The sequence below is a fragment of the Parasteatoda tepidariorum genome, chromosome 8 (assembly GCF_982258835.1).
Source record: "Parasteatoda tepidariorum strain Cologne lab strain chromosome 8, Ptep-v5.0, whole genome shotgun sequence".
In the NCBI taxonomy this organism is placed as follows: domain Eukaryota; kingdom Metazoa; phylum Arthropoda; class Arachnida; order Araneae; family Theridiidae; genus Parasteatoda; species Parasteatoda tepidariorum.
The window spans coordinates 109,539,412-109,611,500 of record NC_141762.1 but is presented as its reverse complement, the minus strand read 5'-3'; the positions used below and the strand labels follow the sequence as shown (position 1 = coordinate 109,611,500).

Here is a 72,089-nt window from a genome sequence, read left to right as displayed (position 1 = left end):
GTTTTTAAGCTATTATTCCTTCTTTCCCGAAGAAAAATAATTATTTTTATATATCTAACACTTTATTCACGTTGAAATATCGAAAAATAAATTTTAAGAAATAAAATAAAGTAAATAGAAAAAAAAATTAAAAAATTTTTCGACACCAGGACCGAACCCCTGACCTACGAGTCAATGAACTTCTTCACCCATGGCGCTGACAACCACACCACGACTCACACGGTGCTTTCACGAATATATAGATTAAGGAACTTTCTTCCGGTTAATTAACAAAATCTGCTTTGGCCCATTGTGTGCCCCCTAATTAGTGTATAAAAATTCCCTTTGGTACGATTTTTTAGTATATAAAACTCTAATTTCTGGCAGAGTTTGAAAATTATAAGTTAATATTAAAGGGAGTTACGGAGTGAGTCGTGTGCGTTGCTCCAGAGTCGAAATTTATCCGTTTTTAAGCTATTATTTCTTCTTTCCCGAAGAAAAATAATTATTTTTGTATATATAACACTTTATTCACGTTGAAATATCGAAAAAAAAATTTTAAGAAATAAAATAAAGTAAATAGAAAAAAAAAATTAAAAAATTATTCGACACCAGGACCGCGCCCCTGACCTACGAGTCAATGAACTTCTTCACCCATGGCGCTAACAACCACACCACGACTCACGCGGTGCTTTCACGAATATATAGATTAAAGAACTTTTTTCCGGTTAATTAAAAAAATCTATTTTGGCCCATTGTGTGCCCCCTAATTAGTGTATAAAAATTCCCTTTGGTACGATTGTTAAGTATATAAAAATCTAATTTCTGGCAGAGTTTGAATATTATAAGTTAATACTAAAGGGAGTTACGGAGAGAGTCGTGTGCGTAGCTCTGGAGTGGAAATTTATCTGTTTTTAAGCTATTATTCCCTCTTTCCAGAAGAAAAATAATTATTTTTATATATATAACACTTTATTCACGTTGAAATATCGAAAAATAAATTTTAAGTAATAAAATAAAGTAAATAGAAAAAAAATTAAAAAAGTATTCGACACCAGGACCGAAACCCTGACCTCCGAGTCAATGAACTTCTTCACCCATGGCGCTAACAACCACACCACGCCTCACACGGTGCTTTCACGAATATATAGATTAAGGAACTTTCTTCCGGTTAATTGACAAAATCTGTTTTGGCCCATTGTGTGCCCCCTAATTAGTGTATAAAAATTCCCTTTGGTACGATTGTTTAGTATATAAAACTCTAATTTCTGGCAGAGTTTGAAAATTATAAGTTAATAAATATTAAAGGGATTTACGGAGTGAGTCGTGTGCGTTGCTCCAGAGTCGAAATTTATTCGTTTTTAAGCTATTATTCCCTCTTTCGCGAAGAAAAATAATTATTTTTATATATATAATACTTTATTCACGTTGAAATATAGAAAAATAAATTTTAAGAAATAAAATAAAGTAAATAGAAAAAAAAATTAAAAAATTATTCGACACCAGGACCGAGCCCCTCACCTACGAGTCAATGAACTTCTTCACCCATGGCGCTAACAACCACACCACGACTCCCACGGTGCTTTCACGAATATATAGATTAAAGAACTTTTTCTGGTTAATTAACAAAATCTATTTTATCCCATTGTGAGCCCCCTAATTAGTGTATAAAAATTCCCTTTGGTACGATTGTTTAGTATATAAAACTCTAATTTCTGGCAGAGTTTGAAAATTATAAGTTAATATTAAAGGGAGTTACGGAGTGAGTCGTGTGCGCAGCTCCGGAGTCGAAATTTATCCGTTTTTAAGCTATTATTCCTTCTTTCCCGAAGAAAAATAATTATTTTTATATATATAACACTTTATTCACGTTGAAATATCGAAAAATAAATTTTAAGAAATAAAATAAAATAAATAGAAAAAAAAATTAAAAAATTATTCGACACCAGGACCGAGCCCCTCACCTACGAGTCAATGAACTTCTTCACCCATGGCGCTAACAACCACACCACGCCTCACACGGTGTTTTCACGAATATATAGATTAAGGAACTTTCTTCCGGTTAATTGAAAAAATCTGTTTTGGCCCATTGTGTGCCCCCTAATTAGTGTATAAAAATTCCCTTTGGTACGATTGTTTAGTATATAAAACTCTAATTTGTGGCAGAGTTTGAAAATTATAAGTTAATATTAAAGGGAGTTACGGAGTGAGTCGTGTGCGTAGCTCCGGAGTCGAAATTTATCCGTTTTTAAGCTATTATTCCCTCTTTCCCGAAGAAAAATAATTCTTTTTATATATATAATACTTTATTCACGTTGAAATATCGAAAAATAAATTTTAAGAAATAAAATAAAGTGAATAGAAAAAAAATTAAAAAATTATTCGACACCAGGACCGAGCCCCTGACCTACGAGTCAATGAACTTCTTCACCCATGGCGCTAACAACCACACCACGACTCACACGGTGCTTTCACGAATATATAGATTAAGGAACTTTTTTCCGGTTAATTAACAAAATCTGCTTTGGCCCATTGTGTGCCCCCTAATTAGTGTATAAAAATTCCCTTTGGTACGATTGTTTAGTATATAAAACTCTAATTTCTGGCAGAGTTTGAAAATTATAAGTTAATATTAAAGGGAGTTACGGAATGAGTCGTGTGCGTTGCTCCAGAGTCGAAATTTATCCGTTTTTAAGCTATTATTTCCTCTTTCCCGAAGAAAAATAATTATTTTTGTATATATAACACTTTATTCACGTTGAAATATCGAAAAAAAAATTTTAAGAAATAAAATAAAGTAAATAGAAAAAAAAAATTAAAAAATTTTTCGACACCAGGACCGAACCCCTGACCTACGAGTCAATGAACTTCCTCACCCATGGCGCTGACAACCACACCACGACTCACACGGTGCTTTCACGAATATATAGATTAAAGAACTTTTTTCCGGTTAATTAAAAAAATCTATTTTGGCCCATTGTGTGCCCCCTAATTAGTGTATAAAAATTCCCTTTGGTACGATTGTTAAGTATATAAAAATCTAATTTCTGGCAGAGTTTGAAAATTATAAGTTAATACTAAAGGGAGTTACGGAGAGAGTCGTGTGCGTAGCTCTGGAGTGGAAATTTATCTGTTTTTAAGCTATTATTCCCTCTTTCCAGAAGAAAAATAATTATTTTTATATATATAACACTTTATTCACGTTGAAATATCGAAAAATAATTTTTAAGTAATAAAATAAAGTAAATAGAAAAAAAATTAAAAAAGTATTCGACACCAGGACCGAAATCCTGACCTCCGTGTCAATGAACTTCTTCACCCATGGCGCTAACAACCACACCACGCCTCACACGGTGCTTTCACGAATATATAGATTAAGGAACTTTCTTCCGGTTAATTGACAAAATCTGCTTTGGCCCATTGTGTGCCCCCTAATTAGTGTATAAAAATTCCCTTTGGTACGATTGTTTAGTATATAAAACTCTAATTTCTGGCAGAGTTTGAAAATTATAAGTTAATATTAAAGGGAGTTACGGAGTGAGTCGTGTGCGTTGCTCCAGAGTCGAAATTTATCCGTTTTTAAGCTATTATTCCCTCTTTCAAGAAGAAAAATAATTATTTTTGTATATATAACACTTTATTCACGTTGAAATAGCAAAAAATAAATTTTAAGAAATAAAATAAAGTAAATTGAAAAAAAAATTAAAAAATAATTCGACACCAGGACCGAACCACTTTCCTACGAGTCAATGAACTTCTTCACCCATGGCGCTAACAACCTCACCACGACTCACACGGTGCTTTCACGAATATATAGATTAAAGAACTTTTTTCCGGTTAATTAACAAAATCTGTTTTGGCCCATTGTGTGCCCCCTAATTAGTGTATAAAAATTCCCTTTGGTACGATTGTTTAGTATATAAAACTCTAATTTCTGGCAGAGTTTGAAAATTATAAGTCAATATTAAAAGGAGTTACGGAGTGAGTCGTGTGCGTAGCTCCGGAGTCGAAATTTATCCGTTTTTAAGCTATTATTCCCTCTTTCCCGAAGAAAAATAATTCTTTTTATATATATAATACTTTATTCACGTTGAAATATCGAAAAATAAATTTTAAGAAATAAAATAAAGTAAATAGAAAAAAAATTAAAAAATTATTCGACACCAGGACCGAGCCCCTGACCTACGAGTCAATGAACTTCTTCACCCATGGCGCTAAAAACCACACCACGACTCACACGGTGCTTTCACGAATATATAGATTAAAGAACTTTTTTCCGGTTAATTAACAAAATCTGTTTTGGCCCATTGTGTGCCCCCTAATTAGTGTATAAAAATTCCCTTTGGTACGATTGTTTAGTATATAAAACTATAATTTCAGGCAGAGTTTGAAAATTATAAGTCAATATTAAAAGGAGTTACGGAGTGAGTCGTGTGCGTAGCTCCGGAGTCGAAATTTATCCGTTTTTAAGCTATTATTCCCTCTTTCCCGAAGAAAAATAAATCTTTTTATATATATAATACTTTATTCACGTTGAAATATCGAAAAAAATTTTTTAAGAAATAAAATAAAGTAAATAGAAAAAAAAATTAAAAAATTATTCGACACCAGGACCGAGCCCCTGACCTACGAGTCAATGAACTTCTTCGCCCATGGCGCTAACAACCACACCACGACTCACGCGGTGCTTTCACGAATATATAGATTAAAGAACTTTTTTCCGGTTAATTAAAAAAATCTATTTTGGCCCAATGTGTGCCCCCTAATTAGTGTATAAAAATTCCGTTTGGTACGATTGTTTAGTATATAAAACTCTAATTTCTGGCAGAGTTTGAAAATTATAAGTTAATATTAAAGGGAGTTACGGAGTGAGTCATTAGCGTAGCTCCGGAGTCGAAAGTTATCCGTTTTTAAGCTATTATTCCCTCTTTCCCGAAGAAAAATAATTATTTTTGTATATATATCACTTTATTCACGTTGAAATATCGAAAAATAAATTTTAAGAAATAAAATAAAGTAAATAGAAAAAAAAATTAAAAAAGTATTCGACACCAGGACCGAAACCCTGACCTCCGAGTCAATGAACTTCTTCATCCATGGCGCTAACAACCACACCACGACTCACACGGTGCTTTCACGAATATACAGATTAAGGAACTTTCTTCCGGTTAATTAACAAAATCTGTTTTGGCCCATTGTGTGCCCCCTAATTAGTTTATAAAAATTCCCTTTGGTACGATTGTTTAGTATATAAAACTCTAATTTCTGGCAGAGTTTGAAAATTATAAGTTAATATTAAAGGGAGTTACGGAGTGAGTCGTGTGCGCAGCTCCGGAGACGAAATTTATCCGTTTTTAAGCTATTATTCCTTCTTTCCCGAGGAAAAATAATTATTTTTATATATATAATACTTTATTCACGTTGAAATATCGAAAAATAATTTTTAAGAAATAAAATAAAGTAAATAGAAAAAAAAATTAAAAAATTATTCGACACCAGGACCGAGCCCCTCTACCTACGAGTCAATGAACTTCCTCACCCATGGCGCTGACAACCACACCACGAATCACACGGTGCTTTCACGAATATATAGATTAAAGAACTTTTTTCCGGTTAATTAAAAAAATCTATTTTGGCCCATTGTGTGCCCCCTAATTAGTGTATAAAAATTCCCTTTGGTACGATTGTTAAGTATATAAAAATCTAATTTCTGGCAGAGTTTGAAAATTATAAGTTAATACTAAAGGGAGTTACGGAGAGAGTCGTGTGCGTAGCTCTGGAGTGGAAATTTATCTGTTTTTAAGCTATTATTCCCTCTTTCCAGAAGAAAAATAATTATTTTTATTTATATAACACTTTATTCACGTTGAAATATCGAAAAATAAATTTTAAGAAATAAAATAAAGTAAATAGAAAACAAAATTAAAACATTTTTCGACACCAGGACCGAACCCCTGACCTACGAGTCAATGAACTTCCTCACCCATGGCGCTGCCAACCACACCACAACTCACACGGTGCTTTCACGAATATATAGATTAAAGAACTTTTTTCCGGTTAATTAAAAAAATCTATTTTGGCCCATTGTGTGCCCCCTAATTAGTGTATAAAAATTCCCTTTGGTACGATTGTTAAGTATATAAAAATCTAATTTCTGGCAGAGTTTGAAAATTATAAGTTTATACTAAAGGGAGTTACGGAGAGAGTCGTGTGCGTAGCTCTGGAGTGGAAATTTATCTGTTTTTAAGCTATTATTCCCTCTTTCCAGAAGAAAAATAATTATTTTTATATATATAACACTTTATTCACGTTGAAATATCGAAAAATAAATTTTAAGTAATAAAATAAAGTAAATAGAAAAAAAATTAAAAAAGTATTCGACACCAGGACCGAAACCCTGACCTCCGAGTCAATGAACTTCTTCACCCATGGCGCTAACAACCACACCACGCCTCACACGGTGCTTTCACGAATATATAGATTAAGGAACTTTCTTCCGGTTAATTGACAAAATCTATTTTATCCCATTGTGAGCCCCCTAATTAGTGTATAGAAATTCCCTTTGGTACGATTGTTTAGTATATAAAACTCTAATTTCTGGCAGAGTTTGAAAATTATAAGTTAATATTAAAGGGAGTTACGGAGTGAGTCGTGTGCGCAGCTCCGGAGTCGAAATTTATCCGTTTTTAAGCTATTATTTCTTCTTTCCCGAAGAAAAATAATTATTTTTAAATATATAACACTTTATTCACGTTGAAATATCGAAAAATAAATTTTAAGAAATAAAATAAAATAAATAGAAAAAAAAATTAAAAAATTATTCGCCACCAGGACCGAACCCCTGAGCTACGAGTCAATGAACTTCTTTACCCATGGCGCTAACAACCACACCACGACTCACACGGTGCTTTCACGAATATATAGATTAAAGAACTTTTTTCTGGTTAATTAACAAAATCTATTTTATCCCATTGTGAGCCCCCTAATTAGTGTATAAAAATTCCCTTTAGTACGATTGTTTAGTATATAAAACTCTAATTTCTGGCAGAGTTTGAAAATTATAAGTTAATATTAAAGGGAGTTACGGAGTGAGTCGTGTGCGCCGCTCCGGAGTCGAAATTTATCCGTTTTTAAGCTATTATTCCTTCTTTCCCGAAGAAAAATAATTATTTTTATATATATAACACTTTATTCACGTTGAAATATCGAAAAATAAATTTTAAGAAATAAAATAAAGTAAATAGAAAAAAAATTAAAAAATTATTCGACACCAGGACCGAGCCCCTGACCTACGAGTCAATGAACTTCTTCACTCATGGCGCTAACAACCACACCACGACTCACACGGTGCTTTCACGAATATATAGATTAAGGAACTTTCTTCCGGTTAATTAACAAAATCTGTTTTGGCCCATTGTGTGCCCCCTAATTAGTGTATAAAAATTCCCTTTGGTACGATTGTTTAGTATATAAAACTCTAATTTCTGGCAGAGTTTGAAAATTATAAGTTAATATTAAAGGGAGTTACGGAGTGAGTCGTGTGCGCAGCTCCGGAGTCGAAATTTATCCGTTTTTAAGCTATTATTCCTTCTTTCCCGAAGAAAAATAATTATATTTATATATACAACACTTTATTCACGTTGAAATATCGAAAAATAAATTTTAAGAAATAAAATAAAGTAAATAGAAAAAAAAATTAAAAAATTTTTCGACACCAGGACCGAACCCCTGACCTACGAGTCAATGAACTTCCTCACCCATGGCGCTGACAACCACACCACGACTCACACGGTGCTTTCACGAATATATAGATTAAAGAACTTTTTTCCGGTTAATTAAAAAAATCTATTTTGGCCCATTGTGTGCCCCCTAAATAGTGTATAAAAATTCCCTTTGGTACGATTGTTAAGTATATAAAAATCTAATTTCTGGCAGAGTTTGAAAATTATAAGTTAATACTAAAGGGAGTTACGGAGAGAGTCGTGTGCGTAGCTCTGGAGTGGAAATTTATCTGTTTTTAAGCTATTATTCCCTCTTTCCAGAAGAAAAATAATTACTTTTATATATATAACACTTTATTCACGTTGAAATATCGAAAAATATATTTTAAGTAATAAAATAAAGTAAATAGAAAAAAAATTAAAAAAGTATTCGACACCAGGACCGAAACCCTGACCTCCGTGTCAATGAACTTCTTCACCCATGGCGCTAACAACCACACCACGCCTCACTACGGTGCTTTCACGAATATATAGATTAAGGAACTTTCTTCCGGTTAATTGACAAAATCTGTTTTGGCCCATTGTGTGCCCCCTAATTAGTGTATAAAAATTCCCTTTGGTACGATTGTTTAGTATATAAAACTCTAATTTCTGGCAGAGTTTGAAAATTATAAGTCAATATTAAAAGGAGTTACGGAGTGAGTCGTGTGCGTAGCTCCGGAGTCGAAATTTATCCGTTTTTAAGCTATTGTTCCCTCTTTCCCGATGAAAAATAATTCTTTTTATATATATAATACCTTATTCACGTTGAAATATCAAAAAATAAATTTTAAGAAATAAAATAAAGTAAATAGAAAAAAAATTAAAAAATTATTCGACACCAGGACCGAGCCCCTGACCTACGAGTCAATGAACTTCTTCACCCATGGCGCTAACAACCACACCACGACTCACACGGTGCTTTCACGAATATATAGATTAAGGAACTTTCTTCCGGTTAATTAACAAAATCTGCTTTGGCCCATTGTGTGCCCCCTAATTAGTGTATAAAAATTCCCTTTGGTACGATTGTTTAGTATATAAAACTCTAATTTCTGGCAGAGTTTGAAAATTATAAGTTAATATTAAAGGGAGTTACGGAGTGTGTCGTGTGCGTTGCTCCAGAGTCGAAATTTATCCGTTTTTAAGCTATTATTTCCTCTTTCCCGAAGAAAAATAATTATTTTTGTATATATAACACTTTATTCACGTTGAAATATCGAAAAAAAAATTTTAAGAAATAAAATAAAGTAAATAGAAAAAAAAATTACAAAATTATTCGACACCAGGACCGAGCCCCTGACCTACGAGTCAATGAACTTCTTCACCCATGGCGCTAACAACCACACCACGACTCACGCGGTGCTTTCACGAATATATAGATTAAAGAACTTTTTTCCGGTTAATTAAAAAAATCTATTTTGGCCCAATGTGTGCCCCCTAATTAGTGTATAAAAATTCCGTTTGGTAAGATTGTTTAGTATATAAAACTCTAATTTCTGGCAGAGTTTGAAAATTATAAGTTAATATTAAAGGGAGTTACGGAGTGAGTCGTGTGCGTAGCTCCGGAGTCGAAATTTATCCGTTTTTAAGCTATTATTCCCTCTTTCCCGAAGAAAAATAATTATTTTTATATATATAATACTTTATTCACGTTGAAATATCGAAAAATAAATTTTAAGAAATAAAATAAAGTAAATAGAAAAAAAAATTAAAAAAGTATTCGACACCAGGACCGAAATCCTGACCTCCGAGTCAATGAACTTCTTCATCCATGGCGCTAACAACCACACCACGACTCACACGGTGCTTTCACGAATATACAGATTAAGGAACTTTCTTCCGGTTAATTAACAAAATCTGTTTTGGCCCATTGTGTGCCTCCTAATTAGTGTATAAAAATTCCCTTTGGTACGATTGTTTAGTATATAAAACTCTAATTTCTGGCAGAGTTTGAAAATTATAAGTTAATATTAAAGGGAGTTACGGAGTGAGTCGTGTGCGCAGCTCCGGAGTCGAAATTTATCCGTTTTTAAGCTATTATTCCTTCTTTCCCGAAGAAAAATAATTATATTTATATATATAACACTTTATTCACGTTGAAATATCGAAAAATAAATTTTAAGAAATAAAATAAAGTAAATAGAAAAAAATTAAAAAGGTATTCGACACCAGGACCGAAACCCTGACCTCCGAGTCAATGAACTTCTTCACCCATGGCGCTAACAACCACACCACGCCTCACACGGCGCTTTCACGAATATATAGATTAAGGAACTTTCTTCCGGTTAATTGACAAAATCTGTTTTGGCCCATTGTGTGCCCCCTACTTAGTGTATAAAAATTCCCTTTGGTGCGATTGTTTAGTATATAAAACTGTAATTTCTGGCAGAGTTTGAAAATTATAAGTTAATAAATATTAAAGGGAGTTACGGAGTGAGTCGTGTGCGTTGCTCCAGAGTCGAAATTTATTCGTTTTTAAGCTATTATTCCCTCTTTCCCGAAGAAAAATAATTATTTTTATATATATAATACTTTATTCACGTTGAAATATCGAAAAATAAATTTTAAGAAATAAAATAAAGTAAATAGAAAAAAAATTAAAAAAGTATTCGACACCAGGACCGAAACCCTGACCTCCGAGTCAATGAACTTCTTCAACCATGGCGCTAACAACCACACCACGCCTCACACGGTGCTTTCACGAATATATAGATTAAGGAACTTTCTTCCGGTTAATTGACAAAATCTGTTTTGGCCCATTGTGTGCCCCCTAATTAGTGTATAAAAATTCCCTTTGGTGCGATTGTTTAGTATATAAAACTGTAATTTCTGGCAGAGTTTGAAAATTATAAGTTAATAAATATTAAAGGGAGTTACGGAGTGAGTCGTGTGCGTTGCTCCAGAGTCGAAATTTATTCGTTTTTAAGCTATTATTCCCTCTTTCCCGAAGAAAAATAATTAATTTTATATATATAATACTTTATTCACGTTGAAATATCGAAAAATAAATTTTAAGAAATAAAATAAAGTAAATAGAAAAAAAAATTAAAAAATTATTCGACACCAGGACCGAGCCCCTCACCTACGAGTCAATGAACTTCTTTACCCATGGCGCTAACAACCACACCACGACTCACACGGTGCTTTCACGAATATATAGATTAAAGAACTTTTTTCTGGTTAATTAACAAAATCTATTTTATCCCATTGTGAGCCCCCTAATTAGTGTATAAAAATTCCCTTTAGTACGATTGTTTAGTATATAAAACTCTAATTTCTGGCAGAGTTTGAAAATTATAAGTTAATATTAAAGGGAGTTACGGAGTGAGTCGTGTGCGCCGCTCCGGAGTCGAAATTTATCCGTTTTTAAGCTATTATTCCTTCTTTCCCGAAGAAAAATAATTATTTTTATATATATAACACTTTATTCACGTTGAAATATCGAAAAATAAATTTTAAGAAATAAAATAAATAGAAAAAAAATTAAAAAATTATTCGACACCAGGACCGAGCCCCTGACCTACGAGTGAATGAACTTCTTCACTCATGGCGCTAACAACCACACCACGACTCACACGGTGCTTTCACGAATATATAGATTAAGGAACTTTCTTCCGGTTAATTGACAAAATCTGTTTTGGCCCATTGTGTGCCCCCTAATTAGTGTATAAAAATTCCCTTTGGTACGATTGTTTAGTATATAAAACTCTAATTTCTGGCAGAGTTTGAAAATTATAAGTTAATAATAAAGGGAGTTACGGAGTGAGTCGTGTGCGTTGCTCCAGAGTCGAAATTTTTCCGTTTTTAAGCTATTATTTCCTCTTTCGCGAAGAAAAATAATTATTTTTGTATATATAACACTTTATTCACGTTGAAATATCGAAAAAAAAATTTTAAGAAATAAAATAACGTAAATAGAAAAAAAAATTAAAAAAATTATTCGACACCAGGACCGAGCCCCTCACCTACGAGTCAATGAACTTCTTCACCCATGGCGCTAACAACCACACCACGCCTCACACGGTTCTTTCACGAATATATAGATTAAGGAACTTTCTTCCGGTTAATTGACAAAATCTGTTTTGGCCCATTGTGTGCCCCCTAATTAGTGTATAAAAATTCCCTTTGGTACGATTGTTTAGTATATAAAACTCTAATTTCTGGCAGAGTTTGAAAATTATAAGTTAATAATAAAGGGAGTTACGGAGTGAGTCGTGTGCGTTGCTCCAGAGTCGAAATTTTTCCGTTTTTAAGCTATTATTTCCTCTTTCGCGAAGAAAAATAATTATTTTTGTATATATAACACTTTATTCACGTTGAAATATCGAAAAAAAAATTTTAAGAAATAAAATAATGTAAATAGAAAAAAAAATTAAAAAATTATTCGACACCAGGACCGAGCCCCTCACCTACGAGTCAATGAACTTCTTCACCCATGGCGCTAACAACCACACTACGCCTCACACGGTGCTTTCACGAATATATAGATTAAGGAACTTTCTTCCGGTTAATTGACAAAATCTGTTTTGGCCCATTGTGTGCCCCCTAATTAGTGTATAAAAATTCCCTTTGGTACGATTGTTTAGTATATAAAACTCTAATTTCTGGCAGAGTTTGAAAATTATAAGTCAATATTAAAAGGAGTTACGGAGTGAGTCGTGTGCGTAGCTCCGGAGTCGAAATTTATCCGTTTTTAAGCTATTATTCCCTCTTTCCCGAAGAAAAATAATTCTTTTTATATATATAATACTTTATTCACGTTGAAATATCGAAAAATAAATTTTAAGAAATAAAATAAAGTAAATAGAAAAAAAATTAAAAAAGTATTCGACACCAGGACCGAAACCCTGACCTCCGAGTCAATGAACTTCTTCAACCATGGCGCTAACAACCACACCACGCCTCACACGGTGCTTTCACGAATATATAGATTAAGGAACTTTCTTCCGGTTAATTGACAAAATCTGTTTTGGCCCATTGTGTGCCCCCTAATTAGTGTATAAAAATTCCCTTTGGTGCGATTGTTTAGTATATAAAACTGTAATTTCTGGCAGAGTTTGAAAATTATAAGTTAATAAATATTAAAGGGAGTTACGGAGTGAGTCGTGTGCGTTGCTCCAGAGTCGAAATTTATTCGTTTTTAAGCTATTATTCCCTCTTTCCCGAAGAAAAATAATTAATTTTATATATATAATACTTTATTCACGTTGAAATATCGAAAAATAAATTTTAAGAAATAAAATAAAGTAAATAGAAAAAAAAATTAAAAAATTATTCGACACCAGGACCGAGCCCCTCACCTACGAGTCAATGAACTTCTTTACCCATGGCGCTAACAACCACACCACGACTCACACGGTGCTTTCACGAATATATAGATTAAAGAACTTTTTTCTGGTTAATTAACAAAATCTATTTTATCCCATTGTGAGCCCCCTAATTAGTGTATAAAAATTCCCTTTAGTACGATTGTTTAGTATATAAAACTCTAATTTCTGGCAGAGTTTGAAAATTATAAGTTAATATTAAAGGGAGTTACGGAGTGAGTCGTGTGCGCCGCTCCGGAGTCGAAATTTATCCGTTTTTAAGCTATTATTCCTTCTTTCCCGAAGAAAAATAATTATTTTTATATATATAACACTTTATTCACGTTGAAATATCGAAAAATAAATTTTAAGAAATAAAATAAAGTAAATAGAAAAAAAATTAAAAAATTATTCGACACCAGGACCGAGCCCCTGACCTACGAGTGAATGAACTTCTTCACTCATGGCGCTAACAACCACACCACGACTCACACGGTGCTTTCACGAATATATAGATTAAGGAACTTTCTTCCGGTTAATTGACAAAATCTGTTTTGGCCCATTGTGTGCCCCCTAATTAGTGTATAAAAATTCCCTTTGGTACGATTGTTTAGTATATAAAACTCTAATTTCTGGCAGAGTTTGAAAATTATAAGTTAATAATAAAGGGAGTTACGGAGTGAGTCGTGTGCGTTGCTCCAGAGTCGAAATTTTTCCGTTTTTAAGCTATTATTTCCTCTTTCGCGAAGAAAAATAATTATTTTTGTATATATAACACTTTATTCACGTTGAAATATCGAAAAAAAAATTTTAAGAAATAAAATAACGTAAATAGAAAAAAAAATTAAAAAAATTATTCGACACCAGGACCGAGCCCCTCACCTACGAGTCAATGAACTTCTTCACCCATGGCGCTAACAACCACACCACGCCTCACACGGTTCTTTCACGAATATATAGATTAAGGAACTTTCTTCCGGTTAATTGACAAAATCTGTTTTGGCCCATTGTGTGCCCCCTAATTAGTGTATAAAAATTCCCTTTGGTACGATTGTTTAGTATATAAAACTCTAATTTCTGGCAGAGTTTGAAAATTATAAGTTAATAATAAAGGGAGTTACGGAGTGAGTCGTGTGCGTTGCTCCAGAGTCGAAATTTTTCCGTTTTTAAGCTATTATTTCCTCTTTCGCGAAGAAAAATAATTATTTTTGTATATATAACACTTTATTCACGTTGAAATATCGAAAAAAAAATTTTAAGAAATAAAATAATGTAAATAGAAAAAAAAATTAAAAAATTATTCGACACCAGGACCGAGCCCCTCACCTACGAGTCAATGAACTTCTTCACCCATGGCGCTAACAACCACACTACGCCTCACACGGTGCTTTCACGAATATATAGATTAAGGAACTTTCTTCCGGTTAATTGACAAAATCTGTTTTGGCCCATTGTGTGCCCCCTAATTAGTGTATAAAAATTCCCTTTGGTACGATTGTTTAGTATATAAAACTCTAATTTCTGGCAGAGTTTGAAAATTATAAGTCAATATTAAAAGGAGTTACGGAGTGAGTCGTGTGCGTAGCTCCGGAGTCGAAATTTATCCGTTTTTAAGCTATTATTCCCTCTTTCCCGAAGAAAAATAATTCTTTTTATATATATAATACTTTATTCACGTTGAAATATCGAAAAATAAATTTTAAGAAATAAAATAAAGTAAATAGAAAAAAAAATTAAAAAATTATTCGACACCATGACCGAGCCCCTGACCTACGAGTCAATGAACTTCTTCACCCATGGCGCTAACAACCACACCACGACTCACACGGTGCTTTCACGAATATATAGATTAAGGAACTTTCTTCCGGTTAATTAACAAAATCTGCTTTGGCCCATTGTGTGCCCCCTAATTAGTGTATAAAAATTCCCTTTGGTACGATTGTTTAGTATATAAAACTCTAATTTCTGGCAGAGTTTGAAAATTATAAGTTAATATTAAAGGGAGTTTCGGAGTGAGTCGTGTGCGTTGCTCCAGAGTCGAAATTTATCCGTTTTTAAGCTATTATTTCCTCTTTCCCGAAGAAAAATAATTATTTTTGTAGATATAACACTTTATTCACGTTGAAATATCGAAAAAAAATTTTAAGAAATAAAATAAAGTAAATAGAAAAAAAAAATAAAAAATTATTCGACACCAGGACCGAGCCCCTGACCTACGAGTCAATGAACTTCTTCACCCATGGCGCTAACAACCACACTACGACTCACGCGGTGCTTTCACGAATATATAGATTAAAGAACTTTTTTCCGGTTAATTAAAAAAATCTATTTTGGCCCAATGTGTGCCCCCTAATTAGTGTATAAAAATTCCGTTTGGTACGATTGTTTAGTATATAAAACTCTAATTTCTGGCAGAGTTTGAAAATTATAAGTTAATATTAAAGGGAGTTACGGAGTGAGTCGTGTGCGTAGCTCCGGTGTCGAAATTTATCCGTTTTTAAGCTATTATTCCCTCTTTCCCGAAGAAAAATAATTATTTTTATATGTATAATACTTTATTCACGTTGAAATATCGAAAAATAAATTTTAAGAAATAAAATAAAGTAAATAGAAAAAAAAATTAAAAAAGTATTCGACACCAGGACCGAAACCCTGACCTCCGAGTCAATGAACTTCTTCATCCATGGCGCTAACAACCACACCACGACTCACACGGTGCTTTCACGAATATATAGATTAAAGAACTTTCTTCCGGTTAATTAACAAAATCTGTTTTGGTCCATTGTGTGCCCCCTAATTAGTGTATAAAAAGTCCCTTTGGTACGATTGTTTAGTATATAAAACTCTAATTTCTGGCAGAGTTTGAAAATTATAAGTTAATATTAAAGGGAGTTACGGAGTGAGTCGTGTGCGTAGCTCCGGTGTCGAAATTTATCCGTTTTTAAGCTATTATTCCCTCTTTCCCGAAGAAAAATAATTATTTTTATATATATAATACTTTATTCACGTTGAAATATCGAAAAATAAATTTTAAGAAATAAAATAAAGTAAATAGAAAAAAAAATTAAAAAAATTATTCGTCACCAGGACCGAACCCCTGACCTACGAGTCAATGAACTTCTTCACCCATGGCGCTGACAACCACACCACGACTCACACGGTGCTTTCACGAATATATAGATTAAAGAACTTTTTTCCGGTTAATTAAAAAAATCTATTTTGGCCCATTGTGTGCCCCCTAATTAGTGTATAAAAATTACCTTTGGTACGAATGTTTAGTATATAAAACTCTAATTTCTGGCAGACTTTGAAAATTATAAGTTAATATTAAAGGGAGTAACGGAGTGAGTCGTGTGCGTTGCTCCAGAGTCGAAATTTATCCGTTTTTAAGCTATTATTCCCTCTTTCCCGAAGAAAAATATTTATTTTTATATATATAATACTTTATTCACGTTGAAATATCGAAAAATAAATTTTAAGAAATAAAATAAAGTAAATAGAAAGAAAAATTAAAAAAGTATTCGACACCAGGACCGAAACCCTGACCTCCGAAGCAATGAACTTCTTCATCCATGGCACTAACTACCACACCACGACTCACACGGTGCTTTCACGAACATATGGATTAAAGAACTTTTTTCCGGTTAATTAAAAAAATCTATTTTGGCCCATTGTGTGCCCCCTAATTAGTGTATAAAAATTCCCTTTGGTACGATTGTTTAGTATATAAAACTCTAATTTCTGGCAGAGTTTGAAAATTATAAGTTAATAATAAAGGGAGTTACGGAGTGAGTCGTGTGCGTTGCTCCAGAGTCGAAATTTTTCCGTTTTTAAGCTATTATTTCCTCTTTCGCGAAGAAAAATAATTATTTTTGTATATATAACACTTTATTCACGTTGAAATATCGAAAAAAAAATTTTAAGAAATAAAATAACGTAAATAGAAAAAAAAATTAAAAAAATTATTCGACACCAGGACCGAGCCCCTCACCTACGAGTCAATGAACTTCTTCACCCATGGCGCTAACAACCACACCACGCCTCACACGGTTCTTTCACGAATATATAGATTAAGGAACTTTCTTCCGGTTAATTGACAAAATCTGTTTTGGCCCATTGTGTGCCCCCTAATTAGTGTATAAAAATTCCCTTTGGTACGATTGTTTAGTATATAAAACTCTAATTTCTGGCAGAGTTTGAAAATTATAAGTTAATAATAAAGGGAGTTACGGAGTGAGTCGTGTGCGTTGCTCCAGAGTCGAAATTTTTCCGTTTTTAAGCTATTATTTCCTCTTTCGCGAAGAAAAATAATTATTTTTGTATATATAACACTTTATTCACGTTGAAATATCGAAAAAAAAATTTTAAGAAATAAAATAAAGTAAATAGAAAAAAAAATTAAAAAATTATTCGACACCAGGACCGAGCCCCTCACCTACGAGTCAATGAACTTCTTCACCCATGGCGCTAACAACCACACTACGCCTCACACGGTGCTTTCACGAATATATAGATTAAAGAACTTTTTTCCGGTTAATTAAAAAAATCTATTTTGGCCCAATGTGTGCCCCCTAATTAGTGTATAAAAATTCCGTTTGGTACGATTGTTTAGTATATAAAACTCTAATTTCTGGCAGAGTTTGAAAATTATAAGTTAATATTAAAGGGAGTTACGGAGTGAGTCGTGTGCGTAGCTCCGGTGTCGAAATTTATCCGTTTTTAAGCTATTATTCCCTCTTTCCCGAAGAAAAATAATTATTTTTATATATATAATACTTTATTCACGTTGAAATATCGAAAAATAAATTTTAAGAAATAAAATAAAGTAAATAGAAAAAAAAATTAAAAAAGTATTCGACACCAGGACCGAAACCCTGACCTCCGAGTCAATGAACTTCTTCATCCATGGCGCTAACAACCACACCACGACTCACACGGTGCTTTCACGAATATATAGATTAAAGAACTTTCTTCCGGTTAATTAACAAAATCTGTTTTGGCCCATTGTGTGCCCCCTAATTAGTGTATAAAAAGTCCCTTTGGTACGATTGTTTAGTATATAAAACTCTAATTTCTGGCAGAGTTTGAAAATTATAAGTTAATATTAAAGGGAGTTACGGAGTGAGTCGTGTGCGTAGCTCCGGTGTCGAAATTTATCCGTTTTTAAGCTATTATTCCCTCTTTCCCGAAGAAAAATAATTATTTTTATATATATAATACTTTATTCACGTTGAAATATCGAAAAATAAATTTTAAGAAATAAAATAAAGTAAATAGAAAAAAAAATTAAAAAAGTATTCGACACCAGTACCGAAACCCTGACCTCCGAGTCAATGAACTTCTTCATCCATGGCGCTAACAACCACACCACGACTCACACGGTGCTTTCACGAATATATAGATTAAAGAAATTTCTTCCGGTTAATTAACAAAATCTGTTTTGGCCCATTGTGTGCCCCCTAATTAGTGTATAAAAAGTCCCTTTGGTACGATTGTTTAGTATATAAAACTCTAATTTCTGGCAGAGTTTGAAAATTATAAGTTAATATTAAAGGGAGTTACGGAGTGAGTCGTGTGCGTAGCTCCGGTGTCGAAATTTATCCGTTTTTAAGCTATTATTCCCTCTTTCCCGAAGAAAAATAATTATTTTTATATATATAATACTTTATTCACGTTGAAATATCGAAAAATAAATTTTAAGAAATAAAATAAAGTAAATAGAAAAAAAAATTAAAAAAGTATTCGACACCAGGACCGAAACCCTGACCTCCGAGTCAATGAACTTCTTCATCCATGGCGCTAACAACCACACCACGACTCACACGGTGCTTTCACGAATATATAGATTAAAGAACTTTCTTCCGGTTAATTAACAAAATCTGTTTTGGCCCATTGTGTGCCCCCTAATTAGTGTATAAAAAGTCCCTTTGGTACGATTGTTTAGTATATAAAACTCTAATTTCTGGCAGAGTTTGAAAATTATAAGTTAATATTAAAGGGAGTTACGGAGTGAGTCGTGTGCGTAGCTCCGGTGTCGAAATTTATCCGTTTTTAAGCTATTATTCCTTCTTTCCCGAAGAAAAATAATTATTTTTATATATATAATACTTTATTCACGTTGAAATATCGAAAAATAAATTTTAAGAAATAAAATAAAGTAAATAGAAAAAAAAATTAAAAAAGTATTCGACACCAGGACCGAAACCCTGACCTCCGAGTCAATGAACTTCTTCATCCATGGCGCTAACAACCACACCACGACTCACACGGTGCTTTCACGAATATATAGATTAAAGAACTTTCTTCCGGTTAATTAACAAAATCTGTTTTGGCCCATTGTGTGCCCCCTAATTAGTGTATAAAAAGTCCCTTTGGTACGATTGTTTAGTATATAAAACTCTAATTTCTGGCAGAGTTTGAAAATTATAAGTTAATATTAAAGGGAGTTACGGAGTGAGTCGTGTGCGTAGCTCCGGTGTCGAAATTTATCCGTTTTTAAGCTATTATTCCCTCTTTCCGGAAGAAAAATAATTATTTTTATATATATAATACTTTATTCACGTTGAAATATCGAAAAATAAATTTTAAGAAATAAAATAAAGTAAATAGAAAAAAAAATTAAAAAAGTATTCGACACCAGGACCGAAACCCTGACCTCTGAGTCAATGAACTTCTTCATCCATGGCGCTAACAACCACACCACGACTCACACGGTGCTTTCACGAATATATAGATTAAAGAACTTTCTTCCGGTTAATTAACAAAATGTGTTTTGGCCCATTGTGTGCCCCCTAATTAGTGTATAAAAAGTCCCTTTGGTACGATTGTTTAGTATATAAAACTCTAATTTCTGGCAGAGTTTGAAAATTATAAGTTAATATTAAAAGGAGTTACGGAGTGAGTCGTGTGCGTAGCTCCGGTGTCGAAATTTATCCGTTTTTAAGCTATTATTCCCTCTTTCCCGAAGAAAAATAATTATTTTTATATATATAATACTTTATTCACGTTGAAATATCGAAAAATAAATTTTAAGAAATAAAATAAAGTAAATAGAAAAAAAAATTAAAAAAGTATTCGACACCAGGACCGAAACCCTGACCTCCGAGTCAATGAACTTCTTCATCCATGGCGCTAACAACCACACCACGACTCACACGGTGCTTTCACGAATATATAGATTAAAGAACTTTCTTCCGGTTAATTAACAAAATCTGTTTTGGCCCATTGTGTGCCCCCTAATTAGTGTATAAAAAGTCCCTTTGGTACGATTGTTTAGTATATAAAACTCTAATTTCTGGCAGAGTTTGAAAATTATAAGTTAATATTAAAGGGAGTTACGGAGTGAGTCGTGTGCGTAGCTCCGGTGTCGAAATTTATCCGTTTTTAAGCTATTATTCCCTCTTTCCCGAAGAAAAATAATTATTTTTATATATATAATACTTTATTCACGTTGAAATATCGAAAAATAAATTTTAAGAAATAAAATAAAGTAAATAGAAAAAAAAATTAAAAAAGTATTCGACACCAGGACCGAAACCCTGACCTCCGAGTCAATGAACTTCTTCATCCATGGCGCTAACAACCACACCACGACTCACACGGTGCTTTCACGAATATATAGATTAAGGAACTTTCTTCCTGTTAATTAACAAAATCTGTTTTGGCCCATTGTGTGCCCCCTAATTAGTGTATACAAAGTCCCTTTGGTACGATTGTTTAGTATATAAAACTCTAATTTCTGGCAGAGTTTGAAAATTATAAGTTAATATTAAAGGGAGTTACGGAGTGAGTCGTGTGCGTAGCTCCGGTGTCGAAATTTATCCGTTTTTAAGCTATTATTCCCTCTTTCCCGAAGAAAAATAATTATTTTTATATATATAATACTTTATTCACGTTGAAATATCGAAAAATAAATTTTAAGAAATAAAATAAAGTAAATAGAAAAAAAAATTAAAAAAGTATTCGACACCAGGACCGAAACCCTGACCTCCGAGTCAATGAACTTCTTCATCCATGGCGCTAACAACCACACCACGACTCACACGGTGCTTTCACGAATATATAGATTAAGGAACTTTCTTCCGGTTAATTAACAAAATCTGTTTTGGCCCATTGTGTGCCCCCTAATTAGTGTATAAAAAGTCCCTTTGGTACGATTGTTTAGTATATAAAACTCTAATTTCTGGCAGAGTTTGAAAATTATAAGTTAATATTAAAGGGAGTTACGGAGTGAGTCGTGTGCGTAGCTCCGGTGTCGAAATTTATCCGTTTTTAAGCTATTATTCCCTCTTTCCCGAAGAAAAATAATTATTTTTATATATATAATACTTTATTCACGTTGAAATATCGAAAAATAAATTTTAAGAAATAAAATAAAGTAAATAGAAAAAAAATTTAAAAAAGTATTCGACACCAGGACCGAAACCCTGACCTCCGAGTCAATGAACTTCTTCATCCATGGCGCTAACAACCACACCACGACTCACACGGTGCTTTCACGAATATATAGATTAAGGAACTTTCTTCCGGTTAATTAACAAAATCTGTTTTGGCCCATTGTGTGCCCCCTAATTAGTGTATAAAAAGTCCCTTTGGTACGATTGTTTAGTATATAAAACTCTAATTTCTGGCAGAGTTTGAAAATTATAAGTTAATATTAAAGGGAGTTACGGAGTGAGTCGTGTGCGTAGCTCCGGTGTCGAAATTTATCCGTTTTTAAGCTATTATTCCCTCTTTCCCGAAGAAAAATAATTATTTTTATATATATAATACTTTATTCACGTTGAAATATCGAAAAATAAATTTTAAGAAATAAAATAAAGTAAATAGGAAAAAAAATTAAAAAAGTATTCGACACCAGGACCGAAACCCTGACCTCCGAGTCAATGAACTTCTTCATCCATGGCGCTAACAACCACACCACGACTCACACGGTGCTTTCACGAATATATAGATTAAAGAACTTTCTTCCGGTTAATTAACAAAATCTGTTTTGGCCCATTGTGTGCCCCCTAATTAGTGTATAAAAAGTCCCTTTGGTACGATTGTTTAGTATATAAAACTCTAATTTCTGGCAGAGTTTGAAAATTATAAGTTAATATTAAAGGGAGTTACGGAGTGAGTCGTGTGGGTAGCTCCGGTGTCGAAATTTATCCGTTTTTAAGCTATTATTCCCTCTTTCCCGAAGAAAAATAATTATTTTTATATATATAATACTTTATTCACGTTGAAATATCGAAAAATAAATTTTAAGAAATAAAATAAAGTAAATAGAAAAAAAAAATTAAAAAAGTATTCGACACCACGACCGAAACCCTGACCTCCGAGGCAATGAACTTCTTCATCCATGGCGGTAACAACCACACCACGACTCACACGGTGCTTTCACGAATATATAGATTAAAGAACTTTCTTCCGGTTAATTAACAAAATCTGTTTTGGCCCATTGTGTGCCCCCTAATTAGTGTATAAAAAGTCCCTTTGGTACGATTGTTTAGTATATAAAACTCTAATTTCTGGCAGAGTTTGAAAATTATAAGTTAATATTAAAGGAAGTTACGGAGTGAGTCGTGTGCGTAGCTCCGGTGTCGAAATTTATCCGTTTTTAAGCTATTATTCCCTCTTTCCCGAAGAAAAATAATTATTTTTATATATATAATACTTTATTCACGTTGAAATATCGAAAAATAAATTTTAAGAAATAAAATAAAGTAAATAGAAAAAAAAATTTAAAAAGTATTCGACACCAGGACCGAAACCCTGACCTCCGACTCAATGAAATTCTTCATCCATGGCGCTAACAACCACACCACGACTCACACGGTGCTTTCACGAATATATAGATTAAAGAACTTTCTTCCGGTTAATTAACAAAATGTGTTTTGGCCCATTGTGTGCCCCCTAATTAGTGTATAAAAAGTCCCTTTGGTACGATTGTTTAGTATATAAAACTCTAATTTCTGGCAGAGTTTGAAAATTATAAGTTAATATTAAAGGGAGTTACGGAGTGAGTCGTGTTCGTAGCTCCGGAGTCGAAATTTATCCGTTTTTAAGCTATTATTCCCTCTTTCCCGAAGAAAAAAAATTATTTTTATATATATAATACTTTATTCACGTTGAAATATCGAAAAATAAATTTTAAGAAATAAAGTAAAGTAAATAGAAAAAAAAAATTAAAAAATTATTCGACACCAGGACCGAAACCCTGACCTCCGAGTCAATGAAATTCTTCATCCATGGCGCTGACAACCACACCACGACTCACACGGTGCTTTCACGAATATATAGATTAAGGAACTTTCTTCCGGTTAATTAACAAAATCTTTTTTGGCCCATTGTGTGCCCCCTAATTAGTGTATAAAAATTCCCTTTTTTACGATTGTTTAGTATATAAAACTCTAATTACTGGCAGAGTTTGAAAATTATAAGTTAATATTAAAGGGAGTTACGGAGTGAGTCGTGTGCGTTGCTCCAGAGTCGAAATTTATCCGTTTTTAAGCTATTAGTTCCTCTTTCCCGAAGAAAAAAAATTATTTTTGTATATATAACACTTTATTCACGTTGAAATATCGAAAAATAAATTTTAAGAAATAAATTAAAGTAAATAGAAAAAAAAATTAAAAAATTATTCGACACCAGGACCGAACCCCTGACCTACGAGTCAATGAACTTCTTCATCCATGGCGCTGACAACCACACCACGACTCACACGGTGCTTTCACGAATATATAGATTAAAGAACTTTTTTCCGGTTAATTAAAAAAATCTATTTTGGCCCATTGTGTGCCCCCTAATTAGTGTATAAAAATTACCTTTGGTACGAATGTTTAGTATATAAAACTCTAATTTCTGGCAGACTTTGAAAATTATAAGTTAATATTAAAGGGAGTAACGGAGTGAGTCGTGTGCGTTGCTCCAGAGTCGAAATTTATCCGTTTTTAAGCTATTATTCCCTCTTTCCCGAAGAAAAATATTTATTTTTATATATATAATACTTTATTCACGTTGAAATATCGAAAAATAAATTTTAAGAAATAAAATAAAGTAAATAGAAAGAAAAATTAAAAAAGTATTCGACACCAGGACCGAAACCCTGACCTCCGAAGCAATGAACTTCTTCATCCATGGCACTAACTACCACACCACGACTCACACGGTGCTTTCACGAACATATGGATTAAAGAACTTTTTTCCGGTTAATTAAAAAAATCTATTTTGGCCCATTGTGTGCCCCCTAATTAGTGTATAAAAATTCCCTTTGGTACGATTGTTTAGTATATAAAACTCTAATTTCTGGCAGAGTTTGAAAATTATAAGTTAATAATAAAGGGAGTTACGGAGTGAGTCGTGTGCGTTGCTCCAGAGTCGAAATTTTTCCGTTTTTAAGCTATTATTTCCTCTTTCGCGAAGAAAAATAATTATTTTTGTATATATAACACTTTATTCACGTTGAAATATCGAAAAAAAAATTTTAAGAAATAAAATAACGTAAATAGAAAAAAAAATTAAAAAAATTATTCGACACCAGGACCGAGCCCCTCACCTACGAGTCAATGAACTTCTTCACCCATGGCGCTAACAACCACACCACGCCTCACACGGTTCTTTCACGAATATATAGATTAAGGAACTTTCTTCCGGTTAATTGACAAAATCTGTTTTGGCCCATTGTGTGCCCCCTAATTAGTGTATAAAAATTCCCTTTGGTACGATTGTTTAGTATATAAAACTCTAATTTCTGGCAGAGTTTGAAAATTATAAGTTAATAATAAAGGGAGTTACGGAGTGAGTCGTGTGCGTTGCTCCAGAGTCGAAATTTTTCCGTTTTTAAGCTATTATTTCCTCTTTCGCGAAGAAAAATAATTATTTTTGTATATATAACACTTTATTCACGTTGAAATATCGAAAAAAAAATTTTAAGAAATAAAATAAAGTAAATAGAAAAAAAAATTAAAAAATTATTCGACACCAGGACCGAGCCCCTCACCTACGAGTCAATGAACTTCTTCACCCATGGCGCTAACAACCACACTACGCCTCACACGGTGCTTTCACGAATATATAGATTAAAGAACTTTTTTCCGGTTAATTAAAAAAATCTATTTTGGCCCAATGTGTGCCCCCTAATTAGTGTATAAAAATTCCGTTTGGTACGATTGTTTAGTATATAAAACTCTAATTTCTGGCAGAGTTTGAAAATTATAAGTTAATATTAAAGGGAGTTACGGAGTGAGTCGTGTGCGTAGCTCCGGTGTCGAAATTTATCCGTTTTTAAGCTATTATTCCCTCTTTCCCGAAGAAAAATAATTATTTTTATATATATAATACTTTATTCACGTTGAAATATCGAAAAATAAATTTTAAGAAATAAAATAAAGTAAATAGAAAAAAAAATTAAAAAAGTATTCGACACCAGGACCGAAACCCTGACCTCCGAGTCAATGAACTTCTTCATCCATGGCGCTAACAACCACACCACGACTCACACGGTGCTTTCACGAATATATAGATTAAAGAACTTTCTTCCGGTTAATTAACAAAATCTGTTTTGGCCCATTGTGTGCCCCCTAATTAGTGTATAAAAAGTCCCTTTGGTACGATTGTTTAGTATATAAAACTCTAATTTCTGGCAGAGTTTGAAAATTATAAGTTAATATTAAAGGGAGTTACGGAGTGAGTCGTGTGCGTAGCTCCGGTGTCGAAATTTATCCGTTTTTAAGCTATTATTCCCTCTTTCCCGAAGAAAAATAATTATTTTTATATATATAATACTTTATTCACGTTGAAATATCGAAAAATAAATTTTAAGAAATAAAATAAAGTAAATAGAAAAAAAAATTAAAAAAGTATTCGACACCAGTACCGAAACCCTGACCTCCGAGTCAATGAACTTCTTCATCCATGGCGCTAACAACCACACCACGACTCACACGGTGCTTTCACGAATATATAGATTAAAGAAATTTCTTCCGGTTAATTAACAAAATCTGTTTTGGCCCATTGTGTGCCCCCTAATTAGTGTATAAAAAGTCCCTTTGGTACGATTGTTTAGTATATAAAACTCTAATTTCTGGCAGAGTTTGAAAATTATAAGTTAATATTAAAGGGAGTTACGGAGTGAGTCGTGTGCGTAGCTCCGGTGTCGAAATTTATCCGTTTTTAAGCTATTATTCCCTCTTTCCCGAAGAAAAATAATTATTTTTATATATATAATACTTTATTCACGTTGAAATATCGAAAAATAAATTTTAAGAAATAAAATAAAGTAAATAGAAAAAAAAATTAAAAAAGTATTCGACACCAGGACCGAAACCCTGACCTCCGAGTCAATGAACTTCTTCATCCATGGCGCTAACAACCACACCACGACTCACACGGTGCTTTCACGAATATATAGATTAAAGAACTTTCTTCCGGTTAATTAACAAAATCTGTTTTGGCCCATTGTGTGCCCCCTAATTAGTGTATAAAAAGTCCCTTTGGTACGATTGTTTAGTATATAAAACTCTAATTTCTGGCAGAGTTTGAAAATTATAAGTTAATATTAAAGGGAGTTACGGAGTGAGTCGTGTGCGTAGCTCCGGTGTCGAAATTTATCCGTTTTTAAGCTATTATTCCTTCTTTCCCGAAGAAAAATAATTATTTTTATATATATAATACTTTATTCACGTTGAAATATCGAAAAATAAATTTTAAGAAATAAAATAAAGTAAATAGAAAAAAAAATTAAAAAAGTATTCGACACCAGGACCGAAACCCTGACCTCCGAGTCAATGAACTTCTTCATCCATGGCGCTAACAACCACACCACGACTCACACGGTGCTTTCACGAATATATAGATTAAAGAACTTTCTTCCGGTTAATTAACAAAATCTGTTTTGGCCCATTGTGTGCCCCCTAATTAGTGTATAAAAAGTCCCTTTGGTACGATTGTTTAGTATATAAAACTCTAATTTCTGGCAGAGTTTGAAAATTATAAGTTAATATTAAAGGGAGTTACGGAGTGAGTCGTGTGCGTAGCTCCGGTGTCGAAATTTATCCGTTTTTAAGCTATTATTCCCTCTTTCCGGAAGAAAAATAATTATTTTTATATATATAATACTTTATTCACGTTGAAATATCGAAAAATAAATTTTAAGAAATAAAATAAAGTAAATAGAAAAAAAAATTAAAAAAGTATTCGACACCAGGACCGAAACCCTGACCTCCGAGTCAATGAACTTCTTCATCCATGGCGCTAACAACCACACCACGACTCACACGGTGCTTTCACGAATATATAGATTAAAGAACTTTCTTCCGGTTAATTAACAAAATGTGTTTTGGCCCATTGTGTGCCCCCTAATTAGTGTATAAAAAGTCCCTTTGGTACGATTGTTTAGTATATAAAACTCTAATTTCTGGCAGAGTTTGAAAATTATAAGTTAATATTAAAAGGAGTTACGGAGTGAGTCGTGTGCGTAGCTCCGGTGTCGAAATTTATCCGTTTTTAAGCTATTATTCCCTCTTTCCCGAAGAAAAATAATTATTTTTATATATATAATACTTTATTCACGTTGAAATATCGAAAAATAAATTTTAAGAAATAAAATAAAGTAAATAGAAAAAAAAATTAAAAAAGTATTCGACACCAGGACCGAAACCCTGACCTCCGAGTCAATGAACTTCTTCATCCATGGCGCTAACAACCACACCACGACTCACACGGTGCTTTCACGAATATATAGATTAAAGAACTTTCTTCCGGTTAATTAACAAAATCTGTTTTGGCCCATTGTGTGCCCCCTAATTAGTGTATAAAAAGTCCCTTTGGTACGATTGTTTAGTATATAAAACTCTAATTTCTGGCAGAGTTTGAAAATTATAAGTTAATATTAAAGGGAGTTACGGAGTGAGTCGTGTGCGTAGCTCCGGTGTCGAAATTTATCCGTTTTTAAGCTATTATTCCCTCTTTCCCGAAGAAAAATAATTATTTTTATATATATAATACTTTATTCACGTTGAAATATCGAAAAATAAATTTTAAGAAATAAAATAAAGTAAATAGAAAAAAAAATTAAAAAAGTATTCGACACCAGGACCGAAACCCTGACCTCCGAGTCAATGAACTTCTTCATCCATGGCGCTAACAACCACACCACGACTCACACGGTGCTTTCACGAATATATAGATTAAGGAACTTTCTTCCTGTTAATTAACAAAATCTGTTTTGGCCCATTGTGTGCCCCCTAATTAGTGTATACAAAGTCCCTTTGGTACGATTGTTTAGTATATAAAACTCTAATTTCTGGCAGAGTTTGAAAATTATAAGTTAATATTAAAGGGAGTTACGGAGTGAGTCGTGTGCGTAGCTCCGGTGTCGAAATTTATCCGTTTTTAAGCTATTATTCCCTCTTTCCCGAAGAAAAATAATTATTTTTATATATATAATACTTTATTCACGTTGAAATATCGAAAAATAAATTTTAAGAAATAAAATAAAGTAAATAGAAAAAAAAATTAAAAAAGTATTCGACACCAGGACCGAAACCCTGACCTCCGAGTCAATGAACTTCTTCATCCATGGCGCTAACAACCACACCACGACTCACACGGTGCTTTCACGAATATATAGATTAAGGAACTTTCTTCCGGTTAATTAACAAAATCTGTTTTGGCCCATTGTGTGCCCCCTAATTAGTGTATAAAAAGTCCCTTTGGTACGATTGTTTAGTATATAAAACTCTAATTTCTGGCAGAGTTTGAAAATTATAAGTTAATATTAAAGGGAGTTACGGAGTGAGTCGTGTGCGTAGCTCCGGTGTCGAAATTTATCCGTTTTTAAGCTATTATTCCCTCTTTCCCGAAGAAAAATAATTATTTTTATATATATAATACTTTATTCACGTTGAAATATCGAAAAATAAATTTTAAGAAATAAAATAAAGTAAATAGAAAAAAAATTTAAAAAAGTATTCGACACCAGGACCGAAACCCTGACCTCCGAGTCAATGAACTTCTTCATCCATGGCGCTAACAACCACACCACGACTCACACGGTGCTTTCACGAATATATAGATTAAGGAACTTTCTTCCGGTTAATTAACAAAATCTGTTTTGGCCCATTGTGTGCCCCCTAATTAGTGTATAAAAAGTCCCTTTGGTACGATTGTTTAGTATATAAAACTCTAATTTCTGGCAGAGTTTGAAAATTATAAGTTAATATTAAAGGGAGTTACGGAGTGAGTCGTGTGCGTAGCTCCGGTGTCGAAATTTATCCGTTTTTAAGCTATTATTCCCTCTTTCCCGAAGAAAAATAATTATTTTTATATATATAATACTTTATTCACGTTGAAATATCGAAAAATAAATTTTAAGAAATAAAATAAAGTAAATAGGAAAAAAAATTAAAAAAGTATTCGACACCAGGACCGAAACCCTGACCTCCGAGTCAATGAACTTCTTCATCCATGGCGCTAACAACCACACCACGACTCACACGGTGCTTTCACGAATATATAGATTAAAGAACTTTCTTCCGGTTAATTAACAAAATCTGTTTTGGCCCATTGTGTGCCCCCTAATTAGTGTATAAAAAGTCCCTTTGGTACGATTGTTTAGTATATAAAACTCTAATTTCTGGCAGAGTTTGAAAATTATAAGTTAATATTAAAGGGAGTTACGGAGTGAGTCGTGTGGGTAGCTCCGGTGTCGAAATTTATCCGTTTTTAAGCTATTATTCCCTCTTTCCCGAAGAAAAATAATTATTTTTATATATATAATACTTTATTCACGTTGAAATATCGAAAAATAAATTTTAAGAAATAAAATAAAGTAAATAGAAAAAAAAAATTAAAAAAGTATTCGACACCACGACCGAAACCCTGACCTCCGAGGCAATGAACTTCTTCATCCATGGCGGTAACAACCACACCACGACTCACACGGTGCTTTCACGAATATATAGATTAAAGAACTTTCTTCCGGTTAATTAACAAAATCTGTTTTGGCCCATTGTGTGCCCCCTAATTAGTGTATAAAAAGTCCCTTTGGTACGATTGTTTAGTATATAAAACTCTAATTTCTGGCAGAGTTTGAAAATTATAAGTTAATATTAAAGGAAGTTACGGAGTGAGTCGTGTGCGTAGCTCCGGTGTCGAAATTTATCCGTTTTTAAGCTATTATTCCCTCTTTCCCGAAGAAAAATAATTATTTTTATATATATAATACTTTATTCACGTTGAAATATCGAAAAATAAATTTTAAGAAATAAAATAAAGTAAATAGAAAAAAAAATTTAAAAAGTATTCGACACCAGGACCGAAACCCTGACCTCCGACTCAATGAAATTCTTCATCCATGGCGCTAACAACCACACCACGACTCACACGGTGCTTTCACGAATATATAGATTAAAGAACTTTCTTCCGGTTAATTAACAAAATGTGTTTTGGCCCATTGTGTGCCCCCTAATTAGTGTATAAAAAGTCCCTTTGGTACGATTGTTTAGTATATAAAACTCTAATTTCTGGCAGAGTTTGAAAATTATAAGTTAATATTAAAGGGAGTTACGGAGTGAGTCGTGTTCGTAGCTCCGGAGTCGAAATTTATCCGTTTTTAAGCTATTATTCCCTCTTTCCCGAAGAAAAAAAATTATTTTTATATATATAATACTTTATTCACGTTGAAATATCGAAAAATAAATTTTAAGAAATAAAGTAAAGTAAATAGAAAAAAAAAATTAAAAAATTATTCGACACCAGGACCGAAACCCTGACCTCCGAGTCAATGAAATTCTTCATCCATGGCGCTGACAACCACACCACGACTCACACGGTGCTTTCACGAATATATAGATTAAGGAACTTTCTTCCGGTTAATTAACAAAATCTTTTTTGGCCCATTGTGTGCCCCCTAATTAGTGTATAAAAATTCCCTTTTTTACGATTGTTTAGTATATAAAACTCTAATTACTGGCAGAGTTTGAAAATTATAAGTTAATATTAAAGGGAGTTACGGAGTGAGTCGTGTGCGTTGCTCCAGAGTCGAAATTTATCCGTTTTTAAGCTATTAGTTCCTCTTTCCCGAAGAAAAAAAATTATTTTTGTATATATAACACTTTATTCACGTTGAAATATCGAAAAATAAATTTTAAGAAATAAATTAAAGTAAATAGAAAAAAAAATTAAAAAATTATTCGACACCAGGACCGAACCCCTGACCTACGAGTCAATGAACTTCTTCACCCATGGCGCTAACAACCACACCACGACTCACACGGTGCTTTCACGAATATATAGATTAAAGAACTTTTTTCCGGTTAATTAAAAAAATCTATTTTGGCCCAATGTGTGCCCCCTAATTAGTGTATAAAAATTCCCTTTGGTACGATAGTTTAGTATATAAAACTCTAATTTGTGGCAGAGTTTGAAAATGATAAGTTAAATATTAAAGGGAGTTACGGAGTGAGTCTTGTGCGTAGCTCCGGAGTTGAATTTTATCCGTTTTTTGGCTATTATTCGCTCTTTCCCAAAAGAAGAATAGTTACTTTTACTTATAGAACACTTCTTTCATGCTGAAGTGTCGAAAAATAAATTTAAAAAAATAAAATAAAATAAATAGAAAAAAAAATTAACTAGTGCCCAGGACCGAACCCCTCACATTGTAATAATTCCTAATACTGTAGTAAAACTTTTTATTATATAATATAATATAATATAATATAATATGCAATGTTAATATAGTGGTATGTTAATATAATGTTATGTATTATGATGTTAATATAGTTGTTGTCGTTCATTTACGTCGGTCTAGATCTGCACAATGGGCTATTGGCGACGGTCAGGGAAACATCCCTGAGGATGATCCGAAGACACGCCATCACAATTTTGATCCTCAGCGGAAGGGATGGCACCCCGCTTCAGTAACCCGACGACCTGCTCGATAAGTCGAGCACTTTACGGTGGAACAGTTTAACGAGGACCCATACCGCACAACCTCGGTCCCTACGCTGACTGATCTAAGTGGTAATCCACCCGCTCGCTGACTTGTTGTTATATAGTGTTATGCATTATGATGTTGGATAACCACAATGGACGAAAATGGGTTCCGTTGAAAAACCGCAGATAAGCTCTTCAGGTATAATATTCGGGGAAACAGCTTGTGAGGCATGGTCAGTAGCGCAGCGGGCTAGTTAGCAAAGAAATTTGCAGTCCGAGGGGAACGGAGTTCTATCCCGGCCGAAGGTTAATTTTTTTTTTAAAGTAATTATTTATTTTATATATTTCCTTTCAATATTTTAACGTGAGTAAAGTGTTCTTTATTCAAAAAAAAAATTTTCTTTTTCTTTTGGAAAGAGCGAATAGCTAAAAAACGAATAAATGTCACCATTTACTACGACCGGAAGGATCAAATCCATGACCTCTAGGACACGACCTTTCCAACCAGGCTTTTTAAAAAATTAAACTTTATTAGTGCCCAAGAAAAAGTAAAAGAATAAATAAATGAACAAGGAATCAAAATAAGGCCTATTTTTTCAGGTGAATTTCAATTTTTAGTTGCTAAACGCTTGTATTTAATATTTTTGTCTTAAATTTCTTAACATAATTTTTTTTTTAACCGTCGTTGAACATCCGACATAATTCATGGGTTAGCGACTACTGATGTTCAACTCCGTAGCCTTGTAATTTTGAACCCAATACAGAAGACAAGGGAACTCCTGAATCAAGTATTGGGAGAAATTTGCCCTCTTGTTGGACTTTTTGATGGAACAAACCCTTATTTGCGTAACATGGAGAAGAAACCCCCCCACGATTAGCCTGATGAAAAGAGAACTAACCCGTGATTCGTCTACCACTGAGGATATTTTACGTCAGCACTGAGGTCATTGTGGGCCGGGTGCAGATATATCATCCAGCCATCACTGGGATTCGAGCCCGGTTCATCTCATTGGAAGGTGAACGCTCTTTCGGCTGAGCCGTCATAGCTGAGGGCTTTATTTAGTCACCTTTCAGCAACAATACAGAATCCTAGCTAAAAATCAGGGCCTGATTATCACTTAGGCCCAGTAGGGACGGGCCTAGGGCCCACACTTTCTGGGGGTCCTTAAAAATTAATAAAAAGTCCACAATCTTACTTTTTTTTTAAATACTGAAAGAAAAAGTTTTTCTCAAAAAAGGCATTTTTTTATTTCAAATTTTCTTTATATTGTGATGCACCGAACTCGTGTAAACATTGCATTTTGCATTTATCAAATTCCAAAGTACAGCTGAATTTTAATTGCTGCAAACTTTACTCCAACGGCTTAAACAAATGCAACGAGAATGCATATTCGCAAAGCCTCTTATTAATGATTAGTGTCAACAAGAACTAATAGCTTATTCTTAATATGTAAAGCTGTAGATGGAAGGCTACAATCTTTAAAATAATTCATCTAATCAGTGACTTTTAGCAAAAATCACTGATTTCACTTGTTTGTGGTCATCAAACTATTTTTATTTCCACACAACATTTTATATTTTGCTTTAATACTTAGATGCGTAAACTTTATCTTAGAAAAATAATCCTCAATTGTCGGCTTTCAAAATTTTTTAGAATATTTCTCTTGAATTATGAAGTGTCATAGATTCTTTTTATTGTTAGGACTACTCTTCAGAAATTTAATTTCAAAATATTTTGTTAGGGTCCCGGAAAATTTCGTGGGCCTGAATTTGTCTTGATCGGTCCCTGCCCAAAATTAACCTATAAAAATAATTGCATGCCGATAGACGTGTATTGTTCAATCTCCATACTGTGTAATCTGAAATGGAGATCAAAAATTAACGATTATGTACGAGTCTCTAGTTGGAATAAATAAAATCAGATAAAATTCCATTTTTTCATTAAATGGCAGCTAAATGCAAAGAAAGATGGCAAAAATAAACTTTTTTTGTTGGCATTTTTAAGGGATAAAATTAAAATAAAATACTGCAAAAAAAAACCCCTCTTGATTTCACACACAGGAAAGTGCTCAATGATTATTTCTTCAGGCTTTGATTGGCAACATCTACTCTGCAGTGCAAATAAGTCTGCAGATTTTTAAAAAAAAAAAAAAATTAAAAAAAAGAATGGTTTTCAACACAATTATTGAATGCGACACTGATATTAATAGGAAGTGATGTTTGCTTAAACACGCATGAGGATTATACTAACTACGTTAATTCGAGATCTGAATACCTCGTGCAGTTAGTTGTACACCAAACATGCTGTGAAATGGGGGGGGGGTTATTGGGTAAGGCCATCTTGCACTTTGAGGGTGAGGTGGCTGATAGTACAGATCCAACTATTCAGGCATTTACTTCCGACCGAGAAAATGAAAAGATAAAGTAGTTTTTAAAAATTATAATTACAACAATTTATGTGTACTACAATTAATATAAACTCATAGGGAAAATAAACTGTTTCCTTTTGAAGTTTTTATTCATTTACCCATTGGCCAAAATGGGTCTTGGTTTGGATTTGATGGCGTCCACACACTTTTCAACTGTGTTCAAGAGTAATAGTAAACAGTGCGCATGCGTCGTCATGGCATGCGTTGCTATGGAGACCGCTGCTGTACTTTCTTTTTATTTTCACTAGCAGACATTTTTAACGTATTTATACAATATTAATTTAAAGTATTTTAACATTCATTTTATGATTAAAGTATAATTACTGGCGTGACGTTGATTTTAATACAAATAGGAATGCTGAAGAAGGAAAAGGATTTTTTTGACGTCTTCAAACACATACATAGGCAGTATATGAAAATCAATCCGACGACAAACATCAATGGAGACAGTTTTAGTAACCTATGATTTGAAATGTTGTGGCGTTTTACGGAGTCAATCCAGAAAGAAAAAGCATTTGACCAATAGGTAACCAGCGATTGTAATAAGGCGATCACAACTTTTTTGTTGATTTTGTTTCTTCCATTTTTTTTTTTAAAAAAAGAAAAAGACTAAAAGGTGGTCACAATACATTAAATTCCCTGATTTTTCCAGTTTTTAAAAATTTCCTCTGAACTTTTTTAATAAAATGTGCCAAGTGATGTATGCAAATGGACGCTATCACAATATGAATTTATTTGGATTCATAAAGTGATAATTTAAAAAAAGAACAATACTCATAATAGAAATTTGAAGAACAGAATCGAATGCAATGTTCGTTTCCTTATTTTTAAACAGAAGAATTTCAACAACAACTATTTTATTATGAATATTTATTCAAAATTTTATACAAGTATGGCATTCATAATTACAGATGATTTACAAAATTATCTCAAGGTGTAGGCTTAAAAATAGTTTTTTCAACCAGTCATTTTTCTTTTACTCAGCTTCTGTTCCAAAACAGTGATTTCTTTTTCTATTTCAGCACAGGCTCTTTCAATTTCGTAATTCTTACTCACTAAACCTACCCAACTGAAAGGAAAGGGAAAAAAAACAACATCATTACTAGAAAAGGCAAATTTTAATTTATAAAAATTTTTTTTTTCTTTTTGTGTCACTCCTATAACACAGTGCATAGCCAAATAATTAACACCTTTTAAGCACTTTTCAAGGACTCAAAAAATATTTTTAAGCACTTTAAAAAAATATCATAATTAGGCAGGGTTGAAAAGTTTTGAAAATTAAAGCTTTTATCTTGTCTTAACCGTCATGTCAAAAAAAGAAAAAGTTTTGGCATTGTTTTTGACAATTGTCAAAAATCATGAAATTTTGAATCATGTAAAACGAATGGCGTTTTCATCTATACAGACTGACGATACGCCGAAATAGATTGGGGTTGAAAATCAACATAGTAAAGGAAAAATCTCATTTTGAAAAAGGTAAAATTAAGCACTTTTAAAAAACACCCAATGAAAAGCACCTTCAAGGGCTTTTAAAAAACGAAAGTAAGCACCTTTCAGCATTTCTTTTAAAACGCTACGCACCATGTATAAGTTTAGAAACATTTGATTTCTTTTCAAATACTTTTCTATAAACTTAAATAAAGAGAATCATTTGGCAAGAAATATTGATTATTATTATTATTTATTGATAAGGAAAAAATCCAGTAGATTTTACAAAACAATATAAATTTCACAATAATTATTGCACGGCGTACTAAATATTTTAAGGAAGGGGAATTTTTAGGATTTTTATAGTCATCAAAATAGAAAAAACTGCAATATTTTCAGGTTATGATGGACATTAAATGAACTTGAAATGTTATTCATAATATTGAATAGTAATAGCCATTTAATTGATCAGAGATTAATTAAAATAATTTAAAAATTGAATTCTGAATAAAACAAACTGAATATTTTAAAACTAAAAAAGTTTTAAACAAAATCATTTTAACTTTCTCTGTAAATGAGGTCCGCTTCATTATCTATCAGTAATACATAATTAAATATGCAAGCAAGCATTGAATCTGTGCAAAAATGCAATTTCAATAGCATAGCTGCCAACATCGACAGGAAAAAAATCCAGTAGATTTTAAGAAATATAAATTTCGTGATAATCATTGCATGATGTACTAAACATTTTACACATAGGGAATTTTAGGCATTTTTATAGGCATAAAATTACATAAGTTGCATTATTTTCCAGTCATGATTATTAACACATTTAAAATGTTATGTATTTATCTCTTTAAAACTCGCCAACTAATAATAAAAGAGAAAAATATTTCAGCCAATTTAAATCAAATGCAAACAGCGTTAAGTCTTTTTTTTTAACAATAGGTCAAAATTACAGGGGGTTCTTGAAGAAATGACAGGTGCGATGGCGGTCTAGGAGAAAAGGGAGAAGAGAACCACTAGTACAACTAATGATCCAGCACCACAATAAGAGTAGTTTTTTCTACCGGTACATATGCTGTACCAGCAGCAAGCAAAGGGTTAAAAATCGAAAATTGAAAATAAGCACCTTATGTAGAATAATGTGTAATCAAGTAGAATATCTTTTTGAAAACGCTACGCACCATGGCAATAATTAACATTGGTATAACAGGAAAAAGATCCAAAAATGCCGTAAAAGCAATGATATGTAGAACAATTTTTTTAAAAAATAAATTAAGTTTTTTTTTTAAAGAGAATCATTGAAGATTCTTAGATTTGAATATTTAAACTATAATTAACATTATTAGGGTTTGAGCCAGTATGTCACCAAATATTCCACATATGTTGCTAAAATCATACGCATGAGCAAAAAATATGTCACTTTGAAATATGTTTGGAATTTACAAAATAGAAAATAGTAACAAAAAATAGTTTTTCCATCGTACTCCATGCATTAAAAAAATCACTGTTTTGTTGTAATGAACATGTTTTGTCGCACCTTTAAATAATATTACTAACCTTGATTCGAGATCCTTTAATTTTTCGCCAGCACTATTTTGAGCATTCTTCCTTTTCCAGTTGACATCCATTATTTTCTTCCTGAAATGCACCCACAATTTATAACTATGAAAATGCACACAAATAGAAATAAACAAATAATATTATTGAATGTGTTTTATAGGAGAGTCATTCTATTGGAGTGGTGGGTCAGTTTGAAGGGGAACGCTGTTACACCCCAGGTAAGATCGCTGGTCTTACTGTGTTGTTTTCAATCTCAAAAAGGAAAGACTAATTTGGCAAGGCATCCTTCTTTTGCTTTACGTTTTGGTATGCAGATATTACATCGCAGAAGATATATATACATGAAGGTATACTGGAAAAGGTTATGAGGGATCCTCCCTGTGGGGCTCCAGGGAGAAAATATTAAAATTTATATAGGCATCATAAGAGTTGTTAAAAACTTCAGATAAATATATATCTAAAAGAGAGTTGAAAATTATCAAAAATAAAGATGAATACGAGATCCACAATCTGAGAGCACACAGGGGGAGAGAGAAAAAAAGAAGGCCTTCGGTGAGAGCTCTACGGGGAATACTGGTCTATCTCCAAAAGATAGAGGGTGATTCAATTGGAGACAGCCCAGTAGGCAATTGGAACAACAAACATTGTGATGATCACATTACAGAATGCATTAATTTCTTTTTTCTTCCAAATGCAGTGGAGTCTCTCTATAACAAAATTAAACAGTTTCAGTTGAAGAAAACATCAGAGATTTTTGCAGTTGTTTAAGTAATTAATACAAAATTATTTGTCAGTCGAATGAGGTCAAAAGCTTTGACCTAATCATGACTTTTAATTAAAATTGAGTCATTAATAGATATTATAATAGATCTATTAAAGCTATTAATTTTAAGGATATAACTAAAATGCTCAAAAATGAAGACTTTTCATCAATTTATAGATTAATATGCATTGTACTAACAAAAATTCCTTGATTTTGCAGTATGTTACATGACACGATTTTAAATTTTAATAGAAATTGACATTTTAAGAGAGAGTTGAAAATAGAGTTTAATACAATAAAAACTCTTTTATTTTTATGGTTTTGAATAATTGTAGTTCTTTTGGTCTGAGACTATTTTTGTTACCTCACATCTTTAATTCCAGAATCCAGAGTTCATGATTTTTTTACAAAAATAAAAAAAAAATCTGATTTTTTTAAAAATATAAATCAGATTTTTCTTAAAATTCAAATACACTGTAAGATCTTTGATTTATGATAAAAATAAATTTTATAAATGTTTAATCAAAACTAAATTAACATAAAAACTATATTATAACAATATTTTAGAAGCTCTAACTATCTAAAACAATTTGTCATTATAATACATAGCAACCATTTTGAAATGAATGCATGATTGAAATTTAAAGACAAGATGAAATAGAGAATTTAAAGATTACTTTAACTATCAAAACAAAGTTTCAATTACCAACCATAATTTTTATTTAAAATTGTGATTTCTTTTTTTCCTCTTGATTTTTAATATGACAAAATAAATGCAACAGATTGTGTTTATAAATGTAGTCATTCATCAATAAATAAATAAATATTTAATCTATATATTTTCATATTAAAATATTAATTTTTAATCCGATATCAAAATAGATAAGTTAAGCTAAAAAAAAATTTTAAAATCTTTGTACTCATTGGAATATTTTTCACAGAATTTCTTTATAGAAAATATGATAATGTCAAAGATACATTAAACATAGTGTGAGAAAAAAATACTTATTGATAAAAGAGAGAGCACAATTCTAATTCTGGGTTATTTAATTTAACAACATAGATATTTTCATTCTGTGATTTGATATTAATGTACTTTCTTGAGCTATTCAAGTTTATATTAAGAAAGCATCAAATGTTTACTTTAATCTGTACTTTCAATCTCAAGAATCAAAAGAATTTTAAAAATGGAATTTCAAATATTTTGGAATTGAACACACACGAAGAAAGAAAGTAATTTTGTTAACTAAAATTAATTAATGCAGCAATTTATTTAAAATAAATTTTAAAACTAAGAAAAGAAAATAATAAAAGTATCAATAATTTAAAACACTGTTTTTTAATTTTTTAAATCAATATCTACATATATATATATAATAATTTGATTTAAATCACCAAAACCTGCTGGAATCACTATCAGTTCCTGATCTTTTATGCTGCACATTCAGTGTTTTCACTACAGCGCGAGAACGCGAGAATCTCGCATATTTTTTTCTTTTCTCGCATTAAAAAATTATTACCGCGAGAAATTCGCGCATCCTATAAATCAATTTCTAAATTCGCGAATTTCTTGCATTTTGGAAAAAGCTTCAAATTACGCCATTTAGAATAAAATCCGTTTCACTTTTCTTCCTGGATCTTTCATTATTTTCAACATCGGCCCCGTTATCTAGCTTTCCTATTTACCAGTATTGTTCAAAACCTTTTCGAACAACAGAACACAACCACGGAACCCATTTCAGAACACATTTCTCTGCAACCACGTGTTTACAGAAGGTAAGGTTTCTTCATGTAAGACGTTAAAATTTTTTTTGCACTCATGTAAGATGGACAAATATCTTGTAAAGGCAAAATCTTCTATGATGATGCACCAAAAATATTCAATGCTTTAGGAAGACGTTAAAAATGTATTATAATTAAAGAAATGATTTTTTTTTTCAAGAGTTTTTCTGTTTTTTTAATTTTTTTAGAAATCTCAGTTAACTTTTTGAAATCTCACCCTGTTTTTGAAAAAGGGTGAGAAATTCTCACCCATTTTTTTTCTATGATGAAATCACTGACATTACACAGATCAAAAATTCTTCATTTATAAGATATGAAGCAAAGTAGTAGTTTTTTGTACGCTTTTAAAAAGAGAGATAGATTTACATAATCTGTTATTCTTCAATTTCCTTCTAGAATTCCGGTCTAATGTTATAACTCTCTTCAAAAATTATTAAAACAGAAAAAATAAATGCTCGAAAATTTTCAAAAATCCAAAAGATTCATGTCCAAAAAATTTTGTATTTTTCATTAATATCTTTTTTTAATTTTTTTTTATAGTTCTATTAAGAAATTTCGTCTAGGGAGAAATTAGCTGTAGGATGACCCTTTTGTAATTTTTTTCTTCTTAACACATACCAACACTTCATGACCGGACTTTATGTTTCTTGATTGAATGTAAGGAATATGGATGTTAGAAAGGAAATAAACTATAAAAACTTTATTATAACTAAACAAAATTGTATATTGCCAATTTTTATGTATTACAAAGAATAAGAATTAATTCATTGCTCAAAGCATTTTTTACATATACAGGGTGTTTCCATCATACATTTTCTCCAAACATATTTCTTCTAATTATTATCATTTCCATAAATCTTGCAATTATTCTTATAATTAAATGAATTATAATTCTTATAACTATTCTTATAGTTAATATTATTTCTTCTAACTTTCTGTCTTGATTGTTTTGACATTTTTCTGGGTAAAAACTAACAGTTAGTTACAAATGAAGCAAAGCTATCAAAATAAAATATAAGCTATGTACCAAAACATTTAGTTTTTGTCACTTTTTCTGACACAAAAATGCCAATCTAAACTTTTTAGGTACTTTCTTCTTGAAATTTAAATTCACAGTCATTCTGATTGAACTAACTATGCAACAGTCCTTGCAGAAATGCGCAACTCATTGAATGCAATACGTTGAACACGCATTACATCGTAATAACCTTATAAAGCAATAAATTGTTCTCTTGGTCAATTGACCGGTTGTGGTAGAAATAGGTATAGGATAAGTATTATTTGAAACAAACAAAATACCAACAAAATTTGAAACAAAAAACAAAAGAAAGAAATAATCATGGAATATTAACAATATGTAATTGTTAGAAAAAGTCATGAGGTCAAATGCGCAAAAACGATAAGAGCGCATTTTCGATGCAAAAGTTCTTAAATGTTCATTTGACCGGTTGTGGTAGAAATAAGTATACGATAAATATTATTTGAAACAAACAAAAGAAAGAAATAATCATGGAATATTAACAGTATATAATTGTTAGAAAAAGTCATGAGGTCAAATGCGCAAAAACGATAAGAGCGCATTTTCGATGCAAAAGTTCTTAAATGGTCATTTGACCGGCTGTGGTAGAAATAAGTATACGATAAATATTATTTGAAACAAACAAAAGAAAGAAATAATCATGGAATATTAACAGTATATAATTGTTAGAAAAAGTCATGAGGTCAAATGCGCAAAAACGATAAGAGCGCATTTTCGATGCAAAAGTTCTTAAATGGTCATTTGACCGGTATGTTTAGTGTTAAATGATGCCAGCATTCAATAAATCTCTTGAGTAATTTTAAAAACAAACCTTAAATCTTGGAGTTGCTTCTGAGCCTGATTTACCATCTGAACTAAAACACCATTACACGATTTCCATGTTTCACAACCATAGATGCTCATTAATTCTAAATTACATATTCTGAAAAACAAAAGAATTATTCACATAAACATATATTTCGAATCCATAAAAAAAAAGAGTAGAAATATTTAAGACAAATGGAGATAAACAAATGATAGAAACTGAATGCATGGCAAAAATAATAAAGAAATGACTATGAAATGAAATTATAGAATGATAAAAAAAAGATTGATACACACAATCATTTGAGGGTGGGGGAAATTATGATTCCACTATATTTATAATAATTCTAGTGGCCATTTTTATTTTACAACTTTTTTAACTTCATGAATATGCAACATACACTTAAACCATGTTATAATGAACAAAGAATACAGTGAATGTCGTGAAGTGTCTCAACTTCTATTTACAGAGTTTTATTTTAATTTTATAACCGTCGTTGAACAGCCGACCCAAGTTTTGGGTTTACGACTACTAATGTTCAACTCTGAGATTTGTTATTTTGAACCCAATCCAGAAGACAAGGAAACTCCTGAATCGGGAGAAATTTTCCTTTGTCTTATTGATGGAACTAACCCACATTTGGTACGCTGAGAGGAAGATCACCAGATCCTCCCATGGTGAGCCAGACAGCAAGGGGACTCTAACACACCATCTCTCTACCACTGAGAATATCTCGCGTCCGCATTGTGGTCGGGTGCGCATTTCACATTGATCAGCCATTGCTCGGATTAGAACCCGGTTCAATAGATTGGAAAGCAAATGCTCTATCCCCTGAGCCATTGTGGCTCTTATTTACAGAATTTGAAGTTGGTTATGGGTCAAAGTACAGTAGATCAAAGAAAAAAATCAGGACATTTTTTGGAACAATAAGATTACTTTTGAAAACAGCAAACTAAAAAAAAAGCATATTTTGCTTTACTTAAGATGACAAAAGCAAACATTATCACAAAATATTAAATAAAACATGCTGTTTTTAATTACAGAATTGCTTTTTTTTCAGAAAGTGTAAATATTATTGTATACTTTATTAGTATAATCAACTCAAAAACAATGCATGGAAAAAATTTTACAGTACTGTTACATTATAAAAAATAACCAGAATATTCCCTTGTACAAATATATAATTAAAATTTGTAATTGAGTTTAATCATATAGTTTTAAAACAGAGTTTCAAAAATTTTGAAATGAATATGATACTTAACATTTTTGTACAAAAGTAATTTAGTGGATAACTCGACTCATCATTTAAAAATTCTATGATGTGATTACTGTATCTGTCCTACAAGATTTGTTTATTCAATTAATCCATAAACATTTGTACATATAAAATTATTAATATATATTTTTTTTTCATGGATGAGTAAAGTCCCAGAAAGTTTTCAATCATGAAACTTGTGCTGAAAGCCTGAACCATGGTGGAACATGAATTGGAACTATAAATTTCTATTTAAATTATTAAAATAAGAAGATGTTGAAGAAAAAAAGCCAAATCTTGGAACTCTTCATATCCAATCTTTAAAAAATTTGTTGTTGTTCATTTACGTGTTGTAGTTAACACATACTGTAATTACAGTACTGTAATTTATGAGAAATACTATTTTTCTTTAATCGATATCTTTATGTTTCATTTATCGTGAGTTTCATTTTTAATTATCAAATTCAAATTACTATTTCCTTTTTACTTTTCGTCTTTATTGGACATAAATCTTACTACTTGACAAGCAAATTACATCAGGTTCTATGGTAGAGTGTTAAAAATTAATGAAAAGCTTATGAACTTTACATGCAATAACACACAGTGTAAGTAATAAACATTCACTTTCCAGGGGAAAAATTACTATCATTAGTGCTTTTTTTATTTGCAAATTTAGGCTTTGCGTGTAGAATTTAAATGTAAAAGCTATATTGCTGTTTTTTTTTTTTTTGCATATTTATAAATGCTTGTCAATTTAATGCGACTTTATTTTTCATTCAATCACATTATATTTCATTGAAATTTTTCAATTACATACTACGTAATAAAAATTGCATGCTCTTAAAATAAATAGTTTTGGTAGGAATTGTTTAATTGTTTACAATGTTTTTGCGTTTCTTTTACAATGGTTACTAGGTGTTCAATTAAGGAAAAATCTTGCATTATGATTATGCAATTTACTGTTGCTTAAACTAAAATTTATCTTTTTCTGCTTTATTTGAAATTACACCCCTCCTCTATTTATAAAACTCTACCCCTCCCCTATTTATAAAATCGTTCTCGCAAGGAAACATTCTTTTTTCTTAACTTCAAGTATGATTTATCAAGTATGATTAATCATCCCTTTTGCATTAATAGCATCACTTGTTGTAAAAGACTTATATCCTCATCAAATTTCAGAAATTAGAATTAGAATTATCATTCATTTAAATAATATATTTACTTATTATATTTAGTTTAAGTCTTAAGCCGGCCAGGTGGCCGAGTGGTTAGCGTGTCTGACTGCGGAGCCAATGGCCGCGGGTTCGAATCCCGCTCTGGGCATGGATGTTTCTCTCTCTGTGTTGTCTTCTGTTGTGTGAATGAGTGAATGTGGCCCACCCTATGAACGGGTTTGTGGCAGTATGGCGTGGGTAACGTTGCTCGCCTCCATGACTTTGGTTCACAGGTGCCCACTGGGTAACGCTAAATGAGTAACAATGCCGGCATCTTCTATGGCGAAGAACGAAAAGTTCAATGCCTGCCGTTATGTAAAAAAAAGAAAAAAAAAAAAGTTTAAGTCTTAAAGCCTAATATCAATTCGACAACATTAATTAATTAATAAATTATTGAAAATAATAAACCTTACACAAAATTTTTATTATTGTTTTTTGTTTGAAGTGAGATTTAAATTCTGTTTGTATTTCAAATCGGATATCAGCATATTTTTTTATTATTTAAATTTAGGAGCGGATAAAAAATGTCTGCGTTAGTTATGTTGTTCATTTATGTGTTGTAGTTCATTTACGTCGCACTAGAGCTGCACAATGGGCTATTGGCGACGGTCTGGGAAACATCCCGGAGGATGATCCGAAGACATGCCATCACAATTTAGATCCTCTGCAGGGGGGATGGCACCCCTGTTTCAGTAGCCCAACGACCTGCACGCGAAGTCGAGCACTTTACGGTAGCACAGTTTAACGAGGACCAATACCGCACACCCTCGGTCCTTACGCAGACTGATCCAAGTGGTCACCCACCCGCACACTGACCGCAGCCAGTGATGCTTGACTTCGGTGATATGCTGAGAACCGTGTCTTAACGATCAGTCCACTGCGGGACTTAAAAAATTTGCATTGGTATTCTTAGAAACATTCTGAGCATAATTAAAAATCAGGAAACTATGTTTTTAGAAAGTAAAAATCAAAAAATTTAAAATTAATAATCTTTGTTAAAAAAAAAATTATGACAACAAAAAAATAAATTTAAAAGGAGCGAATAAAGTTTAAATGTGGTAAACTTACAAGAAACCTGACGTACGCAAGCATTGTGAAAATTTGATTCATGATTTTATTGTTGTTTTGTTTTGATAGAGTTTTTTAATTATAAAATACAATCTTTCAAGTTATCTGATAATTTATACTTAAATAGTAAAGATATTCAAACCTAAAAGTATACGCATCTGATGGGAGCACTTCCTCGTGATAAAAAAGCAGACCTGCCAACCTTAGAAAGTAAAAAAGCAGGAGACTCTTTCTGCATCACGACATAGCGCAATGTTGAAAATTAAACCTGATTCACATTTCCTACAAGAAATTTATTTCTAATTATATTATTTACATTAATAGATCACAATAAGATTTTGACACTTACTAATAAAGATATGTGTTCTTACAATAAAATAAAAGGTTCTTTAGAATTACATTAAAACAAATCTTTTGATTTTTTTTTGAAATTTAGGAAGAGGTTTGAAATTAAAAAAATATGTCAATAATGAGTACAATACTTTATACATTTCTTTTTTAACTGCTCCTGTTTTAAAACTGCAGATTTAGCGTTATTTAAAAAATTAGTATCAAAATCTCTTTTTAATTTTCCTTAATTGTCATCAAGTGTCCTAAATATTTTTTCACATGTTGCATTGCTGTATGGAACACAGCATGCATAAACTTAGCTAACACAGAATAAGCATTTCCCTTTAGAGAACCTACTTTTGACCACTTCATGTCTATCCTATCAGTAGATAATGACATTTGAAAATTTGCATCACATTGAAGAGCACAGAATTGTGATTCCAGAGTATCAAGATATGAATGAGTATTATTTTGACCTAAAACCTTTACCAACACAGGAAAATTATCAATGAAAAATTTAATACTAGAAAAAGAAGCATTGGAAATATTTTAGAAATTAACTACTTCAGCATTAGTTAAAATTTCATTTTTGAAAGATATAATTGCAACATTTAACAAAATTTCTGACAGCAGAATAAAAAATCTGTTGGTCACCACTGCATAAAGCAGGGATGGGCAAACTTTTTCGGTCGGGGGCCAAAAATCGAGAAAAAAATGTTTGGTGGGCTAAGTAAAAACTTCTAAATTTAAAAAAAAAAAAAAAAGCGACACACAAGTTTTAATTTAAATATTTAGTGAGATGAAGGAAATTGCGATTTCATTTTTAAAAGTTCCTTATATTAAGGTTCGAAGTGAGATGTGCTTATTTTAAGGAACAAGGCTAAATGCTTTTCTGTTAGTCTACTTCTGAAAGGATTTTTTCTTATTTTCATAGTTGAAAACCCTTGTTCACATATATAAGATTACGCAAACATAGCATTGATTTTCTGGGCATGAAATATTAAATTTGGAAACTAGCTTTTGGTAATGATTTGTAAAACTTTGGCATATTTAGAAACAACTGCTTCAGATGATTGTTAGATTGTCCGCTCTTTCTAGCGTAAAATGCGCAGTCTGCCAAATGTGAAGTACAATTTACCTATATTAGATTCCATAAGTCAGCTTCTCGAGAAAGACAAACGATAATTGGAGCCAATCTACGGCTATTCTATAAAGAACTTCTGCTTTCAAGATTTTACCAATTGAAGCTGTCTGATCTAACTATATCCATCAATTTATGTTTTGTAGAACAAAAATAGAGAAAGTAAAAATGTCATCAGTACTTTGTTAAAAAAGGAAAAACAGAAATAATTTTAAACATAGTCGACAAGAAAATGGATGTATATTGTTTATATTTGTCACTGATCGGCAAATAAAAATTCTATCTGCGGACGGGATAAAATCTTCCGGCGGGCCACAGTTGACCCGCGGGCCGTAGTTTGCCCATCCCTGGCATAAAGTATTAACAATTTCTTCAGTTTTAGTACCAATCACTAAATCTGAATCAATTTTTTGATCCTGATCGCGTCAGATGACGTTATCATGATTTCATACAACGTGAAGAGGTAAAGGAAAAACGGGGGTTGCATCTTAAGTGCGGATGATCGCTTTTTTTTCCTCTATTGTGCACTAAATAGGAAAAAGCAGGAGAAATCATCCTTAGACTCCTGCTAAAAGCAGGAGAGTTGGCAGGTCTGAGTGACAACATTGAAGAAAAATATCAAAAATTATGAGAATGCTGTAAAAAGAGCACAGCAGCTGCAGAATATTGACAGATCAATTAATAATCAATATAAAAGTAATGATAAAATCTTAAATCTGAATTCAGAAATTTTAAAATTAAAAGAGCAGATAAACAATATTGTTTCAAATAATAAAAAAACTAAGAGTAAATCTGATGGAAATAGGAAACATTTTGAAATAGTAATTATAAACAGAAAACTCATTATTCTAATAGAAATAGTTCTCGTAAAGTCCCCTACCATAATAATAACAAACAAAATTTTCAACAGAATTTTTGTGTTTTCTGTGGCAAGCATTATGAAATTTTGCAGAGAATTTTTAAATATTCCTCAACCAAATAAACAAATCAATAAATATAATAGAAATGATCAAAGTCGAATGAACTTTCGAAGCAATAGAAATTACAATGTAATAGAGATCACACTTATAATAATCCTAACCATAATGATACTTATAATAATGATAATAGACAGGAAACTTATCCAAATCCTAATGACACCACTTTTAACCCTAATTCAAACTAAATTTTAGTTCGAACATTGCTGATACATTTGAGCTACCATCAACTATTCATAATATGTCAAGGATTAATAAAAAGAAAAATAATTTTACCCAAACTGTTAATAAAATAAAAAGGCAAAATGAATATTTCACTCAAACTGAGGAACTTAATGAAATTATTGCATCTGTGCACAATGAAACACCTAAATTACCCATCATTAATGTACAATTTAATGATTATTCTGCACCTTTTCTAATTGATTCGGACTCTACCCTTTCAATAATTTCCAATGAAACATTTAATAAACTTAAACATAATAATAAATATGAATCTATTTCACGTTCAGTTTCAATTAATACTATAAATTCTAAGGTTTCATTTTTAAGTTGTATTCAAATCTCTTTAAAAATAAATAATAAACTATATAAACATACACTTTTTGTTACACATATTATGAATAGTCGATGGTAGCTCAAATGCATTAGCATTATTCGAACTAAAATTTAGTTTAAATTATGGCAAAATTAATAATTAATTAAAGGGTACCATAATAATGCAAAAACAATGCACTGATAATGTAAACTTTGATTATGACGAAGATACTGTGTCAACTACTTATGGAGAGATTCATAATGTAAATGAACAAAATATAAATAAACAAAATTTGGACACTTAACAAAATGGACAGGCTGTATTAAACCATAAAATTTTGTTAAACAATGAAGAATATATTTATGCAAAAGTAAAAGTTAAAAAATCCTACAAATACTAATGTAATTTTTGAACCAGCAATAGTTTATAAAGATATCAAAATTTATTCTTCAATTCATAATTTAGAACAAGTTAAAACTTTTCATGGATTATATAACAAAAATAATAAATACTATACTTGTAATATTTCTCTTAAAAACAAATCTGAAGAACATTTGAATAAAGGACAAGATGTCGGCCAAATGCAACCTATTCATATTGTACAAGATTATGACTATTCAAAATTAAATTTAAGTGATCCTAGTGTTGATAATCAAAATCAAAGAACGGGATAAAATTAAAAGAAAGGAATTTTTAAATTTAATTGTACCAACAAAAGATGCTATGGATTTAAGAAAAAGGGAAGAATATGATTTCCAACTAAGTCATCTTGACGAAGCAAAACAAAACAATTAAAACAATTATCATTGAAAAATTATCAAGTCTTTTCAAAATCTTTAAAAACATTCAAACACACAGATAAAGTGATACCTGAAATTTCTTTTATTCATGATTATTTGCACTTTGCCATTTCCTGTGCCTCACTCTTCAACAAGAAACATTTAACCAATTGTATGAAATGGTCAAAGTAGGATTGATCAAAAGGAGTGCAGGTCTTGCACAATGATTTTGGTTAAGAAAAAGAATACAAATGATCCCAAACAAAAACAAAAAATTTAGATTAGCTTCAGACTTACGATTAATTAATAGCATCGTTAAACAATCAGCTTACCCGCTTCCTAAGATCAGCTACATTTACATAAGCTACATTTTAGATTTTCAAATTCAAGACTTTTCATGATTTTCTGTGACTAATTCCAAGAATTTTTCAGGACTTAATGAAGTTACTATTTTCTCCGACAAAAACGCAACAAAAAATTTAAAAAAGCGTTATAATAACACTAATTGAAATGATAGGTATAAACAAAACTGTTAGACTCTGCATCTTCATATTTATAGATTTTAAATTTAAAAAACAGAGTAAAGAAAGAGTTGAAACAATAAAATAGCTGAAAAAATACAAAAGCAAATAATTTTCTTTCCCTTTTTTCTCTGCAGAATTATATTCTAAAGATACTTTTTTTGTTCATCAGAAAGGAAAGAAATACTCCTGATTTTTCTGTTCTCATTTCAGAATAAAAAAATTCACCAATGACTGGTTTGCTTCGACTAGAATTTAAAATTGATAAAATTTAAAAAAGTAAATAATAAAAATTCTTAAATCACAGAAGTTTAAAAGATAATTCGCTCTAGAAATGATGTTTTTTCTTTCATTTTTTGAAAGAACACCATAATTTTTAAAGAACATGATAAAAGCATTTTATATTCTAATAAAATATAACTGAGTGGTGATTTTGTTAGGAATTCAGATATTTGAAACAGGATGAAATTGGGGGTGGATTCCATTGCAAAAATTAGATTTTTTGGAGACCTGAATCCATGACTTTCTCATGATTTTTTTTTTTAAAAAAGTAAAAATCATGACAAATTTTGTTCAATACTGAAATTCATGACTTCCCAGGACTTTTCAAGACTTTCCAGGTGCGCGGATAACCCGATAGGAGATTCAAAACATCATTTTAAATGTATCTAATTACCAATTCTACAATATGACAGACTTGCCAACAGCTTTCTGGTAATTGAACCTGCCTGAAAAATACCTAGATAAACTAGCATTTGCAACTCCTTGGGCAACATTTAAAAATAAAAGACTACTTTTAGGATTAAAAACTGCTTCTGCAACTTTACAGGCTGTTATGGATTTAATAATTGAGGAAACTCAACTAGAAGGAATATTCGCGTGCCAAGATGATATAGTAATTTTTTTGAAGAAACTTCAGAAAAACTAAAAGTTCTCATTTCTGTTTTAATTAAATATAATATAACTTTCTCACCAAGTAAAGGTAAATTTCCTCTTCAAGAAAATGATTATTTAGGATTTAAAATATCAGAACAAAGAGTTTTACCAATTGAATAAAATACAATTAAAATTATATCCTTTCCTACTCAAAAATCTAAGAGACAACTTATGAAATTCATTGGTGTTTGTAGATATATAGATATTTAATTCCACGTAATGCTAAATAAATTCAACCGTTAATTGATTTGACCTCTCCTAAAGTTAGATTCAAATGGATTCAAGAATACCAAAATGTTTTTAATTCACTACAAAATGTATTTTTCAATACAGATGGTTCAAACTTTGAAATTTCAGGGGCATATTTTTACAGGAATTTGATGGTAAAATATCTACAGTACCATATTTTTTTTAAAAAAATTAATAATGCAGAAAGAAAATATCCTGCAATTAAAGTTGAATTAATGGCTTCAGTAAAATCTGTTTTGGCTTTTAAACATTATCTTCATAATAGACATTTTATTATTTAATCTGATAGTAAATCCTTAATTATTACAAGAAAAATTCTTCTCCCATGGACTTAACAACACGATAATTAATTCAATTAAGAGAGTATTCTTTTACTTTTAAACACATTTCTGGAGTTCAAAGCGTTTTGGCAGCTTTTTTTTAGTTGATTAGAACAAGAACCGCCCTAAAAGGATCTATCTAGTAACTCTTAGTTACTTCAAATAAATGATGAAATAGTTTATTTTGTGGAGAACTCAAATGACCAAGTACAAAATTACATTAATAATACCAATGTAAACAAAGATCCTCTTTAAAAAAATTTAAATCATGCATTCTTATTCGAACAAAAGTTAGATAAAAATATTAAGAAAATTAAAAATAATATCGAAAATGAACAATTTAATAAATCTAGTCAACATTACTTCATTGATTCTGATACAAAATTATTAATGTATGTACACATGGAAAATAGAGAATTTCACGTTATTGTTGTTCCTAAATCCTTAATATTTAAAGTTCTTGCAACAATTCATCTACCACATTTTGAAATTAAGAAAACATACCAATTTTTAAAATGTAGATATTTTTGGTATGCTATCAGGGGTCTGTTTAGAAGAAATTTGGGTTCATTAACAGATCCTTCACAAAATATCTTTTCACAAAAACGGACCCTTCACAAAATAATTTATCTTTTAATCGGACCTTTTACAAATTTGTTTGACTTCATTATTGTTTTTTTAATTGAATAAGCCCTTCCCAGGGGGGGGGGAGGAGAAAGACAGATGTAAGTTTTGTCTTCAGCAGACGCTTCTTCCTTTATTCGTAGCAGTAATTGCTGTTTATCTTTTAAAATTCAATTTTTCTAAATTACAATTTTAGAGTGTTGAGCATAATCTTGTATCTCTTTACAATTTAAAAACTCCTTGAAAAAGTTTTTTTCAATAACAGAACCCTACCTGCACAAATTCACAAAAGCAGGACCCTGGTTGAAAGAATCTGACTTAACGTTAATTTTATATTCACAAATTACGAGTTATTTTTCCACAATTTTACAAAAACGGACCTTTCACAAAATGTCTGGACAGACTCCTGGCTAAGTATTCTGACACAGAAAATTTTGTTCAATCTTGTTCCAAATGAATGGAAAATAAGCATCATAGAATACCTCAGGCTCCTTTATAAAATAATTTTATTCCCAAAAGACCATCTGAATTTGTTTCTTTAGACATAGCTAGACCTTTCTCTAATCAACAATATATTTTGACTGTTATTGATCATTTCAGCAAACATTTAGAACTTTTGACATTAAAAAAAATTACTACCGAAGCTGTCCTGATAGTCTTTTTTGCATATATTTGCACTTATGGCAGATCTGATATGATCTTAGAAGATTTAGGTACTCAATTTACATCAGAAATATTTGAATATTTTTCAAAATGATTGGGAATTAAAATGAATCACACCACTTGCGCATATCCTGCCGCTAATTCGGCAAGAGAACGAATTAATACTAGCATCAAATCAACTATACATTCTTTAATGATTTTGAAAATGCAGTGAAAATTTATAAAAACTTGTGTAATGGTGCTAAACATAGTACAACCGGATTTTCACCTAATATAATACATTTTGGTTGAAATTTGTCATTAATTTTTTATACTTTTAATCCCGATATACAAGTACAGCAAATAGATAAAGGGCATTACTTGGATGAAATTCTTTTGGATTTAAACAAAATATATGATAAAACTTATGAAAACATCTCTGATGCTCAGTATAAACAAAACAAATGTAATAATCAAAAATTTAAACTCAGATGCTTAAAACCTAATGACATAGTATATATTAAATCAAGGGGGCATAAATATAACAAAAAGTTTTCAAGTCCTTTCAAAGTAATAAATAAGCATACTAATTTAACTTATTAAATCCAAATGTTGGATAATCACCCTGGAAGAATTTTTAAAATACAGATTGATAGATTATTATTAATGAATAAAAAGGAAAGTACATTTAAATGATAACGATGATAATGTCTCTAGGAATAATAAATCTCATTACAATTTAAGGTATAGAATCGTTTAGATAATTTTTTTAATGTTGTGAATTAAAGATTCATATTGATTTTTTTAAAATTTCTCCAGCTGTAAAGGCAGTAACATTTTGTTCCCAAATATATATAAAGTAAAAAAAAAAAAAAAAAAAAAAAAAAAAAAAAAAAAAAAAAAAAAAAAAAAAAAAAACAATTCATTCATATAAATATCTTTTTTTTTCAAGTGTGTGTTGAATATATATTTACTATTTTACATTTCAAGTATATTATTTTTTTGAGTTCGTATTTGTGATAATGAAAACAGAAACTAATATGTTATATAATATGTTATATGAATAACTGTATTTATAAATTATTAAACGCTTGAGCAATCTAAATATATATTTGAAAGAAATGGTTTACACTATGAACTCATTTTTTTTTCTTCTTCTATAAACTGTAATCCTTGTGCACAATGGATGCTAATACAAGGCATTTTAGGATTAGTAAGTAAATAATTAATACTTTCAAAATATTTTAAAAGATATTTTTTATAAAATATTATGCGATTTGTAATAAATACTATATAAATATTCTTGACTTTTAACTATATAACTACATTTAGCAAATATGTATACACTATAAACTTTTTCATATCTATTTCATAAATTAAATTAAATCCCAGTATTGCTGTTGTTTTGCATGAAGGCCTTCGTGCGGAATGTTTTAAGGTGAGTTTCTTTACTTTGGCCGGGTAATTAAAATTCATTAAGTAACATTGAGATATAATTTTTCCCCCAAGAAAATAAACATCAGTAAAAATTAATTCAATAGTAACTATTTTTTTTATTTAATTTTACAATAGCTGTAAAAATTAAATAAAACTTTAGTTTTAATCATGTAACAACAGCAAACCAAAGTTGAACAATATTAAACATTTTGTTTTATGTCTTAATATTTAGGGTAAATTAAAATAAGAAAATATATAAATAAGTTTTGAACTGAACTATTTTATACAATTCAATAATTGTTCATAGTAAAGATATAAGATTTTTTGCTGAGTATAAAATCTTTAGATGAACATTATAAAATTTTCAGAATTTGTTTCATTCTGAAATATATATTAAAAGTAAGATATTATAGGCAAACGAAATTTATGTAAATCCATTTTCTCAAAAGAAAGAACTTACAAAGAAATAAAGAAACAATGTATGCTTGCTGTTCTTTCTAATTCGAGAGAAATTAAAATATTCTGGCCAGGTGATCATAATGCTCAGTTAATATTGCATTTTATATACTCAGCTAATTTTACATCAAAAACTCAGAACATTTATATGTAAGATTTAATAACATATGAGTGTTGAAATTATATTTTAGTAGTATAATTGCATGTTATAAAAATTTTTGAATAATTTTACTTTGATATCTAACTATACATAAGTGTATAGATATTTTATGTCTTAATGCGTAAAATTTTTTTGTAACATGAGGAAGATCCATGAATTTAGTATAAATTGTATACATTTCCTAGCTTTTAAAATATCTTGAAACTTTTTTTTAATCATTCTTAATCAAATTATAATTTAATTAAATCCACGGACTGTCAAGGAGAAAAATTTTGTGCGGGGTATCCGATGGTGGTATCCAATTCTGGTGAACAACTTTTTCCTTTTTGGTAAAATTTTATGCATACATCACAGAGTGGTGCTTCTCTGCAAAATTACGGAATTCAATTTACCTACAACATTGATGTCAATTTATTAAATAAAAGGATCATATCTTGCTTTTTTTTCTTCAATTGAATAAATAAAAATGTTACATTTTAGCTGAAGTAAATAAAAATTCAATGTCACAAGATATCATTTCATTTAAATAAAATATTTGAAAATAATGGAACGATAAAAAGGATGGGCAACATTAATATTTACAGGGTATCTGCTACATTTTAGATTTTCAAATTCATGACTAATTTCAAGAATTTTCATGACTTAACAAAGTTACTATTTTCTCCAACAAAAACACAACAACAAATCTAAAATAGCATTATTATATAGAAAATGATAGAACCAAAACTGTTATACTCTTCATCTTCATATTTATAGATTTAAAAAACAGAGTAAAGAAAGAGTTCAAGCAATAAAATAACTGAAAAAAAATTTCAAAAGCTAATAATTTTTTCTTCCTTTTTGTTTGCAGAATTATATTCTAAAGATACTTGTCTTGTTCATAGAAAAGGAAAGAAATGCTCCTGATTCTTCTGTTCTCATTTCTGAATTTAAAAAAATTTGCCAATGACTGGCTTACTTCAGATAGAATTTTAAATTGATTAAAAAAAATAATAATAAAAAATTCTGAAATCACAGAAGTTTAAAAGATAATTCAGTCTTTAAGTGATGTTTTTCTCTCTCCATTTTTTGAAAGAACACCATAATTTTTGAAGAACATGATAAAAACATTTTATATTTTAATACAATATGACTATGAGTGAAGGATTCGTTAAAAATTCAGATATTCAGAACACCGTGAAATTGGGGAAGGGGGGTTAAATCCCATCTTAAAAATAAGAATTTTCGGCGACCTAAATCCATGATTTTTTATAGAAAATAGTTAAAATGATGACAAATTCTGTTCAATACCGAAATCCGTAAATTTCCATGATTTTTTCAAAAAATAGTTAAAATCATGACATTTCATGACAAATTCTGTTCAATAGTGAAATTCATGACTTCCCATGATTTCTCATGACATTCCATGTGCGCAGATACCCTGTATTTAATATAATTTTTTATTTGAAGGCCAAAAGAGACAAATGCTTACCCCGTAATAAATGTACCCTAGAAAAACCTTAGAAGAAAAACAATTTGCAACAGAGCAGGTAAGCATGTTCATCAAGTTTAGGGGTATCTGCTATTTTGGATTTATTGGACAAATTTGGACACATTATTGTACAGTGAAATTTACAGCAACAAAAACAAAACATGAACTATTCAAGAGAATTTCAGTCAAAAGTTTTCTCACCGAGTAGCCTGATGTTCCAGTTGTGCCATTGAATTATCTACGCATTCTGTCCAAGCTGCCAAATCAGTCATTTTCCCAGCAGGAGGTTGAGGCAGTTCATACCTTAACATCAAGAAAGAAATGTTTCAAAGAAAAATAATAATGAATTTCAGGGTTAGAAATTAAGAAAACTTACTGGTCCTGAGGCACGGCAACTAAAAGATACAGTCAGTACCGCCTATATGGTCACCCTCTTATAAGGTCACCCCGCTTATATGGTCAATTTTCTAAAGTCCCGTCTAACTTAATAAGAAACATGTGTTAAAGCTCACCGCTTATATGGTAATCCTATTTTTCAAGTTACCGGTTATATGGTCAGTTTCCTTTTTTTTCTTTTGAAAAAAGATACATTTTAAGATATTTCTTTAGACAGGAAGCCAAGAAAAATGACCAGAAGGTAAACACATTCCTTCGACCCCCGGAGAGAACTGGAATTTCCCCCTCTATTTCGTCACCCTACCCTCTTTTCTCTTTTGCATTCATTGATGATCGTACCCTCTCCTCATTTGACCACTCACATTCTTTTCCCCATCCAAGGGCAAAATGTCTTTTGATCGTTTGAAGTTATCTCTCAGAGCTTGAAAATGAGTAGAAGTTGAGAAAAAAGAACATTTTTATTGGATTACTGAACGAATAACGTATCAATGCTTTCATTATGGCTTCGAAAAGAAAGATTTTAACAATATCGGAAAGAAATGAATTGGTTGAAAAGTTTAAAAAGGCTAACCTTTCAAAAGCTACTTTTGCCAAAGAAAATTCTATACCGCGAACAAATTTAAACAACATTTTAGCAGCCAAACGTACCTCTCCAGATGTTTCAATTAGCGACCGAGAAAGAAAACGTCAACGTGTGTCACCTTATGAGAATGTGCAGAAGGCTCTTCTGTCATGGATCAAATATGAAAGATCACAAAATGCTCCTACATCCTGGAATATTCTAAAAGAAAAAGCTTTAGCAATAGCTGAAGAACTTGGAGGATCAAATTTTGTTGCAAGCTGTGGCTGGATACAGCGATTCAATGCAAGATTTCGGCAACAGTTCTTTAAAAGACCGTTCTACATTGACCAAAGCTGGAACATTGTGTCGTCGAAAACTATTAAAAATTGTTTCCGTCACGCAGGGTTCCACAGTTCTCCAGACTCTTCAGCATCATTAGAGGACCCTGAGCAAGATCTTCCATTAGCTGAATTGGCAGAAAATCTTCAAAACCGAGGCTATGCAATGCCGAACGTAAATTTGTATTCCCAAATAGACCTTGATGTCCTCACTAATTGGGAAGCAACTGTGGAAGGCATTGTATCTAATGTCTTAAATCTGAATGCTGAAGGAAGTGACGATGATACTGAATGCAATAAAAAGTCTGTATCAACAGCTGATGCTCTTAAGGCTATAAATGACTTAAGGTGTTTTTTTTTGCAAATTCAGATGCAGCAGATGAACATTTAAAAACTATCAGAGACTTAAAAAAAGTTGTTTTAACAACCAAGAAGAAGAAACAGACAAGCTTATTGGAATATTTTTTTTGAACATGTACATACGCTAAGGTAAAGAATTAAATTTTTCTAAAAGTATAAAAATTATTTTTGCATTCTTTCTTATTATGCACCTTAATAATTAATTTTTAAACGTTTTTGAAAGTTGAATTATTTGTTTAAAAAATACATTCTGATTCCAGAATATATTCACGCCATATTAACTAAACTATATATTTGGTTATCGCACATATGGTCATAATATTCTGGACCCATGAGCTGACCATATAACCGATATTGACTGTATTACAAATTTGCACATCTTTCACCATTTAGTTTGCCATCTCTAACGAATAACATTTACACGAAACATAAATGTTGGAAGGATATGGAAGAGCATAATATCAGAGTTGGCAAGGTTTAGAACAGAATGGATTAATCCAGAGTTTAAACCGTTCTGTCCAAAACCCCTTTGTTAGAATTGTTACAATAAAAAAAAAAAAATATTGTGAAAAAAAGGCTAATTTTAGAATAAGTAACAAAATGAAGACAAGTTTTTGTTTTATTAAAAAAGTTTATGACTACTTTTAATATTGCATTACTTATCATTAAGGGAAAACATAATTTTTCAGTATATAAAGCATATTTATTCATATTTAAAGGATAAGGTAATCAATTTTGTTGTTCAATGAATTGTGGAGCTTCAAAACTTATATTTTTCTATATTATATTATTTTCCTTTAATAAGTTAAAGCAAATTGTATTAAAAATATCAAATATTTATTAAATATGTAATTATGTGCACAATGGTAACACCTTTCTGAATTTTTAACTATTAACAAAGTTCAAGGTTTTAGACAGTTTTAGTCAGTTTTGGACAGTTTAAGACAGTAAAACCAAGGTGTCCTGCCCAAAACCAGTTTATAATGTCTAAACCCCCAACCTTGCATGATATACCTTCACATCAAATGCTGGTCCAGGGATCTAACTGATAAATTATTTTATGGCTGTCCAGGACAAATTTTAGCAATTTCAGACCAACTGACAAACGCTAATTTTGAGACCTTACAGGGCACTTAGCCAAATTATTCAACAAAAAATAAGCACCTTTTAAGCATGTTTCAAGTACTCAACAAATATTTTTAAGCACTTCAAAAAAAATATCACAATTAGGCAGGGTTGCAAAGTTTTTGACAATTGACGTTTTTATCTTGTTTTAACTGTCATGCCGAAAAAAAAAATCATTTTGGCATTATTTTTGACAATTGTCAAAAACCATGAAACTTTGAATGATGCAAAACGAATGGCGTTTTCATACGCCACTGACTGACAATACGCTGAAATAGACTGAGTTGGAATTAATTGTGAAAACGTTGAATAGAACAATGTGAACTGTGTCTTTTTGCATAATTCAAAGCGAAAATCAAGGAAATCAAAGGAAAAATCTCATTTTAAAAAAGGGAAAATTAAGCACTTTTTAAAATTAACCAATAACAAGCACCTTTAAGGGCTTTTAAAAAACGAAAATTGAAAATAAGCACCTTTACGCACTTTTTAAAAACACTACGCACCCTGCCTAAATATATTATTTTTGGATGGTGCTCAAAGAAAACACATATAAAATTTTATGTGTCAAAATTTCAACTGCTGATTTTCCAATCAAAGTTTTGAAAGCTTTTTCTAAATGTGTGAAATTTTTGTTCTAACCGTGGTATGCAGGTAATTTTAAAGCTGGGTTCTTTTCTAAATAAGAAGAGGAAATGCTTATATTTTTATGTCAGCACATCTTCTTCTAGTTTCATTATTCTGATTGTTTAAGCTGATGTATTCATGTAAAAATAATTGTTATGTAACTAATTGTTACCAAACATAAAATTATTAACAATTCTTTTATTCAATAATCGTCTCTTAAAGTTCTTTTCAGAAATGAATCTTCATAGCTGCCAACATGGATAGGAAAAAATCCAGTAAATTTTACGAAATAATAAAAATTTAAGATAATTGTTGCAAAATATACTAAATATTTTACATATAGGGAATTTTAGAGATTTTTAAAGTCATTAAAATAGAAAAACTTCAAAAGTTTCCAGTTATGATTTCATATTAAATTATCTTGAAATGATATGTATTATGAATATTCATAATTTTGAATAGTAATAAGTATTTATTTCATCAAAGATAGTTAAGTGAATTTTAAAAACAAGACTTGCTTTATTATGTATTAGTGACACGTATTTAAATATTCAAACAAGCAATAATCTGCACAAAAATTCTATTTCAATAGGGATTTTTAAGGAAATTTACTCAATTTTTAGGCATTTTTTAAATGTACAAAAACCAAGAGAATTTTTATTAAACCAATAGACTAGGAGAAACTGTCAAAATCCAGTAGAGTTGGCAGCTATGACTTTTGAAATGTTCACATATTCTGAGAAATTCTTTAAAAGAAATTCATTATATATTAATATTAGCAGTTTTTTTAATCATTTAAAAGTTTTAATTTTCAAAAAAAAAAAAAAAAGAAAGAAAGAAAGAAAGACCATTTTAAATATGCTACAGTGAATAGCAATTTCCTAATGTGTCCTATACTAGACATTTAACATTTTAGCCTACACATTTAGAATACATTCTGCCACTTCTCAAAAACAAAAACAAAAAAAAATGTTCTTTCAAATCTCTAGTTTGTTATTTTCAATTAATGACAAAGTAACTGAGTAAATATAATTGAATCCATTTAAGACTACTCTTAAGCACCTCTTAAGGGATCACAGTACACAAAAAAAGACCAAAATATTGTTATTTTTTCATTGCTTATAATGAAACTTCAAACTATTTCAAGCGCTCTGAAAAAAAAAACACACATCTCCCTATCTACATTTTTAAAACCGTTATGAATGATTTTAAATTGCCCTTAAAACAGAAACTTGATCAACAGATGGACTTTAAAGTGCTTTTTCTCATAGATGATAATTTTGTGTTTCAATCTTAATTAAATCCCTAGGAAAAATTTTCTATTTAAGATAAGGCTTTGAAGTAAGCTTTTTTTATCTAAGTATAATGCACTTATTTAAACTGTGCATGGAATAAGCATTTTATGAGGTATTGCAATTTTAACAGGAATTTTTAATCTTTCTTTTTCTACTTTTTTACAAAATAATCTATAAAAAATGTTCTAATTGATATATCAAAAATGAATGCACAAAATTGTTAAGATGAATATTGTTAACATTAAGAATTTTTTTTTTTTTGAAAATATGTTAAAATAAAAATGCCTTAAGGCTTTAAAAATTGTGAATTTTTTCAATTTTCTTTTTAAATTTAAAAAGAATTAAACATTTTAACTAATTTCAGAAGACAAATTATCGATTATAAGTTAAAGGAGCATGTAAGGCATCCACAAAATAAATTATTATACCTTTACTTAAGAAAAAAAATGTTGCAAGGGTAGAAAGGGGTACTGTGACCCCTTAAAAACTAAATAATAGACACAAATGAATAAGTACATAAAGCAGATGGTTGTTTTCATACTATACAGTATAAATGGTTCACCATGAAAAGGTAAGTGCAGATGGCACTAGGGGTCAAAATTCGTCACTAGACTTACTACTTCCAACTGATTTTTACACCTAAGCTTGAAAAAACGCACCATCCAACACTATTACACTAGTAGTGTTTTCAATATGACACATTCTGTCAATCTAACCTTCAACAAAACAAACTACAAATGAATTTGAAAAAATCTGCAGCTTGCTATGATGTAATCCAAAAAATAAGAAGAGGTGTTATTTTATACAAATATAGTTAAATAAGAGATACCACTCAAAACATGGCTAGCCTAACACTTTTTTTATGCTGTGATAATAATTTTGTTAAATCGTTTTAGGCTCAAGATCTGTTAAAATTTATAAATTATAAAAAAACTCTTACAATATTAAAATATTGAGAAAATATGGAAAATAATAAAAAATAATGACAAGAGAAGAAAATTATTAAAATAATTTTTAATTATGTAAAAAGAATTATTAATAATATGGAAAGCAAAATAAAAAAAGATATAATCTCTTCCTCAACAGAGACGCAAAAAGGAGTGCCTTCTAATACTGTATCAATATAGCCAAAGCAAAATATATCAATACAATAGTGTGAGGAGCATTCAAAAAAATTGAAACAAAAATAGAACACATTCAGTAAAAAATATATACAAAATAAAATGTAAAGAAACTGCAGAACAGTACACGAAAGGAAATCTATATAGTGAGGAGTGAATTTGTACGCAACAGAGTTACAGGATAAAAAATGATCAGCAGACATTTTTTAGAACACTCATTTTTTTATTATTATTTTTTGATCTGTTGCCATTCGCAACTCTCATAAAAGTAATATGAATAGTCATGTGACATATGATGTTCCTACAATACTCCCTCACCAGTAACTAAGTTACGATGCTTGGCAAGTATGTCAAATTTGTCATATAATGATAATATAACAGCATATATACAGTTCAAAAATTATACTACATAATGACTCATCATAATACGAAAACATATATACAAGATATTAATATAACATATATACAAATTATACTATTCTAGTTTCAATGCAATAAAATATATATATATAAAATAAATGTATATGTATCTAATTAATACAGTTTTGTTCTAAAAAGCGAACAGGCTTTTTTATTTTTCTGCCAAATCTAGACATTTTAACATTTTGCTCGGGATTGGCTGCATTTTCTTGTAATTTATTTGATGTTAAACATTCGTTAGGTTCTGCAGCTTTTAGGTTTTCATCGTAATCTGGATTCTCATTTTCAGAATTCAGTAGATAAGCTGGTTTAAGCCTGTCTATTGAAATGCTTACGTTTTTTCCTTTATAACTAATTACAAAATACTTTTCTGACTTATCCATCACTTTATAGGGTCCTCGATAAGGAGACTCTAATGGCTTCCTGACTCTATCAATCCGCATAAAAACATGTGAACATGAACTTAAATCTTTGTGCACAAATACTTTGTTCCTTTTGAAATATTTTGACTCTAAAGGTTTTAATGTTTCCATTTGATTTTGAAGATTGCTAATAAAGTTTTCCGTGGATGTTGTCACTTTTGAGTTATCAAAAAATTCACCAGGAAGTTTAATGCATTTACCATAAACCATCTGAGATATTGAATAGTTGGTGTCATTGCGTAGAGCAGCTCTGAGACCAAGTAAGATAGTAGGAAGGGTTTCAGACCATTTAATAGAGTTGTGTGCCTTTATTGCAGTTTTCAATGTGCGATGTTGACGCTCAATTTTGCCATTGCACTGAGGATGATATGCAGTTGTTCTGTTGATTTTTACTCCACATAAGTTGGTAAGAGATTTAAACGTTTCAGAATCAAACTGTGATCCTCTATCGGTAATTACTCTGTATGGCACTCCAAATCTAACTATCCAATTTTCATAGAAACATCTGGCGACTGTTTCAGCTTTGATATCAGGTATAGGAACTACTTCTATCCAGCTTGTAAAACGGTCAATACAAGTCAAACAGTATCTGTTTCCATTGGATGGGGGTAACGGTCCAATTAGGTCAATATGTATCTCGTTAAATCTTTCATCGGGTTGTTGATATTCTCCAAACTGGGATTTAGTATGTTTTGAAATTTTGTTTTTTTGGCAATCAATACAGGATTGTGCCCAAATTCGAACATCTTTTCGAATTCCAGGCCAAATAAATCTTGACACTATCTGTTTGATAGTTGATCTGATTCCTGGATGAGATAAACCATGTATCAGTTTGAAAACAATCATTCTTGAATTTTTAGGTATATATGGTCTAATTTTATTAGCAGAGATATCACACCATAGAAATTTACCAGACTGTAGTGGTTGTTGTTTAAATTTTAAGGTTGTGTCTGATTGCATTAGTTGTTTTAATTCTTCATCACTACTTTGATCATCAGCAATTTTCTCATAATCTACACTAGTTACTTCTTGAATTCGGGATAACGCGTCTGCGACGATATTATTTTTGCCAATAATGTGTTGAAGGTTAGTCGAAAACTGGGATATGTACTGGAGATGTCTATTTTGTCTTGGAGATGCTTTTTCATTTTTTTGTTTGAAGGCAAAAACCAGTGGCTTATGGTCTGTAAATATAGTAAATTCTCGACCTTCTAATAGATGTTTGAAATGCTTTACAGAAAGATATATCCCTAATAATTCTCTGTCGTAGGTACTATATGATTTCTGTGCATCATTTAATTTTTTTGAATAGAAAGCTATCGGTTTCCAAGCACCATTTTCGTATTGTTCCAATACAGATCCGATTGCGAAATCTGAAGCATCTGAGCAAAGGCATAGAGGTAATTCAAACTTCGGATATGTTAGCAAGGCTACATTGGATAAGTCTTGTTTGCATTTTTCAAACATGTTAATAGCTTGTTCAGTCCACATTATTTTTCTTTTGTCATTTTTATGAGCTCCTTTCAAATATTCGTGGAGAATTGCTTGTGTTTTAGCAGCGTCTTTGATGTATCGTCTATAATAGTTTATTAGACCAAGAAAGGTTCTCAGTTCACGTATGGTTTCTGGCAACTTGTAATTATGGATTGCTTCTACTTTTTGGGAAAGGGGCTTGGATCCTTCCGAACTGATTTCATATCCCAAAAACTCCAATTTCTCCACAGCAATGACTGACTTGGAGATATTGATTCTGAGGCCATATTTATCTAATTTATCAAAAAGTTGTTTTAAATGAGATTGATGCTCTTCTTTGTTTCGAGATGCCACTAATATATCGTCTAGATAAGGAAAAACGAAATCAAGTCCACACAGAACTTCATTTATGAAGCGTTGAAACGTTGAAGATGCATTTCTGAGGCCGAAACTCATAACGTTAAATTCAAAGAGTCCGAAAGGGGTAATTATTGCGGTTTTTTGTTTGTCCTCTTCATTTATAGGAAGTTGATAATAAGCTTTAAATAAATCGAATTTAGAAAATACTTTGGTGTCTTTTAAAATATGATGGAAATCTTCGATTCTTGGTATTGGATATCGGTCTGGTATTGTTTGGTCGTTTAGTCTTCTATAATCTCCACATGGTCTGTAAGACCCATCCTTCTTTTTAACCATATGTAAGGGACTTGCCCAGGGCGATTTTGAAGGTCTAATAATCCCGTTGTCTAGCATGAATTGAAATTCTTCTTTGGCTATTTTCAATTTTTTTGGATCTAATTGTCGTGCCTTAGAAAACACAGGTTTTCCCGTTGTGGCGATAAAATGTCGAATTTCATGTTTAGCATCACTAATTAATAAGTTTGGCTTAGTTAAATTTGGATATGAAGAGAATAATTCAGAAAACTTAGAATTTTTATCCATAGTGGAAATTCTTTCCGTCATGCATATTGGAGAAATTTCTCCTTTAACTATTAAATTGGTTACTCCATCAATTAATCTTTTTTCTTTAATGTCAATTAATAAATTAAACTTATTAAGGAAATCGGCCCCTATTATTCCTTTATTAATTTTGGCGATAATAAATGGGAAATTAAATGAGCGGCGAAGTCCTAAATCAACAGTTAATATTTTGATTCCATAGGTTGTAATCTCGGATCCATTTGCTGCATATAGTTTAAAATCTTCTATTGTTTTATTTCGAGTGAGAGTTGCAGGTATGAGACTAACATCAGCTCCTGAATCAATTAAAAATCGTAAACCTGACTTTTTATCCTTTACAAATAATCGGAACTGGCGGCTTTCATTAACATCAGCAACAGTTGTAGCCGCTAATCCTGTTGCATCATGGAGTTTTCCGACTTTTCTCGCCAAGCACATGGTGAATAACATTTCTCAGGTCGGCAACGATTACCAAATTTAAAATGATAGTAACAATATTTACCTTTCCTATTGAATGCTTTTATTGAATGACTGCGACTTCGAGATGTATTTCGGTAATTATTTCTAAATTTAGATCTACTACGGTCATTTATTTGCAGTGAATCAATCTTCTGTTCTAATGCTGCTATTCGTGCAATTAAAGCATCATTGTTGGTAACATTTGGTGAAACAGCACATATTTCTTCCCCAGTTTTCATTTCGTGAATTTTATCCGCCATCGTAGACAGTTTATCTAAACTTTCTTCACTGACAAGCAGAATATTTCGTATAAAATTCGGCATTTTATCAAGCCATAAAGATTTTAACACTTTTTCTGAAAAATCGTCTGCTCCTAAATTTTTCATTTTTTGCAAAAGTTGGCTTGGCTTGTAATCTCCAAGTTCTAATCCTGTAACTAAGCGCTGAATTCTCTTGTTTTCGCTTTCCTTAAACGTATTTAAAAGTCTTTCTTTCGCCAAGGTATATTTGTTAGGCTTAGTGTCTTTAATAATGTCCCAAATATTTTCTACATACTTCGGTTCCAGTTGGGATATCAAATAATTAAATTTGGTTTCTTCAGTTGTGATCTTATTTATTTGAAACTGTGCTTCTACTTGGTAAAACCAAATGTCGGGTTTCTCTCTCCAAAAAGGTGGAATTTTAATGCTTACTTTATTAGCTTCGGCGTCCATGGCGATCGTTGCTTCGATCTTTTCACTGTTTTTTGTAGCCATGTCAAAAATCCGGGTCACCAGTTGTACGCAACAGAGTTACAGGATAAAAAATGATCAGCAGACATTTTTTAGAACACTCATTTATTTATTATTATTTTTTGATCTGTTGCCATTCGCAACTCTCATAAAAGTAATATGAATAGTCATGTGACATATGATGTTCCTACAAATTAAAATGAACTTACGCATACCAGAATCTTTATATATATATATATATATATATATATATATATATATATATAGACACACAGATATATAAATATATATATAAAATTGATATATACTGAATATAATTGAATAATACAAAATATAATTACTTTTAACTGAATCTTTAAATTACATTTTTCAAGTTTTTTGATCAAATAAAGTAAAAAGCATCAATATAATAAACATAAAAAATAACAATATAACAAATGAAGTAACAATAATTTATTAAAACAGGTTAAAAATTATTTTTAAAAAAATGTTTTAATCTAAATTTTTTTTTTTTTTTTTGTCCTATAAGGCAGGGGATACAGGATGTGCATCCCTCTTATAGATATTGCAACAGGTGCTCATGTCCCACCACATACAATTTTATACTTAAAAACAATTGTATATTTAAGAAAGAATTTTGTAGTTCTAAAATTGGTAATGAGCTGGCAGAGTATAGTTTGACATCAGGTATGTATTTGTTCTGGAAACAAGGTGAAAGAAATAACCAAAAGTAGATTCTTTTTAATTCTTCTCAAACATAATATTCATTTCAAGTAGCTTCTTGCTAAAATTATTATCTTACTTTTAATAAAGTAATTTTAAAAAAAATCTGAAAAAATTACAATATCAAAGTTTCAGATACTTAGTAAATCAGATACAAAAAGTTGTGTTTCAACTTATATGTGCACCCAGTGGCAGAATCGCAGACACATTATGTTACTGCAGAATAACTTCTCCTTTGAAAAGTAAAAAAAAAAAAAAAAATTTTTTTTCCTCCTACAGAAATTTGCGCATAATATTTGAATCATGCATTTTGATAGTCACTTTTAATAGTCACATGGATTTTAAATATCCTGATACATTTCAAACAATCTAAAAAATTCAAATCGTACAGTTGAGTACTTACTTTTTAAGGCAATAATTCGAAACGAAACATGCATTCGAGGCACCCGATTCATGTGATGTCGTTCGTCTATATCTTTATCGGCAATTACTACTACTGATTTCAGGATTTTTAATTATTCTTTTTTATTGTGATGATTATTTACATGAGGCGAAGAAGCAAATAATTTGAGCATTTCCTTTCCTCCCACACAATGCTAGAATATCACCCATAATATTAGAATAAAAAATTATTACTACTAAACTAAACTCAGCGGCGCGACAGCTCGTAGAGGGCCAAGGCCTACTGTGCCCATCTCAGTTTTCTTGACATTAGGCTCTGGGGTGCAGAAGCAGATGCTCCGGTCAGGTGGTCAGTCGAACCCGAAACCCCCAGTGAAAAAAAATATATATATATAGTTTTGTCTTTTGCAAACACAGCACTTTTGTTATTTAAAATGAGTAACATATATGTTTGTTATTATTAAAAGTATCTCGCAGAAAGATATTACTGCTAGACATTTTTGTCGCAGATAGTTCGAAAAAATTCTGCTGCAGGGTTCGTGCAAAATCTGCAACCTTTTAGTTTGGAGAAATCTGTAATTGAAAAATATATATTTCTTTTCAAATGAGAACAGTATATTGCTTAACTATTTTCCATAATAATAGCATTCCTTCTTCAGAACTCTTTTTTTTCTAATAAATATTAAAAAACAAAAATTAATTACCTTTTCATACTCAATACATCCATTGGTAATCTTGCTTGTAATCTTTCAAATTCAGTTTTAATGACTTCAGTCTAAAAAAGAAATGGATAACTTACTCAAACTTAAAGCAAAATATGAAATGCTAATAGTTGATTAAAATTAAATATTAGTAATGAATATTCAAGTTTACTTTGAATTTTATACAATAAAGCTCGGAAGAAAGATAGAGAAATAAAGAAGAAAAAAATTATATCAAGTTCAAAATTTATACAATAAATCTCTCTAAAATATATCCAGTCTAGATGATATTAAAAAATCAACACAAAAACATAGTAAAAATATAGATTTATCGTTTCTTAAGGATACAAAAATAAAATTTTAAGAAAAAGTACTTTGTGAAACTATCGTTTTTCCTAAAGTTGAATTTGTGAAACTACCGTTTTTCCTAAAATTGAATTTGTGAAGGTACCGCTAAACGGTAGTAAATTCAACGTGGACAGACACCTGCTATTATTAACAAAATATTGGCTAACCCAAGTATAGTGAAACGTAGGATAGATAAAACACAAAAATTAATGTTTTTTTTATTTTTATTTAATAAGAAATTTGCACAATATTAAAAAAAGAAAAATGAAATAAATCCAGATTTTAAACTTCTAAATACCAAAATAAATAATTCTAATTGTAAAATCAAATCAGAATATCAAAACAAAATTATAAATTTTTTTCCTATTCAAAACTGGAAGCATTTCCTATTCAAAACTAGCATTTTAAAATTTAGGCAACCAATATAATTTTTTTCTTCTTTTTTTTTAAAAAAAGGAAAAGTAATTAAATATTTTTACTTATTTTTTAGATATGTTTCATCTATTACGAATATATTTTAGTGAACAAAATTGCACAATGGCCAACTTTTTCCACAAATACAACTGCATTATTGAAAATACCGGATGGGAAGATTTCCCTATGATCTGATGCAGAATTATCACGAAGTCTTAGCAACTTCTGGGCAGCGGCCAGCGAGAAACTAAAAAAAACATCACTGAAAGGGACTAACTTGAAAGGTATAACTTGAAGCCCCCCCCCCACCTCCTGAGCAAACATCTACATGATGTTTTTTTTTATAAATTGCAAATTTAAAACCTATTTAGCACCTTGGCAATTGTAGTTGGAGCGGCAATTCTTGATACGAAAATATCTCCTCAACGGGAGGAAATATTTTTGCAATCTGATCTTTTGCGCCAACTTCAATTATCAAGGCACTAAATAAATTATACACTTGATTTTAAAAAAAAAATAAATAAATAAAAACATGTAGATGTTTGAACAGGAGTTACACCATTTAAGTAAGTCTCTTTCAGTGATTTTTTTCTTAGTTTATGGAGAGCCGCTGACAATCTTGATCAATATATGAAATCGCAGAGATCAATGTATGAAAATCTTTCAAGCTGGACACATAACAACCAATGATCCCCATGCAAATCACATAATAACTCTAAATAAAAGTTGCAGTAAACCAGAAGGCGATTTCACTGAAAGCAAAGAACATCATGGTAGCAAGAAACTTTGTTTCAGTGAACGAAAATTAACGTCAAACCAAGGGTGCCCCCAATTCCTTTATGAAGCAATATGCAATAAAAACATAAATTAATTTTGATACTTCAAAAGCATGCAAATTCAAAGGTGGCAGATGTTCAAGATAGTTCTTAGTCGGTCTATATCGACGAGTTTCTTCTTCTACCATAGATAACACCTACAACAGAAAAAATATTAATGAATCGATTTTGTTTTGAAGAATTTTATGTTAAACATTGGTTGCAACGACAATTCTTACCGCTTCTCTCACACCAGGATCATCATAACCTTGATCGATGTAAGGCAAAGCATCAACAATAACTTCACCAGCCATTATACTGAATAGAAAATCGTACAAATGAAAATTATTTATTAAGACGGGACGCACAATAATGAAAAAAAATTGTGAGCAAATGAGACTAAAATGAATAATTTGCAATAAAACAGAAATTAGCTTTTAGCTTATACGGTAACTGAATGATTCCTGTCTTATTGAAATAAGATAGATGGCGCTTGACGGAGAACATTATTTAGAACAATAAATAAGGTAACCAAATTAATTCATTGAAAAATCTTTGTAGAAGAAAAATAATAGTTTACCAGCACGTTTCACGTGTTTCTTGTGAATTTTATTGGAGATAGTATTTCTGTGGATTTTGTACTTCCGAGAAGCTTCTGCAATCGACATACCACTAGCAACTGCTTGCAAACATTGTTGCAGCTTTTCTAAAGTGTAATCACGGTAGTTTCTCGTTCTAGGTATTTTTTTGATAACGTCTGACCATTTTTCTGTCGAAAAAAAAAACGAATGAAACTTTGCTCAAAGTAGCCCCTCAGTGCATTTTTTTTTTCATTTTCCGTTCATTTGTTATTTATTTTCAAAATTTTTTAACGCTGACATGATATAATTGTTTATTAATATATAAATAAAAAATTTTGCACTTACGACAATTGTTTTATCAATGTCTTTGCATTTCACAGCTAAATTTTCCACGCACACTTTTAGGCGTCCGACGTTCTCGGAAAGTTTTTGACATTGGATAAACAAAACACACTCTGAAATTGTTTTAAAATTCGAAAAAATGCTTGTAGTACGAGGGTTGCTATTTCTGGCCTAATAATGAAAAAACAGATATGTAGGATCGAAATTGGTTTTATTGTTTTTTAAAATATTCTCCATGATGATCAATACACTTTTGCATGCGTTTGAACCAATTTTCAAAGCACTTTTTCCAGTCCGATTGAGGTAACTCCAAAACATGCGTTTTGAATGCATCAACCGCTTCTTCGGGGGTCGAAAATCGCTTTCCACGTAATTTATTTTTGATGTGTGGGAATAAGAAGAAGTCATTGGGTGCCAAATCAGGGCTGTACGGCGGATGACCCATCAGTTCGATCTTTCGCTCCGTCAGAAATGCCTTTGTTTGAGTTGATGTGTGAGAGCTCGCATTGTCATGATGAAGAATGATTCGCCTGTTCTTCTGCTTTTTTCAAATTTCTCCGATGACTTCTGGCAAACAAATGGTCGTGTACCATTCAGAATTTACCGTCCTGCGTTGCTCTAACACCACTGTTGCCACATGACCGTTAATGCCGAAGAAACAGGCAATCATTTGTTTCGATGTGCTTCTTCCTCGAACAACTTTTGTTGGTTTTGCCTCGTCTTGAAAGACCCATACAGTTGATTGCTGTTTTGTTTCCGGCTTATATGCATAGATCCATGATTCGTCACCTGTGTAGATGTTATACACAGCCTTTGATGTACCTTGAACGTATTTTTCCAACATTTCCTTGCACCAATCGACACGACTCTTGTTTTGAGCGTTTGTCAGATTATGCGGGATCCAACGCGAACAAATTTTTTTTACGCTCAAATGTTCATGCAATATTTTAATGATGCTAGTCATACTAATGTCCAAAGACGCCTCTATCTCACGGTATGGCACATGACGATCTTGCTTTATCAGTTCACGCACAGCATCGATCTTTTCTGGCACAACAACGGATTTTGGACGACCTGCACGGGATTCGTCCTGGATCGAACATAGACCACGATTAAATTCGTTATACCAATTTTTTACAGTGCTGTAGGATGGCGCTTTATCGCTGAATAAAGAATTAAGTTCATCGAAGCACTCTTGTCTTGACAATCCACGTCGAAAGTTATGAAAAATAATCGCACGAAAATGTTCACGATTCAATTCCATTTTTTGAAAGAGAAGAACTTTTCAATTTACTGTCAACAACACAAATGAAGCTATAATGGTAAATCGCCTGCTGAATTTGTGTTTAAAAATATCAAACTTTCGATTAAAATCGTCTGCGGTCGCCTAGCAACACTTACTGTTGCCAAGGCCAGAAATATAAATAGCAACTCTCGTAATAGAGGAGACTTCTGTCTTCAAATTCCACACATTTTTAACGTGAAAAAAACATAATACTGAATAGCAGCACTTAAAAAGTGCCAAATTTGAATTTGCACAAAGTAGCCCCACATGACGGTACCTTGAAACATTCTCAA

At 31.2% G+C, this 72,089-nt stretch overlaps 1 protein-coding gene across 1 annotated transcript; it reads right to left on the bottom strand.

The window, feature by feature from the left end:
• Positions 1–35,253: 35,253 nt before the first annotated feature.
• On the bottom strand, positions 35,254–70,124 carry LOC107440573 (pre-mRNA-splicing factor SPF27). Its single transcript, XM_087149294.1, has 7 exons — positions 69,828–70,124; positions 69,654–69,746; positions 68,015–68,085; positions 56,101–56,202; positions 41,788–41,898; positions 37,390–37,470; positions 35,254–35,467 (listed from the first exon to the last, which is right to left on the bottom strand). The coding sequence occupies exons 1-7, from the start codon at positions 69,900–69,902 to the stop codon at positions 35,356–35,358; spliced, it is 645 nt and encodes a 214-aa protein (XP_087005420.1). The 5' UTR covers positions 69,903–70,124; the 3' UTR covers positions 35,254–35,355.
• Positions 70,125–72,089: the final 1,965 nt, after the last annotated feature.

What these genes read in the sequence shown, in the direction of transcription:
- LOC107440573 (XM_087149294.1), bottom strand. Translation starts at nt 69,902, where the DNA reads ATGGCTGGTGAAGTTATTGTTGATGCTTTGCCTTACATCGATCAAGGT. An exon ending in ATCCTGGTGTGAGAGAAGCG is followed by an intron (nt 69,747 to 69,827) that starts GTAAGAATTGTC and finishes TTTCTGTTGTAG; the next exon opens with GTGTTATCTATGGTAGAAGA. An exon ending in AAGCAACTCCAAGATTTAAG is followed by an intron (nt 37,471 to 41,787) that starts GTTTGTTTTTAA and finishes GGTGCATTTCAG; the next exon opens with GAAGAAAATAATGGATGTCA.